Source organism: Hemiscyllium ocellatum (genome assembly GCF_020745735.1).
Source record: "Hemiscyllium ocellatum isolate sHemOce1 chromosome 27 unlocalized genomic scaffold, sHemOce1.pat.X.cur. SUPER_27_unloc_12, whole genome shotgun sequence".
Classification (NCBI taxonomy): domain Eukaryota; kingdom Metazoa; phylum Chordata; class Chondrichthyes; order Orectolobiformes; family Hemiscylliidae; genus Hemiscyllium; species Hemiscyllium ocellatum.
Window position 1 is genome coordinate 44093 of NW_026867479.1, and position 72089 is coordinate 116181.

A 72089-nucleotide genomic window follows, 5' to 3' on the forward strand; every position below is an offset into this window, starting at 1 on the left:
CCCACAATCGTTCTTTCTCGTGCCTCAGTCCTCTTTGATCGCTGTATGAAGTCTTTCTCAGGGGAGATAGAGAATGGATGGTGATGACTTTACCTGGGAAACACGGCATGTGGGAAATAGTTGATATTTAAAATTGAGAATAACTGAAACCGTATATTCAGAAACTTCGTTAAAGTCGGGAAGAATGTTATTTTTTCCAAAACAAAAGCTGCAAAAATCTTTCTGAAACTTGCATTGATGTATGTGCAGTTAGGCCACAACAAAGGAGAGGCTGAAAGGAGTGAATGAGTGAATAAAAGGCAAGTCCAACATTGCCCTCGAGGAGAAAGTGAAAACTGCAGATGCTGGAGATCAGAGTCGAGAGGGTGGTGTTGGAAAAGCTCAGCAGGTCAGGCAGCATCCAAGGGGCGGGAGAATCGCGTTTCGTGCATAAGCACTTGGCACTCGGCCATCGCTTCTTCAATCCCCCTGCGATGGCGCGTGAACTCACTGGTGCCTCCGCAGGTGGGAGGAACAGGTGAATCCTTTCCGGCACTTACAGCAGATGAATGGCCTCTCTCCGGTGTGGACCCGCTGGTGGGTCAGCTGTCTGAGTGAACCCTCTCCCGCACGTGGGGCACGCGAATGGCTTCTCTCCCTTGTGGACTCACTCGTGCGCCTGCAGATGGCAGATCCGACTGAAGCCCTTCCTGCACACTGAGCAGGTGAATGGCCTCTCCCGGTGTGAATGAGTCTGTGAGTTTCCAGCACAGATGGGGAAGGGAATCCTTTCCCACGGTCCCCACATCTCCACGGTTTCCCCATTGAAGGAGCTTTCCTTGTGTTACTCTGGGTTTGAAATTACCAGTCTATCCCCACTGTGAGGGGTGAGAGTTTGATTCCCCTAAGCTGAGTAAATGGTTTGAAGCACTTTTCACAGTCAGCGCACTGAATCTCCCTCTCTTGGGTGTCTCAGTATTCTTCCTGCCACACCAGTGTCCAAAATCTTTCAAGCAAACAGGTCTTCTTGATTGGAATGGCTGCTGATATTCAAGTCCCAATGAATCAAGTGGCTCTGTCAGAAGTTCATGTATCATTTGCTTTCAGATTTCTTTCTGCACGTCTTCCTGCAAAGAAAAATCACAAAATAAGTGATCACTGCCAGTACAGTTAAATGAACATTACATAGGTGGCAATTCCTGTAGATTGCCAGATGCCTGCTGATCACATATTATCCAGGCCACAGAAACCTGAAAACCCTCATGCAGCCAGATAGGCTTAGGTATGTATGGAGGAAAACTTCATTCCAGTGACAATAACATGGAACAAACTGCCTACACAGATGCTGGAAATGGAGCTGAATCAAGGATATGAAAATTAAATGCTAAGGCTTCTTGAGAAAAGAAAGGCAGTAAAATTGCTGAATGCTGGCCTATTAAATAAAAAAAATTATGACAAAAAAGGATGTAACTCCATTACTACATTAGAAGGTGAATAATAATTACAAAGAAACTTTTACAACAGCCAACAATATCAGATATACATCATATAGAACAAAGAACAAAGAAATTTTACAGCCCAGGAACAGGCCCTTCAAGCCTGAGCCAATCCAAATATACTGTCTAAACCTGTTGGTCAATTCCTAAGTATTTGTATCCCTCTCCTCCCCATCCACTCATGCATTTATCCAGACGCATCTTAAATGAAATTATCGTGCCTGCCTCTACCACCTCTGCTGGCAACGCGTTCCAAACGCCCACCACCCTGTGTGTGAAGTACAACTTGTTTTCGCTTTGAATAAGTGTTGCCCTTGCCGCGTTCGTTGTAATGGTAGCTCTGCCCCATCCCTGATTCAGGAAGTCGGATCTCGTTGAACGAAGCTGCTTTTTGAGAGAATTGATTGGTCGTTTTTACACAAGGCAAGGTAAGAAACAAGGGCTCGTCCGGGATTTGAACCCGAGATCTCTCACACGTCCACGCAGTAGGAGACCCGAAGCGAGAATCATACCCCTAGACCAACGAGCCACACGGCCCCGGTGCCCGACATTTTTTTAACATGTGCCAATCCCTTAAATGCTGCTCAGATCCATGAGAATCTCACCTTTTAGTTGTGAACATGAGTAAAGGAGCAATCCTTTTCGAGGGTGCAAACTGTACACGTGCCAAACTGAGTGAATACACAAGGAAAATAGCTTTAAGAGAGATAGAAAGTATTTGAGCACCTTTGGAGTGTCTGCCCCCTCCCTGGATTCACTCCAGTTGCTACAAGTGAACAGTGTTTCACCCACCCCTACCTCCCCTCCCCCCCTCGCTGCTGGAGGATGGTATATGGAAAGGGTGTGACATTGCTTTGCTCCCAGATATTGCCCAGAGGGAGGACGTTTCACTCTGAAACTGACAGGGCTGCATCCGCATTGTGACGTCAACAATGGAGGGCGGGCCGGACAGCTGCCCTGCAGTTGAGGCACGTGTGGAGGGGAGGACACTTTGCAAATCCCACTCTCCTCCAAGTCAATGCAGTTTGAGTTCAAGCAAAGCAAGGGGTTTAAATTTATTTTAGAAAACCTCCTTTGTGCCGTGGGAAAACTCCTGTTGCGGGAAACGCAGTATTGCAGATTCATATTAACAGAAGCAGGAGGAGAGGACCATTTGGTCAAGCCTGCTTCGTCATTCATTAAGATCACAGCTCCACCAACCTGCATTATCCCGACTACCTTTAATTCCCCTACCACGCAAAAACCCATCCAACTGTGTCTTCAATATACTTCATGAAGCTGTCTGAACTGCTCTCTTGGGCATATAATCCCATAGAGTCTCACAGAGTGACACAGATGTCCAGCACGGAAACAGACCCTTCGGTCCAACTCGTCCATGCAGCCCAGATATCCTAACCTAATCCAGTCCCATTTGACAGCACTTGGCCCAAATCCCCATAAAACCTTCCTAGTCATATACACAACCAGACGCATTTTAAATGCTGTAATTATACCAGCCTCCATCATTTTCTCCAGCAGCTCATGCCGTACATGCATCACCCTCTGCGTGAAAAGGTTGCCCCTTATGTCCCTTCTATATCTTTCCCCTCCCCTCCCTAAACCTATGCCCTCTAGTCCTGGACTCCCCCATCTCAGGTAAAAGAACTTGTCTATTTGCCCTATCCATATCCCTCATGGTTTTATAAACCTCTATACGGTCACCCCTTAGCCTCTGACGCTCCAGAGAAAACAGTCTATTCAACCTCGCCCTATAGCTCAACCCTCCAACACAGGCAACATCCTTGTAAATCTTTTCTGCACCTTTTCTAGTTTCACAACATCTTTCCAATAGGAAGCAAACCAAAATTACATGCAATATTCCAAACGTGGCCTGACCAATGTTCTGTACAGTGGCAACATGAGCTCCCAACATCTATCCTCGATGCTCTGACCAAATTAGGAAACACACCAAAACCCTTCTTTACTATCCTATCTACCTGCGTTTCTACGTTTAAGGAACTATCAACCTGAACTCCCAGGTCTCTTTGTTCAGCAACACTTCCAAGGAACGTACCATTAAGTGTAAAAGTCCTGCTCTGATTTGTTTTTCCAAAATGCAGCACCTCATATTTATCTATATTAACCTCCAAAAGCCACTTCTCAGCCCATTGGCCCATCATCAAGGTCCCGTTGCAATCTGAGGTAACCTTCTTTGCTGTCCACTACACCTCCAATTTTGGTGTCATCTATAAACTTACTAACTATACCTCCTCCGTTTACATACAAATCATTATATAAATGACAAAAAGTAGCTGACCCAGCATCAATCCTTCTGACACACCATTGGTCACAGGCCTTCAGTCTGAAAAGCAACCCTCCATCACCACCCTCTGATTTCTGCTTTCGAGCCAGTTCTGTATCCAAATGGCTAGTTGTCCCTGCATTCCATGAATTCCTGAAGAAGGGCTCATGCCTGAAACATCGATTCTCCTGCTCCTTGGATCCTGCCTGACCTGCTGCGCTTTTCCAGCAACACATTTTCAGCTTCCATGAGATTAAACCTTGCTCACCAGTCTCCCATGAGGACCCTTGATGAACGCCTTCCTGAAGTCCATATAGATCACGTCTATTGCTCTGCCCTTATCAATCCACTTTGTTACTTCTTCAAAAAACTCCATCATGTTTGTGAGACATGATTTCCCAAGCTTAAAGCCATGCTGACTATGCCTAGTCAATTCTTGCCTTTCCAAATACATGTAAATCCTATCTCTCAGGATTCTCTCCAACAACTTGCCCATCACGGATGTCAGGCTCACCGGTCTATAATTACCTGGCTTTTTCTTGCCACCTTTCTTAAATACTGGCACCACATTAGCCACCTAGCCTTCCGACACCTCACCTATGACTATGGATGATACAAATATCTCAGTCAGAGTCCCAGCAATCACTTCCCTAGTTTCCCACAGAGTTATAGGGTACTCCTGATCAGGTCCTTGGGATTTATCCACTTTTATGCATTTCAAGATATCCAGCAATTTCTCATCTGTAATATGGACATTTTTTCAACATGTCAGCATCTATTTTCTCACATTCTATATCTTCCATGCCCTTCTCCACAGTAAACACTGATGCACAATATCCGTTCAGTATTTCCACCCCCCCCCCCCCCCTCCGCCTCCCATCTACTGCAGCTCCACACAAAGGCCGTCTTGCTGATCTTTCAGGTGCCCTATTATCTCCCTTTTATCCTTTTGTCCTTAAGGTATTTATAAAAACCCTTTGGATTATCCTTAACTCTATTTGCCAAAGCTATCTCATGCCCCCTTTTTGCCCTCATGATTCCCCTCTCAAGTATGCTTGTACTGCCTTCATACTCTCAGGATTCACTCGATCTCTCTGTCTATACCTGACATATGCTTCCTTGTTTTTCTTCACCAAAATCTCATTTTTTCTAGTCATCCAGCATTCCCTACATATACCAGCCTTTCCTTTCACCCTAACTGAAATATACTTGTCTGGACTCTTGTTATCTCATATCTGAAGGCTTTCCGTTTTCCAGCAACCTGCGAACATCTGCCCCCAATCAGTTTTTGTCAGATCTTGCTTAATACCTGAATCCTCCTCCAATTTAGAACTTCAACTTTTCGATCTGATTTATTATTTTCAATCACGATTCTAATGTTAATAGAATTGGGGTTGCTGGCCTTAGGTTTTGCACCCTCTCCAGTAGGTACATCCACATTGTGAATTAGAAAATTTCCTTGTACACACTTAACATATTCCTCTTTTTGGCAGATAGGTAAATGGGCAGGAGTTATGCCTTGGGTCCACACTTCATTGATTCCCATCAACCCTACCCCCATTCCTACCCCAATAGTCCAACGCCACTTTCCTCTGCAACTGCCGAATGTGTGACGCCAGCCCATTTACCTGTTCCCTCCTCACTATCCAAGCGCCCAAACTTACCTTCCAGGTGAAGTGGTACTTTACCTGCACTTCCCAGAACCAGTCTACTGCATTTGCTGCTCACAATGTGGTCTCATCTATATTGGGGAACCGAAGCATAAACTGGGTGACTGCTGCACAGAACTTCTACGCTCTGCCCACAAAAAAGACCCTGAGCTTCCAGTTGCCTGCCAATTCTACACCCCACCCTGTTCCCTGGCCAACATCTCTGTCTCAGGTTTGCTGTATTGTCCCAGTGAAGCTCAGCACCAGCAGAACGAAGAACACCGGATATTCCACTTGGGGACCATACATCCCTCCGGTCCCAATATCGAATTCAATAATTCTAGGGCCGGAACTCCATAGTATCCTCGTCCGTCCCACACACACCAAGCCTTGTTACCACATCGTCTGTCATTCCACACTACATAGCCACGAACAGTCTCCATTAACAGTTATTCACCCTCCCACGCAGATCGTTATCAACTCCTTTTTCTGTCCAACAGTTCTTCCTTCGCTTTGGGCTCTGTCCTGATCTCCGCCTTCCTCCCACAATATCTCCTGCATATAAACCGACATTTTCCCAATCACCATCAGTTCTGTGGAAGGGTCACATGCTACTCCTGTTTTTTTTGTTTCTGATATACAGCATCCGCAATTCTTTCAGATTTTTATTGAGAGAGAGTTGGAAATTGTTTCGAGAGACAGAAAGAGACGGGGGTGAAACAGAACAGATATGAACTGTTGATCTCCGTCGCTACTCAAAACGTAAAATCATTGAAGTACGATCATTTCCTTTAATCATGAATAGAGACCTCCAGCCATCCGTGAGCTTGTGACGCAACGGTAGCGCGTCTGACTCCAGATCAGGAGGTTGCGTGTTCAAATCACGTCCGGCTCACTGAAGTCGACCATTTACGTTTCAAACCAAGGAAGGAGGACGTTTACTCCGTTTTTCTGTTGAGCCAAATCTTCTTTCCGGAAACTTTCGATCACAGTGAAGCTTTTCTGTCAGTTTGATTTGTGAACACTGAATCAGGGAGGTGGTGTGCCCAGTGTTCGGGTAAATGCTCAGCTCCCCCCAGTGTGAGAAATAAAAGACAAACTGTTCATCACGGGATTTAAACACAGCCGCTTCGGTCAGTTGGTGACAGCGCGGTGTGAAAAACATTATACCGATATTTTTACAACATAATCTAGAGATTATCAGCTTTGTGTTTCAAACTATCAGGAGGTCCCAGCTCCTTCTGTCATAGCAGATTGACAAACGAATTCAGATAGAAATGTTTCCCACCAACAGCAAATCCTTTCCTCTCACTGGACACAGTTAAAATTATCTTTATTCAACAGAAGGAGCGAAAACTACAGTCTGACAGCCCCTCTCCACATTAACGGTGAGCCTGAATTTTATAAACGGTGTCAGTAAAATCCAATGGAGGACACTGATTTGGTTCAATCGTTTTTATTTGCCAAGCGTAATTCACCGAGAGGGTGCTGCTGTGGGAGACAGCGTGGGGAATTACTGCAGGGCCTCCTGCGCATGGAACACACCGCAACTGATGTGTTTCACCTTCACCAGTTTATTCCGATCTCGGAGAAGAGAGGTTTGATGATTCGGATCATAGCAGGCCGACAGAGAACAGGAGAAGAGCACTCAGACCTTCACAAGCTTGTCACCACAGCTGGGTCATCGTGGCCCATCTATCAATATGGGATAGTAATCTGCATCTACTGACTGGAAGCACAGCAAGTTGGAATGCTGGTGGGACTATCACACAGGAGAAAAAGGCTTCGACAGATCAACTGGAGTGGCTCCCAATACGCAACTCCGCTCACCTCAACTGATACCTGCAAACAAATTACTCAGTGATTCAAAGGAATACTCAGTTTTGAATCTGCATTGTGTAATGTACCTTCGAAAATGATGTCAAAACACCTTCACTGCTGTGATGGAGTATCCTGTTGGGCAGAATATACCCGTTGTCAAATTTCCTACGTTCTGTTGGTCTAACTCCGATTTCAATCAGAATCACAAAATGTGTGACAGCGCAGTCTGAGGCCATGCAGCCCACCTTCGCACTGCTGGTTCAACACAATTTGTAAATAAGTGTCTCATTCTGTCGCCTTCTCCCTGTAAATCTGCACATTGTCACATTGAACATGCCCACCGAATTCCCTTTTGTATCCATTGAATCTGCCTCTTTGTCACTGTCAGACAGCGACTTACTGACCCCAGTCCCTGTGCGAAAACGGTCTTCCTAATGTCACTTTGGCTTATTTTCCTGATGACTTTAAATCTCTGCCAAATTGTTCTCGATCTTTTCAGGCCTGGGAGCATTTTCACTGCATTATTTCCTCTGTCTAAAACCCTCATGATGTGGAAAACTTCAATCAGGCCAGCTTTCAGCCTTCTGTTCACCAAAGACAACTGCCCCAACTTTCCAATCTACCTTCATGACTGACATTCCTCGTACACGGCACCATTCACTTCAACCTGTTCAGCGCCGTCTGCAATCACTTCACTTCCCCGCTTCCTGAAGTATCACCCTCAGAATTGAGCGTAATACAGGTGGAGGATTCATTCAGACTCGGATTGCGCCGGCGAGAAATCTGCAAGACTTGTTCTCACTTTGAGCAAATGTTTCCCTTCGCCGTGTTCACTGCAATGGTCCCTCTGTCCCATCCCTAATTCAGGCAGTCCGATCTGATTTCACGAAGCGGCATTTTGAGAAAACTGACCCGGCATCTTTGCTCAGGTCAATTTAAGAAATGAGGGTTCGCCTGGGATTGGAACCCGGCCCCTCCCACCCGTCTGTATAAGCTAGAAAACCCAAAACTGGCATCATACCCCGAGACCAATGAGACAAAAACCATGTGCGCGCCCAGCTCCTGAAGCAACTGGGAGTTGCTCAGTCTGAAATACATTGTACATTGCTCCCAGAATTACAAGCAGCAGAGAGTTTCAAGAACATCTGCTTCTCATTCTGCCTCCCTGCTCCCAGGACGCTGCTGTTTGTTCCGTCCCCAGGAACCGGGCTGTCTCCACTGGTGGATAATTGAACCATTTCGTTTCTACTTGCAATTCTCCCGCCGACAGAGGCTGTTAAGCCCATCGAGTCCACCGCGACTGTCTGCCACTTGTCTCTCTCTGAGGTGATTCACAATCAGTGATATCTGTCCTAATAGTAAGGGACAGTGTCTGAATGGTGATACAGTTTCTGACATGCTGATCGTCTTGTCATTCACGTCCGGCCCGGCGTGGCGAATTACTGCAGGGAATGGGCGAAACCGCAAGGCATGCGTTTCAACTTTATCGGCTCATTGGCATCTCAGAGAAGTGGTTTTGCGAATCAGTTCATAGGAAACTGATGAAGAACAGGAGAAGACCACTCAGACCTCCAAAAGCATGTTACTTGAACCGTGTGAGGTTCGCGAGTGTATCGGTATGATACAGGGCATTCAGACACTCAGGAAGTAGGTGCAAAGGCAAGATACAGAACAGAGCACAGCACCATTACAAAAGGAAACTGCTCAGGGAGACATCGAACAACAGCAGAGGATGGTTTCAACCCATCGATCTCTGTGTTATGGGCCCAGCCCGCTCCCGTTTTCCCCAGGTCCCTTCAGCCTTTCGTCGGGCACGCGGCATGCACGTTCCAGACTGATGTCAATGATCTCCACTGCTGTCGTGTAATATGCTGGTGCGCAGACGTATGGAGCTGTGTAAATAAAAACTTTTTTCTCACTTCCCACATTGTGTTGGTCGAACTGTGATTTCATTCTGAATCACAGCATGTGTCACAGCGCAGGCGGAGGCCATGCGGCCCACCTTCGCTCTGCTGGTTCGACACAGTAAGTAAACGTGTGTCTCTATTCGTATCATTCGCTTGCCTTCCCCGTGTGTTTCTGCACATTGTTACTTTAAACATGACCAGCGAATTCCCTTGTGCGTCTATTGAATCTGCCTCTTTGTCAAAGTCAGGAGATTTGCTGACCCTAACCTCACCTTCCTAGTCTCTCTTTTAGTTCTTTTCCTGATGACTTTAAAACTCTGCCGATCCTTTCAGGTGTGGGAGCATTTCAACTGCATTACTTTCCCTGTCTGGACCCCGCATGACTTGGAAAACTTCAAACACGCCAGATTTCAAACTTCTGTTCTCCGAGGAGAGCTGTCCCAATTTTCCAATCTGCCCTCATCGCTAACATTCCCTAAACACGGCACCACTGACGTCAGCGCAATATTCCATCGTTTCACTTCCTTGCTTTCGGCTCAATTTGGACTCCAAGTAGCCCAACCTACTTTAGCGAGAGTGGGTTTTGAGAAAGTTAAGCGGGCACTCTTGCACAAACCTGGAAACGCAGGCTCATCAGAGATTTGAACCCTGGATCTCCTGCAAGCCTGCACAATAGAAGGCCCAAACCGCGAATCATACCCAGAGACCAACGCGCAACACCGACACTGCGCAAGCCCCCCCCGCTGTTCCTCTTCAGCCAGCTGAGTCTTGCTCGGTGTGAAATACATTTGACATTGCTCTGAGAATTGCAAGCGGCAAAGAGTTTCCAGAACAGCTGCTTCTCATTCTGTCTCCCTGTTGCTGTTTGTCCCGGGTCCTCTCTACTGGTAGAAATTTAAAACATTTTGTTTCTAAACTTTTCTGAAGGACGCGGAGTGACCAGTGACAAGCATTGCCCTCCTCAACACAGGATACAGAGAACAACAGAAGACCAGTCAGACCTCCGCGAGGCTGTCATCTCAACTGTGCACATTGGGCCAGTATATCAATGTGAAATATTTATGTCGAAGTTTTTTGTGAAAGAGATGAGAAGGCGAGGTGCAGAACAGTGCGCCGTTAGACGGGAAAGTTGCTGAAGACGACATTGACTGAATAGGAGAGATGGTTTCCCTTCTGGGTGATGCTTCCATCACACACCCGCAGACATATCGCCGTTGTACCAGTATAAACTCTGTCTAAATTCCCACATTCTGTTTTTCCGAACTGTGATTTCGCTCAAAAGCACAAAATTTCAACACTCGCAATGTTCAAACTTTAACAAAGTGCTCATAGATATATTTAGCGAACACCTGGAAGGAATTCTGCCAAACGTACCTTGGGAATTTCGGTTTGAGTGCTCTTGAACTTTAAGTCAAAGGAAGGGAAATTTGCCTCGAGGCTGTGTAATGTGGAGATGTGTTCCCCATCTAAACTGATAGTGGTTAGCCATCCCAGTGCTTCCCGATGCATGGCTGCGCTGACCCACAGGGAGGTTTCTTTGATAAACTGTCCCGGGGACTTCCAGTCGCACCATGACGTCATAGGGCGAGCCCCCGGTGATGGCCTGCAGCTGCTGTGACGCAATAATGGCGCTGGCCCCGGAACATGAATACGAATTAGTTCATGAGTCACGTGGTACTGAATCATTCTATGGAGTGTTCTTTCAACTTCACGGATTTATATATGAGAGGAGGTAAATGGGCAGGGCTTACACCTCGGGTCCACTCGTCCTTCACTCTCACACCCCACACCCACCTCCCATTGTCCCAAGGCACTTTCCCCTGCAACCGCCGAATGTGTAACACCTGCCCATTTACCTGCTCCATCCTGAATATCCAAGGGATCGAACATACCTTCCAGGTGAAGCAGCACTTTACCTGCACATTTGTCACAAACTAGTCTACTGCATTCGTTGCTCACAGTGTGGTTTCCCCAAAGTAGCATGAAGCATAAACTGGGTGACTGCTTCGCAGAACATCTCGGTTCTGCCGAAAAAAAGGCCCTGAGCTTCTGGTTGCCTGTCACTTTAACACTCCACTCTGTACCCTGGCCTACTTCTCTGTCTCAGGCATGCAGCAGTATTCCAGCAAAGTTCAGCCCCTGATTGAAGACCAACGCCTCATTTTCTACTTGGAGATCCTATAGTCATCAAGTCTTCAACATCGAGTTCAATATTGTTCGGACCCGAACTCCCCCATGCCCTTGACCCCGACCACACCCACACGAGGCCTTATTTTTACATCTTCTGCTGTTACACACGACATATCGTTAGCCAGCAACAGTCTCCATTAACAGTTAGTCACCCTCCTACACAGATCGTTATTCACTCCTTTGGCCATCCAATGTTCTCCCTCTGAACTGGTGGCAAAGAGAGCAATGTGGACTGATAGCCCTGAGTCAGCAGTTTGTCCCATCTCCGGGAACCGGGTTCTCTGCATTGGCGGATTATTAAACCATTTTGCTGTTGCGTTGATGTGAGGAGACTGTGTAAATATAAACTTTTCTAAATTCCCACCTTCCGTTGGTCGAACTGTGAGTTTACTCTGAATCACAAATGAGGAAGCTGGAGAAATCACCTACCACCCCACCAACCTCCGTATACAGCGTATCATCGACCGTCATTTCCGCCACCTCCAAACGGACCCCACCACCAGGGATATATTTCTCTCCCTTCCCCTATCAGCGTTCCGCAAAGACCACTCCCTTCGTGACTCCCTCGTCAGGTCCACACCCCCCACCAACCCAACCTCCACTCCCGGCACCTTCCCCTGCAACCGCAGGAAATGTAAAACTTGCACCCACACCTCCTCCCTTACTTCTCTCCAAGGCCCCAAGGGTTCCTTCCATATCCGCCACAAGTTCACCTGTACCTCCACACACATCATCTATTGCATCTGCTGCACCCCCGATGTGGCCTCCTCTACATTGGGGAGACGGGCCGCTTACTTGCGGAACGCTTCAGAGAACGCCTCAGGGACGCCCGGACCGACCAATCCAACCACCCCGTGGCTCAACACTTTAACTCTCCCTTCCACTCCACCGAGGACATGCAGGTCCTTGGACTCCTCCACCGGCAAAACATAACAACACGACTGTTGGAGGAAGAACGCCTCATCTTCCGCCTGGGAACCCTCCAACCACAAGGGATGAACTCAGATTTCTCCAGTTTCCTCATTTCGCCTCCCCCCACCTTGTCTCAGTCGGTTCCCTCAACTCAGCACCGCCCTCCTAACCTGCAATCTTCTTCCTAACCTCTCCGCCCCCACCCCACTCCGGCCTATCACCCTCACCTTGACCTCCTTCCACCTATCATATCTCCATCGCCCCTCCCCCAAGTCCCTCCTCCCTACCTTTTATCTTAGCCTGCCTGGCACCCTCTCCTCATTCCTGATGAAGGGCTTATGCCCGAAACGTCGAATTTCCTATTCCTTGGATGCTGCCTAACCTGGTGTGCTTTAACCAGCAACACATTTTCAACAGATAACTGTGCGGCAGAGTTCATGTGTATATTTCCTTGAATGATATTTTGTAAATAACATTCGTTTGCTAGTTGTTTGTATTGGGTATTTCAGGTTCATTAGCCGCTGTTCAAGTGTGTTGGTAGATTTGTGGGCTACCATGATGCTGAGAGGTTTGAGTTGTCTGGACACCATTTAACAGATGTATTTAATGTAAGGTAATGTGGCTAGAGATTCTGCACAAGTTGTGTCTGCTTGTGTCAATTTGTTGATGAGAAATCGGCAAACTGGGTTTATTGGGTCGGCAAAGGTGAGGACTGGAGATGCTGGAAGCCAGAGTTTAGATCAGAATGGTGCTGGAAAAGCACAACGGGTCAAGCAGCACCCGAGGAGCAGGAACATCGAAGTTTCGGGCAAAAGCTCTTTATCAGGAATAGACGCAGGACGTCTCCAGGGTGGAGAGATAAATTTGGGTGGGGGGGTGTGCTGGGGCGAAGGTAGCAAAGAGTAAAATAGGTGAATGGTGGTGGGGATAGAGGTGACAGGTCAGAGAGGAGGGTTTAGCGGATAGTTGGGAAGGGAGATTGGCAAGGAGGACAGGTCATGAGGTCAGTGCTGAGCAGGAAGGTTGGAACTGAGGTAAGGTCGGGGGAAGGGAAAGGAGGAAACTGGTGAAATCTACATTGATGCCCTGGGGTGGAAGTGTTCTGAGGCGGAAGATGAGGTGTTCTTCTTCCAGGCCTCGGGTGGGGAGGGAGCGGCGGTGAAGGAGGCCCAGGACTTGCAGGTTCTTGGCAGAGTGGGAGGGTGGATTGAAATGTTAGGCCACAGGGCGATGGGGTTGATTGGTGCGGGTGTCCCGGAGAAGTGACTTGACTCTCCAATCTCCCCAATGTTATAGAGATCGCATCGGGAGCAATGGATACAAAAAATTTACATTGATGGATGTACCGGTGAAAGTCTTCTTACTCCCGCAGCCCGGGTTCGATTCCCAGGCAGCGAGGCAATTTTCAGCAGAGCTACAAAATCAGATCAACGTCTCCCTGGTGGTCTAGTGGTTAGGATTCGGTGCTCTCACCGCCGCGGCCCGGGTCCGATTCCCGGGCAGGGAAGCAACTTTCAGCGGGTCTACAGGCTTCTTAAATGCGCTGCATCGTTGTTTCCTGATCTCCATCATTCCTGGGTGCTGCAGTGTGAAGTAGAAATTGCTGAAATACCATCCTGATGCAGATTTGTTTGTATGGGTTGGGATGATTGCTTCTGCAGCTTAAGTACTTGGTTCGCGTGTGTTGTTTCCTGTAGACGCTGTTTTGAATTTACCATTGACTGTTCGCTCTACTGTGACATCTAGAACAACAGCACTTTTTGTTGTTCTCCTCTTTTGTGAATTTTATGCCAGTAAGGAGATTGTTGATGGTGTTGTAAGTTTCCTCTAGGTTGTTTCACGTTCTGATGACAAAAGTGTCATCACTGTAGCCGACCCAAAGTTTGGGTTGGATCTTTGGAAGAGCTGTTTCTTCGAAACTATGCACTATTGCTTCTGTTAGGAATCCTGATATTGGTGGTTTCATGGGTGGTCCGTTGATTTGTTTGTTAGTCTTGTTACTGAATAGGAAGTGGGAGCTAAGGCACAGCTCCACGAGCTTGACAGTGTTATCTTTGCTGATGACGTTGGTGCTGTTTGGTGTTTGTGTCTCTGGTTCTTCAAGTAGTGTCTTCAGTTTTCTTTGGTCACGTTGATGTTAATGGATGTGAACAGGGCTGTATGCCAAAGGACAGTATTATTCCATCCTCTTCTATCTTGTTGTCTTTGGTGTTCAAGAATTCTTGGATGGAGTAACTGGAGTGGCGTGAGTCTTCGACTTGGTGTTTTAGTCTTCAGTGGAGGTCTTTGACTAATCTGTATATTGGTGTTCCAAGTGGTGAGACTGTGGCCTGAGGGGGGCTCCTGGTTTGAAGAGGAGGAGAACAGCAACAAAGTGCCATTCCTAGATGTCACAGTAGAGCGAACAGTCAATGGGGAACTTCAAACTAGCGTCGACAGAAAAACAACACACGCAAACCAAATACTTAACCGCAGAAGCAATCATCCCAACACCCACAAACGAGTGAACAATCCTCACTCTCTCCGCGGAGCAGGTAAGGGCTGTTTGGCACTGTCTGTTTGTAGATGCGGTTACGTTTGTTTCACGGTTTAAATTTAAATATCTTTTTCGAAAAAAGCGCGGAGCGGACCCGGAAGCTGGTGTAGCGCAAACTTACCTGGGTAGTTTTTTTTCCCAATATAGGCGCGCAGGTTCACTCTTCCTTCATTCCCACCAACCCTAACTCCACTCCCACCCCAACAGTCCAACGGCACTTTCCCCTGCAACTGCCGAATGTGTGACACCAGCCCATTTAGCTGCTCCCTCCTGACTATCGAAAGGCCCAAACTTACCTTCCAGGTGAAGCGGCACTTCACCTGCACTACCCACAACCCAGTCTACTGCATTTGCTGCTCACAATATGGGCTCATTTACATTGGGGAAACCAAGGCATTAACTGGGTGACTGCTGCACAGAACATCTACGTTCTGAGCTTCCAGTTGCCTGCCAATTGCAAACCCCCCCTGTTCCGTGGCCAAGTTCTCTGTCTCAGGTTTGCTGTAGTGTCCCAGCGAAGCCCAGCACCAGCAGAACGAAGCGCACCGGATATTACACTTGTGGACCATACATCCCTCCGGTCCCAATATCGAATTCAATAATTCTAGGGCTTGAAATCCATAGTATCCTCGTCCCTACCACACACACCAAGCCTTGTTATCCCATAGTCTGTCATTACACACTACCTATGACTGCCACGAACAGTCTCCATTCACCCTCCCACACAGATCGTTATCAACTCCCTTTTCTGTCCAACAGTTCTTCCCTCGCTTTGGGCTCTGTCCTGATCTATCATTTACTGCATCCGCCTTCCTCCCACAATATCTCCTGCATATAAACCAACGTTTTCCCAATCACCATCAGTTCTATCGAAGAGTCACCGGCAACTACTGTTTGTGTTTTGTTTCTGATATACAGCATCCGCAGTTCTTTCAGCTTTTTATTGAGGTAGAGTTGGAAATTGTTTCGAGAAACAGAAGGAGAGGGGGAGAGACAGAACAGACTGAACTGTTGATCTCCGTTGTTACGCAGACGTAAAATCATTGTAGTGCGATCACTTCCCTTAAGCATGAATAGCGGTCCCTATCTCCCCGTGAGCTTGTGGCGCAACGGTAGCGCGTCTGACTCCAGATCAGAAGGTTGCGTGTTCAAATCACGTCAGGCTCATTGAAGTCAATTTTGGATACTTGGGGGGAAGACGACTTAGCAGAGGTAAGCAATGGGTTTCAGGCCTATGGCACGGAGCCTGCTCCTGTTGCTCAGAAGTGAAGGTTGGAGAAGAGCAGAGCAATAGTTATGGGGCACCGATAGGCGGTTTTGTGGGGGCGAGAGAGACTCACGATTGGTATGTTGCCTCCCAGGTGCAAGGGTAAGTGACGTGTCTGATCGTGTTTTCCGGGTTCTGAAGGGGGAGAGGGAGCAGACCGAAGTCGTGGTCCACATTGGCATCAACGACATAGGTAGGAAGAAGGATGAGGATGTCAGGCAGGCTTTCAGGGAGCGAGGTTGGAAGCTCAGAGTTAGAACAAACAGAGTTGTTGTCTCTGGTTTGTTACCCGTGCCACGTGATAGCGAGTCGAGGAATAGTCAGAGAGAACAGTTAAATGCGTGGCTACAGGGATGGTGCAGGAGGGAGGGATTCCGGTATCTGGATAACTGGGGTTCTTTCTGGGGAAGGTGGGACCTGTGTTGTGGTTCTGTTCGCCGAGCTGGAAATTTGTGTTGCAAACGTTTCGTCCCCTGTCTAGGTGACATCCTCAGTGCTTGGGAGCCTCCTGTGAAGCGCTTCTGTGATGTTTCCTCCAGCATTTATAATGGCTTCTCTCTGCCGCTTCCGGTTGTCAGTTCCAGCTGTCCGCTGCAGTGGCCAGTATATTGGGTCCAGCTCCATGTGTTTGTTGATAGAATCTGTGGATGAGAGCCATGCCTCTAGGAATTCCCTGGCTGTTCTCTGTTTGGCTTGCCTATAATAGTAGTGTTGTCCCAGTCGAATTCATGTTGCTTGTCATCGGCATGTGTGGCTACTAAGGATAGCTGGTCGTGTCGTTTCATGTCTAGTTGGTGTTCATGGATGCAGATCGTTAGCTGTCTTCCTGCTTGTCCTGTGTAGTGTTTTGTGCAGTCCTTGCATGGGATTTTGTAAACTACATTGGTTTTGCTCATGCTGAGTATCGGGTCCTTCCTTCTGATGAGTTGTTGTCTGAGAGTGGCTGCTGGTTTGTGTGCTGTTATGAGTCCTAGTGGTCGCAGTAGTCTGGCTGTCAGTTCTGAAATGCTCCTTATGTATGGTAGTATGGCTAGTCCTTTGGGTTGCGGCATGTCCTCGTTCCGTTGTCTTTCTCTTAGGCATCTGTTGATGAAATTGCGTGGGTATCCGTTTTTGGTGAATACATTGTATAGGTGTTCTTCTTGCTCTTTTTGCAGTTCTGGTGTGCTGCAGTGTGTTGTGGCCCTTTTGATTAGTGTCTTGATGCAACTTCGTTTGTGTGTGTTGGGGTGGTTGCTTTCGTAGTTCAGGACTTGGTCTGTGTGTGTGGCTTTCCTGTATACCTTTGTGGTGAATTCTCCTTTCGGTGTTCTCTGTACCATCATGTCGAGGAATGGGAGTTGGTTATCCTTTTCTTCCTCTCTCGTGAATCGGATTCCTGTGAGTGTGGCGTTGATGATCCGGTGTGTGTTCTCTATTTCTGTGTTCTTAATGATTACAAAGGTGTCATCCACATATCTGACCCAGAGTTTGAGTTGAATTTGCGGCAAGACTGTTTGTTCTAACCTTTGCATTACTGCTTCTGATATGAGTCCAGAGATCGGTGAGCCCATGGGTGTTCCATTGATTTGTTCGTATATCTGGTTGTTGAATGTGAAGTGTGTTGTGAGGCACAGGTCCAGTAGTTTAAGTATGCCGTCTTTGTTGATAGGTTCAACGTCCTGTTCTCTGTTCTGTATGTCCAGCAGGTTGGCTATTGTTTCTCTGGCTAGAGTTTTGTCAATAGAGGTGAACAGTGCTGTTACATCGAATGAGACCATGGTATCTTCTTTGTCTATGTGTATATTTCTGATGATGTCCAAGAATTCCTGGATTGATTGTATAGAGTGTCTGGATCCGCTGATCAGGTGTTTCAGTTTCTGCTGTAGCTCTTCAGCCAGTTTGGTAGGTGTTGGTATCTGCAAGTAGTTGTTGCGCTTTTTGGATGTACTCTGCTTTGTCCAGGATGACCGTCATTCTGCCTTTGTCTGTTGGTCGTATGATTATGTTCTTATCGTTTCTTAGTGATTTTAGTGCTTCTCCCTCCTTGGTGTTGAGGTTATGTGTTTGTCTTTTCCTTGTTATCAGAGGTGCGATACTTTGTCTCACTGTTTGTTGTGTCTCTTCTGTCAGTCCATTGTTCCTGAGTGTGCATTCTAGTGCTGCTAGGAAGTCTGCTGTCTTGGCGTCCCTGTGGTTGTAGTTAAGTCCCTTGGCCAGTATTATTCATTCCGTGTCTGTGAGCTGTCTGTGGGAGAGGTTTTTAACCCAGGTGTGTGTTGTGATGTCCTCTTTGTTGTGTGTTAGTTTGGCCATTTTTTCTTTTAGTGCCTTTTTTTGCGGTGTTTGGTCCTGTTCTGTCCTATGGTGACGGCCTGTTCTATGGTCCGGGTCCATTCCTGATTGGTGGATTTTGAAATTAACGATTTTTGGCACGGAATTTCTTGTATGTATTTTTGAAGTCTGTTGTGAGCGTCTGTAATCATTACCTGATCATCCTGAGTCCGTTCTGTCTGGCTGTGTCCCTGGCTTGTGGATTGTTGACTAGTGGGACCTCTATAAACAGGATGGTCTACACCTTAACCTGAGGGGCACCAGTATCCTTGGGGGGAGGTTTGCTAGTGCTGTCTGGTGGGGTTTAAACTAACTCTGCAGGGGCATGTGAACCTAGACGGTCGCTTTAGGGTGTACGAGCTTGAGTGTAGAGAGGTTAGGAACATGGCATCAATCTCAAAGGAGGGTGCCTGTGAACAGGAAGGTGACTTGAAGTGTGTATACTTCAATGCAAGAAGTATACGAAATAAAGTAGGTGAACTTGCAGCGTGGGTTAGTACCTGGGAGTTCGATTGTGGCTATGATGGAGACATGGGACAGAATTGGCTGTTGCAGATTCCAGTGTTTAAATGCTTTAGTAGGGTCAGAGGTGGGGGTAAAAGAGGGGGAGGTGTGGCATTGTTTGTCAAGGATAGTATTACAGCGGTGAAAGGATGATGGATGAAGACTCGCCATCTGAGGTAGTTTGGGCTGAGGTTAGAAATAGGAAAGGTGAGGTCACCCTGTTAGGAGTTTTCTACAGGCCTCCTAATAGTCTAAGAGACATAGAAGAAAGGATTGCGAATATGATTCAGGAGAAGAGGGAAAGTAATAGGGTGGTTGTTTTGGGGGTCTTTAACTTTCCAGATATTGACTGGGAAAGCTATAGCTTGAGTACGTTAGATGGGTTGGTGTTTGTCCAATGTGTGCAGGAGGGTTTCCTGACACAATATGTTGACAGGCCATCAAGAGGTGAGGTCATACTGGATTTGTTTCTGGGTAACGAATCAGGCCAGGTGTTAGAATTGGAGTTAGGTGAGCACTTTAGGAACAGTGACCACAATTCGGTGACTTCTACTCTGGTGATGAAGAGGGATAAGTGTGCACTGCAGGGCAAGAGTTATAGCTGGGGGCAGGGAAATTATGATGCGGTGAGGCATGACTTAGGATGCATGGCTTGGAAAAGTAGGCTTCAAGGGAAGGGCACAATCGATATGTGAAGCTTGTTCAAGGAGGGACTATTGAGTGTCCTTGATAAGTATGTACCTGTCAGGCAGGGAGGAAAGGGTCGTGTGAGGGAGCCGTGGTTTTATAATGAATTGGAATAGCTTGTTAAAGCGACGAGGGCGGCCGATGTAAAGATGAGGCGTGAAGGTTCAATTGGGGTGATTGAAGGTTATAAGGTAGCCAGGAAGGAGCTTAAGAGAGAGCTAAGAGCAGCACGGAGGGAACATGAAAAGTCCTTGGTTGGTAGGATTAGGGAAAACCCAAAGGCTTTCTATAGGTATGTCAGGAATAAAAGAATGACTAGGGTAGGAATAGGTCCAGTCAAGGATAGTAGTGGGAAGTTGCGCTTGGAGGCTGAAGAGATTGGGGAGACACTGAATGAATACTTTTAGTCAGTATTCACTCAGGAACAGGACATTGTTGCCAATGTGAATATTGAGTCACAATTAATTAGAATGGACGGCTTTGAAGTATGTAGGGAAGAGGTATTGGAAATTCTGGAAAGGGTGAAAATAGATAAGTCCTCTGGGCCTGATGGCATTTATCCTAGGATTCTCTGGGAAGCAAGTGAGATTGCAGAGCCATTGGCCTTGATTTTTATGTCCTCGTTGTCTACAGGAATAGTGCCAGAAGACTGGAGGATAGCAAATGTGGTTCCCTTGTACAAGAAGGGTAGTAGAGACAACCCTGGTCTTCCACTTGATATCCTTCAGAAAAATTAACAAAGTGAGTGTACTGTTAAATGAACATAGCATAGGCACCAAATTCCTGTAAACTGCCAGATGCCTTCTGATCACACATTATCCAGGACACCAAAACTGAAAACTGTCATGCAGCCAGTCAGCCAGCCTTAAGAAGCACCTAAGTAAAGCTTTCCTCCATACACAATGACCTAGAACAAGATGCTGTCAAAGATGCTGCAAATGGAGCTGAATCAAGGACATGAAAATGAAACATCAAAGCCGCTTGAGAAAAGAAAGCCATTTAAGTTGCTGATTGACTTCCTTCTATTCTATTAAATGAAAAAGATGACAAGAAATATAAAATGTTATTAGAAGGTGAAACATATAAGCCATTAAACTTTTACAACAGTGAATAATCTTAGATATACTCAAAATGAAGCAACACATATGTACTTTTTATAACAATGTGCTAATCCCTTAAATGCTGCTCAGTTCCATGAGAAACTACGCTTTTAATTGTGTACGTGAGGAAAGAAGCTATCCATTTCTAGGGTGCAAATTGTATTCAAATGAATGTGTCAAATTAAGGAAAAAAGTGAAAATACATTTAAGAGGGACAGAGAGCATCTGAGCACCTTTGCAGAGTCTTGTCCCTCCCTGGATTCACTGCAGTTGCAATAAGTGAATAGTTTCCCGCCATCTCTCCCTCCCAAGATGAAGAATGGAAAAGGGGAGACATTGCTTTGCTCCTCGGTGTTGTCTAGAGGAGGGAGTTTTACACTGATATTGAATGAAGATAGAGCTTCATTCCGGACTGCAACTTCCTTCCATTGTCCAACATGTGAGTATGGCACTTTCTGAGGAGGGGAGGCTTGTCAGGATAGATACCAACAAAATGCTTCCTTGTCAGAGAATCTAGAACCGGATGACACAGATTATAAATAAGGGCTTTCCCATATCAGGCAGAGTGAGGAATTTATTCTCTCTTCTTTATTGCAATGCTCCCACACAGAGAGTAATAGAGACAGGCTGTTTGAATGTATTCAAGGCTGAATTGAACTGAATTTTGAGTGACAGGGAATGAAAGATTATTGAGTGCAGGTAGCAAATGAAGTTAACACTACAGCAGGACATGCATGATCTTCTTAATTGGAAAGTAAGCCTGATGAATGGCAGTGGCAAGAGATTTAACACGTTCCATGTGTGAGTGGTCCTTCAAACAGTTGTCAAAGCTGGACAGAGACATGGATTCCCACATCATAGAGAAACCGTGGAAATGTGAGGACTGTGGGAAGGAATTCAAAATTCCATATTTGCTTGAATGTCATTGCCATGGTCACACCGGGGAGCAGCCATTTGCCTGTTCCATGTGCAGCAAGGGCTTCATTCATTTATCCACCCTGGTGATCCACCGGTAGAGTTTCACGAGGAAAAGACCTTTCATCTGCTTCGTGTGTGGGAAGGAGTTCATTTATTTATCACCCTGGTGACCCACCAGCCGGCTCACACCGGAGAGAGGCCGTTCGCCTGCTCTAAGTGCATGAACGGATTCACCCAGTCATCTGCCTTGCTGATCCACCAATAGGTCCATACCAGGGAAGAGACCATCCTCCTGCTCTGTCTGCATGAAGGTATTCATTAATTTGTCTGCCCTGCTTATGCACCTTCGGGTTCACACCAGGGAGGGACTGTTCTCCTGCTCCATGTGCAGGAAGGGCTTCATTCATTTATCCACCCTGGTGACCCTCCAGCAGGTTCACACCGGGGAGAGGTCATTCACTCGGTCCAAGTGTGGGAAGGGATCCACTAACTCCTCTGACCTGCAGACAAACCGGCACATTCACACCAGGGAGAGGCTGTTCACCTGCTTCGTCTGTGGGAAAGGGTTTAGCCATTCATCCATCCTGCTGGTGCACAGGCGCATCCACACTGAGGATAGACCGTTCTCCTGGTCTGTGTATGGTAAGGGATTCACAGATTATTCCAGTTGCAGAGACACCAGCGGGTTCACACTGGGGAAAGGCCTTTCACCTGCTCCACGTGCGGAAAGGGATTTAATCAGTCATCCCATCTGCTCAGACACCAATCCAGTCACACCAAGCAGAGCACGTTTGGATTCTTTGTGGGTGTGACTTGTATTAGTATTCAAGAGGAAGGGGAGTATTGCTGAGGCAGGACTGAATGCAGGTAGAGTAGGTGGCGGTGCATGACTGATAGCATGGAGCAGAGGATCCGGAAAGAGAATTGTTGCTGAAGGTTTTGAATTTGTAGGTGTACTGGGTATCCTGATCAGGTTCAAACTGTGTTGGGCTGAATGTGGTCCGGAGTCCATGTGAGATCAGATGGTTCCATAGGCAGTTCTGAGGAATAGCTGATTTTGATGAAGGGCTTCTGCCTGAACATCGATCCTGATGAAGGGCATATGCCAAAAACATCCATTCTCCTGCTCCTGGGATGCTGCCTGACCTGCTGTCCTTTTCCAGCAACATACTCTCGACTATTAATACTCAAGAGTGCTTGCATTCACTGGTCAGTTGAGCACCTATTAAGGCACACTTACTGTTTTGGAACATGCAGTGGAGTCGGGAGATGTATACCTGTCATGTTTGACTCTGTGAAGAAATCTATCCCATGGAAAGATTGGCTCCAGTTTGTCCCTTGACAGGAGGCTGTCAGGACGATAACATGGGAAACAGAGAATGCTTGTCCATTACTGAAGGTTGAACAAATTGGAAAAATGAGAGTTCCTGATAATGTCTTACAATCCTGGTGGCTTTTGGAGGTATTTTTGAAATTGTCATGGCCTGTGTGGCCCACTGATGTTCCCAGAGTCTGAGCCAAACCACAAATGGTAGGATAGAGAAGGGAATGCAGACATGGGTTATATCCCCACCATAGAGTCACAGAACCTAACTGCATGGAAACGGACCTTTCCGTCCAACTCATCCATGCTGACCAGTTATCCCAAATTGGTGAGGCCACTTCTGAAATATTGTGTTCAATTCTGGCCTTCTTGCTGTCAGAAGGATGTTAGAGTTGAAAGGGTTCAGAAAAGATGTGCAAGGATGTTGCCAAGCTTGGAGGGTTTGAGCTCTAGGGAGAGTCATAGAGCCTTAGAAGCATGGAGATGTACATACGGAAACAGACCATTCATTCCAAATTGTCCATGCTGACTAGACATCCAAACCTAAACTAGTCCCATTTGCCAGCACTTGGCCCATATCCCTCGATCCCTTCCTATTCATATACCCATCCAGATGCCATTTTGAATGTTGTCATTGTAGCAGCCTCCACCACTTCCTTTAATAGCGCATTCCATACATGCGCCACCCTCTGCATGAAAAAGTTGCCCCTTAGGTCCCTTTTCTCACCGTAAACTTATGCCTGCTAGTTCTGGACTCCCCCATCCTGGGAAAAAAAACCTTGTCTGTTTCCCCTATCCATGCCCCTCATGATTTTATAAACCTGTATAATGTCACCCCTCACCCTCTGACACTCCAGAGAAAGTAGCCCTATATTGGTCAGAGCATTGAGTATATGAATTGGGAGGTCTCTGTCCAATGGTCACTTACTGTTCCCTTCAATAATTCTATAATTGGAAGTATATGACCTAGCTAAAGGACAAAAATACAACAGATAATTGTATTTGAATCTCAGAGGCTAGCACATTGAATATATCACCATTTAATAACACTTGATAGATCTCTGTCCCTTCTCAAGTTCCAGTCCTGATAAATGCCTTGCGGATCTGAAAGCCTTGAGAGACTGAGAGAATCTGAAACCCCTTCTATTTGATTAACTTCCTCTTTTTCCAGCTGCTATATTGAATAGTTTTACCCCTGCCCCTCTCATTCCCCGTCTCCAAGCCAGGATGACGAATGGAAAGGGGAGATATTGATTTGTTCATAGATGTTTCCCAGAGGGAGGGAGTTTCCCTCTGAAACTGGCCTCGACCCGCGTTGTGACGTTCACGATGAAGGGCGGGGCGTCCTGAAGGAGCCAATAGGAATCGCAGCGCCGACCGGTGATGTCGCTGTGTTCAAGGTCCTTTTGGCCAACGGCCCGTACGTCGCACAAAGACATGAACCATACTTGTCGACTGACCAATTGCAAACCCTGGAGAACCAGAAAGGAGTCTGGTCCTCCTGCCAATCAGAGCTCACCTATTGTCTAAATGAGCTCGGGAAGCTGCTACTACTTCTCTGAATGAAGATAGAGCTTCACCCCAGACTGCAACTTCCTTCCTCTGTCCAACATCTGTGAGTACGGCACTTTCTTTCTACACCCTTCCCATCCTTTTCAATTTCTTTTCTCATTCTGGGGTTAAACTGATATCCCGGCCCTACCTCAGCTCCTCAGACCACATCTCTGTTATGCTAATCCCAGTATACAGGCGTGTCAGACCGGTTCTGAAGCAGGTAAAACCAGGCCAGGTGGAGCCATTTCTGCTCTTCAAGACTGTTTTGAGCGCACTGACTGGTGGGTGTTCAGGGAGATGACAAATGATAGCGATTCCATCAATTTAGAGGAGTACATGGTGTCGGCTATTTCCTACGTTAGCAAGTGTATTGACGGTGTCATTTTGTCCAAGACTATTACTTCTTGCCCCAACCAGAAGCCATGAATGACTGCAAAGGTGTGTGCAGTGCTGAGGACCTGTGATTCTACCTTCATAGCAGATGACAAGGCGGGCCTAACAACAGTGAGGGCCAACCTGACCCGGGCATCAAAGAGTCAAATTGTGCATACACACAAAAAATACACAGCCACTTTCAGGACAGCAGTGATAAACTGAGCGTGTGGAAGGCCATCCAGGCCATCACTAACCACCGAACAGCATTGTCTGGTTGTGCTGGTGGTGCCTCCCCACTGCTGGGTGAGTTGAACAACTTTTTATGCATAGTTTGAGGCACACAATTATGTGGCAGCGAGGAACTCCAACTTCCCCGCCCCCCCCCCAACCCACCTCCCAATTCAGTCTCTCACGACCAGATTGTGCAACAGTTTCTTCCCCCAAACCATCTGACTCCTTAACACTGTATGATTGGACTCTTTTTCTATCTGAAATTTTTTGCACAACTTCGAATTGCTGCTGGAAAAATGTCTATTTTTTATCATTCTTTTATTATGCTGTAACTTGTGTGTTTTGCACTCTGGTCCCTCGAAGTAGAGGAGATGACAGAAACATTGGAAGCTGGTGAGAGCATTCTCAAAATTAATCCTGGGAATTGACGTGTTTGCAAATGATGCAATGTTGAGAAGCTTAGTTGAGCATTCGTTCGAGTTTGGAAGAATGAGAGGAGATCTTAATGAATAAATATCAGAATCTTAGTGGGCCTGAAAGGTTAGTTGCCAAAAAGGTAGTGTTCATTTTTGGGAGAGTCTCAGACCAGGAGGAATAGCCTCTAACCTTAAGTGTCCGCATACTTATGATGGAGATGAGGTGGATATCTTCTCTCAGAGGGCAATGAATGACAGGGCTATTGAATTTCTATCACTAAGTATAGTCAAGGCAGATGGTGGGCAGAATTTTAGTCAATAAGTGAATCAATAATAAGGCATGAATGTGGATTTTTGGATTATAATATTAGACATTATGGTAATAAATGGTGGAGCAGATTCAATGGGCTGAATTGTCTATTTTGAATTTCTATCCTGTGCAGATGGTGATGCTTCCTGTAATCTCCTTTTACAGGATATGAGAAAGGGAAGGAATTGCAGCCAGAAATATCAAAACAAGATCTGATAGAGACAATCATCATCAGCCTTTGAATCTCTCAGGATTTATTATTTCTCTGCTGCCCTGTCTGCTTCAAAAGGTTTCAAACATCAGTGAGACTGAGGCACACAGACCTGAGTGAGAGTGTCCCAGTGAACTGACTGTGGGAAGAGCTCTAAGCGGATACACAGCCTGAAATAGCAACATCCCATTTGCAGTGACAAGAGACAGAACATATTCCGTGTGTGAGTGGTCTTTCAACTGATTGTCAAACCTGGAGAGAGACCAGGACTTCCACGTGATGGAGAAACCATGGAAATGTGAGGACTGCAGGAAAGAATTCAAATTCCTGTGTCTGCTTGATTCCCATCATCGTGGTCACACCGGGGAGAAGCCATTCACCTGCTCAGTGTATGGGAAGGCATTCGTTCACCTATCCACCTAGTAACTCACCGGTGGGTTCACACCGGGGAGAAGCCATTAATTTGCACAGTGTGTGAGAAGGACTTCACCCATTCCACTTCTCTGCTAACTCACCAGCACATTCACATCAGCGAGAAGCCGTTCTCCTGCTCCACCTTCAGGGAGCACAGATTCCTCTGCCCCGCAGATACACCAGTGTGCTCACACGGGGAAAGGCCATTTACCTGCTCAGTGTGTGGGAAGGCCTTCAGTCGGCCGTCCCATCTGATGAGACACCTCTTCAGCCACACCGAGTAGAGAGATTTTAAACTCTTTCTGTAGATGTGACGTTGTATTAGTATTCAAGATAGCACACATTCACTGGTCAGTTGAGCGTCTATTAAGAGACTCTTAACGATTTGGAACATTCAGTGACATCAGGAGGTATATACCTGAAATGTTTGACTCTTTGAAGAAATCTGAGTTGGAAAGTGTGGCACTATAAGAAGTACAGCAGGTCACGCAGCATCCGAGGGGCAGGAGAGTTGATGTTTCGAGCATAAGCCCTCCATCACATTCCAGTGCCATACTTTTTGACACTGACTTTCTAGTATCTGCAGTCCTCGCCTCCTCTGAGTCTGTGACAAAATCTGCCCCGTGTAAAGATTGGCTCCACTTTCTCCCTTCCCAGTGAGGCTGTCAGGATGATTACATGGGTAAAAGAAAGAGCTCTTCCAGTACTGAAGGTTGGACAATTAAAATTAGGAAAAATAAAGTTTCTTACTGCGGCTACAATCCTGGTAGCTTATGTGAGAAATGCCTCAAGGCATTTGGACATTGTCAGAGTCTGGTGACCAACTGAGATCCATGGTTTGAACCACACAACAAGTGGCAGGATGGAGGGGGGAATGTAGACATGGGTTATGTCCCTACCACAGAGCCATAAAACTCCACTGCACAGAAACAGACCTTTCAGACCAACACGTCCATACTGACCAGATGTCCCAAATTGATGAGGCCATTTCTGGAATATTATGTTCAGCTCGAGTCTCTCTGCTTTGGGAAGGATTTAACACTTAAACGATTCAGAAAAAGTTTACAAGGCTGTTGCCAGGGTTGAAGGGTTTGAGGTAAAGAGAGAGGATGAATAGGCTGGGACTGGATTTCTCTGAAGCATCAAAGGTTGAGGGGTGACCTTATAGAGGTTAAAAAATCATGAATGGTATGGATAGGGTGAATACTGATGTTGTTTCCCCAGTGTGGGTAAGTCCAAACCCACCCCGCCCCCCTCCCCGCCGCCAGATAAGGAATGGAAAGAGGGAGACATTGCTTTGTTCCCAGATCTTGCCCGGAGGGAGGGAGTCTCCCTTTGAGGCAGGTAGATAAGATAGTGAAGAACACGTTTGGTATGCCTTCCTTTTTTGGTCAGAGCATTCAGTGTAGGAGTCGGGAGGTCGTGTTGCGGCTGGAAAGGACGTTGGTTAGGCCACTTTTGGAATATTGCATGCAATTCTGGTCTCCTTCCTATTGGAAGAATGTTATAAAACTTGAAAGGGTGCAGAAAAGGTTTACAAGAATGTTGCCAAGGTTGGAGGATTTGAGCTATATTGAAAGGCTGAAATGTCTGGGGCTGTTTTCCCTGGAGCGTAGGAGGCTGTGGGGTGACCTTATAGGGGATTATAAAATAAGGGGCATGGGTAGGATAGAAATAATGGAACACAGACTTTAACCTCATACTTTCAATGCATTATCTGAGCTGAGATGGCACCTATTGTTAAGGCTATCTTGAGAATGTAACTTTTAAAAAGTTGTGGGATTTACATATGAAGTAACCAAAACTAAATGTGATCTTTTGAATTGGTGGGGGTAAAAGACATCTGATTCACTCATATCCTTTTTAGGGAAGGAAATTGCCGTTGTGGGAAAGGATTCACTCAGTTGTCCTAGCTGCATTCTTTACCCAGTCTGGCCTACATGTGACTTCAGACCCACAGCAGTATGGTTGACTCTTGATTGTCCCTCCTCCCCCTGGGGAGAAATGTACTTGAATGACAGCACGGTGGCTCAGTAGTTACCACTGCTGCTTCACAGCACCAAAGTTCCCGGTTCGATTCCAGCCTCAGGTGGCTGTCAGTGTGGAATTTGGACGTTCTCCGTGTCTGTATGGGTTTCCTCAGAGTGCTCCGGTTTCCTCCCACAGTGCAAGAATGTGCAGGTCAGGTGGATTGTCCATGTTAAATTGCCCATAGTGTTAGATGCATTAGTCAGAGAGAAATGGGTCTGGGTGGGTTACTCTTCGGAGGGTTGGTGTGGACTGGTTGGGCTGAAGGGCCTGTTTCCACACTGTAGGGAATTTAACTAATCTAACCATATCCCTCTAAACCCTTCCTATTCATATACCTATCCAGATTCCTATTAAACATTGTAAATGCACCAGCCTCCACCACTTCGCCTGGCAGTTCATTCCGTACACACACCACCCTCTGTGCGGAAAAGTTGCCTCTTCGGACCATTTTAAATCTTTCTCCCCTCACCTTAAACCGATGCCCTCCAGTTTACAACTTCATCTGCCCTGGTGAAAAGACTTACAAAAGTTGAGCAGCCAGACAAAATGCAAAAAGAATAAAACGTCGAGCCGCAGGGAAAAATAAAATTGTGGCTCCAGCCGTTTTTTTCTCCTTTTGGCCTTTACATTCTTTACATCTGTCAGTAAGTGGTCACCAAAGCGCACACTGCGCATGCTCCGAGGTGTCAGCGAGGAAGCCGCATGCTCACCGGTGTCAGCAAAGTAGTACGCATGCTCCTTAAAGTCCGAAGAACGGCACGCGACTTCCTGTAGATGGACCAATGGTAAAGCCTGGAGGACCGGATGGAGATTGGTCCTCCTGCCAGTTAGAGCACCCCTGTTGTCTGAATGCAGAAGGAGGAGCATAAGCTTTTGTCGCTGCTGTGAAGATTGAGCTTCACCCCAGACTGTAACTTCCTTCTTCTGTCTAATATCTGTGAGGACAGCACTTTCTTTTCTCACTCCCTTTTCCATTTAGTTTTCATTTTGGTGTTCAGTTATAGTCATAGAGATGGACAGTACGGAAACAGACCCTTCGGTCCAACTCGTCCATGTCGGCCAGATATTGCAACCTAATCTAGTCCTGCTTGCCAGCACCCAGCCGATATCCCTGTTCATGTGGTGTCGATTTGCAGCAGCTGAAAGGAAAGGGAGTGATTCTCTGGGGTGCAGACAGACTCTGGAAATGCTGGACAAGGTCAGTGTCACAGTTGGTAAACACATGGCAAATGCAGTACCTCAATGTGAAGCTATAGCCTTTGTTATGGCAAAAAAAAGCAGAAAGGAGGTGCGTTTTTAAATGTGATACATTGGGATGTGGAGAAAGTGAGGATTGCAGATACTGAAGATCAGAGAAGCAGTGTTGCATTGGAAAAGTACAGCTGGTCAGGCAGCATGAGAGTTGATGTTTTGGGCACAAGCCCTTCCTCAAAGATGATGTGTAGATGTACAATGGGACCTTAGTGTCCTTCTGCACCAGTCACTACCAGTTGTCAGACAGGTGCAGCAAGCAATCAGCAAGGCAAGTGGTATATTAGCAAGAGGAATTGAGTTCAGAAGTGGGGATGTCTTCCTGCAGTTAGTGGGGTCATAGAACATATTCACTGCTGAGTTCATCTGATATTTTGAACAACAATGAAATGGATGTTTATGGGCGATGTGAAGAAAATGGTTTCAAGACCAGTATAGAACTGTTCCAGTGTCAGACACCACAGAAACAGCCCCTTCAGTCCAACCAGTACATGCTGACTATGTTCTCAAACTAAACTAGTCCCACCCGCCAGTATTTGGTCCATATCCTCTGAATCTTTCCTATTCAGATACTTATCCAAATGTCCTTTAAATGCTATAACTGCACCTGCATCCACCACTTCCTCTGAACATTCATTCCACACGTGAACCACTCTCTGTGTAAAATGAAAAATAGTGTCCCTCGTGTCTTTCAAATCTTTCTCCTCTCTCCTTCAAAATTTGCTCCCTAATCTTGAAACCCCCACCCAAGGGAAAGGACACCTGCCATTCACGTTAGCTATATCTGTCATGATTTAATCAACCTCAGTAAGGTCACCTCTTAACCTCCTATGCTCCACTGAAAAATGTCCCAGCCTATCCACCACAATGTAGGTATTTTCATATCCAGTTATGATCGGTGCAATACTGGTCCAGGCTCGAAAGACCAAGTGTCCTAGTCCTGCTCCAATTCTCACCCTCTGTGTCCAGGATAGCAAGAGACCATAAGACATAGGAGCTGAGATTAGACCATTCAGCCCATCAGGTCTGCTGATAGCACACAATCGCAGCTGATAAGTTTCTCAGCCCCATTCTCCCGCTTTCTCCCCGTAACCCTTGATCCCCTTGATACTCAAGAACCTGTCTACCTCCGTCTTAAATATTCTCAATGCCCTGTCCTTTACAGGCTGCTGTGGCAATGAATTCCAAAGATTCACCACTTTCTGGTTGAAGAAGTTTCTCCTTATCTCTGTTCCAAAAGGCCTTCCCTTTACTCTAAGGCTGTGCCTTCAGGTTCTTGTCTCTCCTACCAATGGAAACATCTTCCCAACATCCAGTCTGTCCAGGCCAATCAGTGTTCTGTATGTTTCAATTAGAGTGTGGGTCTGTGTATCAGCATGAACCAGACCCTTCAGGATGAGATGCAGCAGGAATTAGGTTCAGCAAAGTGAGCATGGAGGGAGTGTGTGGGATGGAGATTTTCAGCTTCTAGGCAATAAGAGAGGAAAGAGAGTTTGCTATAAATGGGAATTGAGCAGATGGGTCATTGGGCTGAGGAGTGGGAGATGGAGTTTAATTTAGACAAATGTGAGGAGTTGCATTTTGGTCAAGCAATCCAGGCAGAACTGACACAGTTAAGGGGAGTGTTGCTGAACAAAGACCTTGGAGTGCAGGTTAATAATTCCTTGAAAGTGGAGTCTTGGGTAGCTAGGATAGTAAAGAAGGCATTCGGTATGCTTTCCTTTATTGGTCAGAACATTGAGTATGGGAGTTGGGAGGTCATGTGGCCGCTGTACACGAAATTGGTTGGGCCACTTTTGGAACACTGCATTCAATTCTGGTCTCCTTGATATAGGAAAGATGTTGTGAAACTTTGAAAGAGGTTGGAAAAGATTTACAAGGCTGTTGCCAGAGTTGGAGAGTTTGAACTACTGGGAGAGGCAGAATAGGCCAGGGATATTTTCCCTGGAGCATCAGAGACTGAAGGGTGACCTTATTGATGTTTGTAACGGGCATGGATAGGGTGAATAACCAAGATCTTTTCCCCAGGATGGTGCAGTCCAAAACTAGACGGTGCATATTGAGGTGAGAGGAGAATGATTCACAAGTGTGGTTGTGAAGACTGAACTTTCAGAGCAGCTGTCAAAGATGTTTTGCCCTGACTGGGAGCAGAAGTTGTAGTAAAAAGTGAGGTCTGCAGATGCTGGAGATCAGAGCTGAAAATGTGTTGCTGGTTAGAGCACAGCACGTCAGGCAGCATCCAAGGAACAGGAAATTCGGGTTATTGCATGGTTGGTAAATTAAGGGTAGCTTTGACAATGCAGGGAGGAGGAACTGCGATGGTGGGTTGATCTTAATGAATGGCAGAGTAAGCCTGACAGGACAAATGGCCTACTCCTGCTTTTATTACTATGGAACTATAAACCTGCATTTCCCATGGCTAACCCAGCTTCAGGATGACAAGGATTGTATCCTGAATATTGAGGGGGTAGTCAAATGGGAACGATGTAAAGGTAGAGGGTTGGCACTGCTAATCAAAGCATTGATCACAGGGTAGTCTGGTGTCAGCTCAGATTTCTCTCTCCTCTGTTGATCTCCCTGTTCGCTTAGAGTAAGATGTTGGTCTGTCAGCTCTGCTGGATTTCTGCTGAAGCTTTGACACCCATTTTGCACCATTTGGAACAACAAAACATTGAAGTCAATCGAGACCCAACCCACCATCTCAGCCTGTCAACCATCCAGATACAGTGTTGTCAGAGCAGGGAATCAAACAAGAAAAACGAAAAAAAATTAGAAATAAATAGATACTTGTGCTTAGTGTTTGTTCACTAGTAAGTAAACCAGAATAGGGTTCTCCCAGGTTTCTTATAGTGCCCTATTTTGAGGAATTCTGTCCCTTACATCTACTATTAGTACCCAGCTATAAATTACAACAACATTTACAACCGCAGAAACAAAGCATCTGTTATCTCAATGTCTGTGTGATATGCAGCACAGAAATAGACTTTTTATTTCTCTCATGCGTGTGTGTGTCCACACAAGTTCATGGCAGTGAATTTGTGTTTGCAGCATTATATTTGCCAATACATTCTATTTTGCTCCTAAAATGAACAATCTCCAGGCAGTCAATACATGTAGTATTATCTAAATTCAACTTTGAAAATAGAACCAGCCTGATTCAAGGTTAGGATAGACAGGCTCTGATCTCACACCTTTCATGCATTGTCTGAGCTGAAATAGAGTCATAGAGATGAACAGCACAGAAACAGACCCTGCGATCCAACTTGTCCATGCTGACTAGATATCCCAACCTATCTAGTCCCACCTTCCCACACCAAGCCCATATCCCTCCAAACCCTTGCTATTCAAATATTCCATCTAGATCCCTTTGAAAAGTTGCAATTGTACTAGCCTCCACCTCTTCCTCTGGCAGCTCATTCCGTACACGTACCACCCTCTTTGTGAAAAGGTTGCCCCTTAGGTCTCTTTTATATCTTTCCCCTCTCACCCTAAACCTATGCCTTCTAGTTTTGCCCTCCCCCTCCCCCTACCTCCTCCCCTTCCCCCTCCTACTCCCACTCTCCTCCCCCCTCCTTGTCTGAAAAATGTCACCTTTTGTGATTAAACTAGTTATCTCGAAGGTGCGTTGCAGGAAGTTGTGGGATTTACATATTTGTAATACCTGCAACATATTCTAAAAGATGAAAGATTACACAATTCAGGTTTGTTCAATATATCATTTCAGTGGCAGGGCACTGTAATGTTTTTTCATAAATTCTGTGCGTTATGATCTTATTCTCCACAACCACATGATGAAGGAGCAGCGCTCCAAATGCTACTCCTTTCAAATAAACCTGTTGGACGATAACCTGGTGTGATGTGATTTTTAACTTTGTCCAGGTTCGGGTGGATTGGCGATGCTAAATTACCCATAGTGCCACGGTTGTGCAGGTTCAGTGGATTCGTCAGGGGGTGAATGTTGAGGAAAGGGTGTGGGTGGGTTACCCTTTGGAGGGTCGGTGTGGCCTCGTTGGGCCGAATTGCTTTTTTCCGCACTTTGGGGATTGGTTGAAAGGAAGAGATTTTCCCAACTGTGCAGGGCAGTGCAGGTCCTGTGCCGGCCGTCTGGAGCGGGCGGAATGCGGGTCAGTCTGACACCGACCGCAGCAGGCGCAGTGAGGACCAGCCGGATGCCGTCCGTCTGGAATAGGCGCAGTGAGGGCCAGCCGGATGCCGTCCATCTGGAGCAGGCCCAGTGAGGTCCAGCCGGATGCCGTCCGTCTGGAATAGGCGCAGTGAGGGCCAGCCGGATGCCGTCCATCTGGAGCAGGCCCAGTGAGGGCCAGCCGGATGCTGTCCGTCTGGAGTAGGCGCAGTGAGGATCAGCCGGATGCCGTCCATCCGGAGCAGGCGCAAGTAAAGGTCAGCTGGAGGCTGCCAGCCAATCGGAGCAGGTGTAATGCAGGTCAGTCGGACGCCGGCCATCCGGAGCAGGCGTAATGCAGGTCAGTCGGACGCCGGCGTCCGGAGCCGGTGCAGTGCGGGGTCTGTGTGTTGGCCTAGGTCCGATCTTGTGAATCGTTATTGATGTCACAACGCGGAAGTGGCCCTACAGTTTCAGAGTGAAACTTCCTCCCTCTGGGCAACTCTTCATCCTGGGGGCAAGAGAGAGAAGGGAGGGACATTTGTTCACTTGAGCAACTGGAGTGAATCCAGGGAGGGAGCAAACTCAACTATGAATCTTAATTACCCGGGTGAGTGAAGATGGAAGTATAGGATGGTTTGTTTACCCAAGCGTGATAGAGTCTGAGGGGTGACCTTATAGACTTGTATAAAATCATTCAGTGGTATGGATCGGGCAAATAGACAAGGTCTTTTACGTGGGATAGGGGAGTTCAGGACTAGATAGTACCAAGGTTTAGGGTGGGGTGGGCATTTAAAAGCATAAGGGGCAAATTTTTCACACAGAGCCTGGTGCATGTTTGGAATGAGCTGCCAGAGGAAGTGACGGAGGTTGGTACAATTACAGCATGTAAAAGACATCTGGATGGGTGTATGAATAGAAAGGGTTCAGAGGCATATGGGCCAAGTGCTGGCAAATGCAACTCAATTAATTTAGGATATCTGGAAGACTTTGGCTGAAGGGTCTGTTTCTGTGCTGTATATCTCTATGACTCTGGCTTTCCACTAAAGTTTGCCACATCTGTATGTTCAGTTTCTTTCTGGTGTCAGTGTTCATGCCTTGATGTCTCATTTTGTTCCCCTCTTCCTGGGGGCGTTAACCATTTTGTGTCTGGTTGTTCCTCATGAAGCTGCATGGCAGGTTCACCCTGAATTAACATTTTTGTTTGCTTCCCAAAATCAGACCTGCTTGCTCTCAGCAGCATCCCAATTTCGTGGAAGATATTAACTTTCAGGTGGAGTCATCCAAACTTCAGAGAGATGTCAGTCTTGATATTTTTGCTTCTCTGCCCCTGTAAGATCCTGAATCAGTACCTTCAGGAGAATTAGTTAGAATGGAGTGAGAACAGAGGGAGAGAGTGGGATGGTGCTTTCAATTTTGTGGAATAACAAAAGAAAAGAATATTCTGCAGAAAGTAGAATTGCTTGTTCTGAGTTTCTACTCTGGGCTGACAGTGATGGCATTTATAATCTCGTTTTACAGAGTATTTGAAGATAGAAGTTTCAAATCAACAAATGAAGGACTTCTGCCCAAAACATCAACTCTCCTGCTCCTCAGATGCTGCCTGACCTGATGTGCTTTTCCAGCACACTTCTCGACTCACTGTACAGCATCTGCAATCCTTGCTTTGACATCAATATCTGACAGTCACTCAATCCATCAGGACCTCAGCAATTTTCAACTTAGATTCTGTGAGAAGGAGCAAAGCTTTTTGGTTCCTGTTTCAGTACATTTTCAGCATCAGTGGGACTGGATGAGAGACCCGACTGTTGAACCGCACTGAGTGTGGAGCATGGATGAGTGATACGGCCTGGAACGAGGAATTCACGGCGGGGAGAGGCTATACACGTGTTTGTGTGCAGCTGAAGCTTTGGCCATGGAGAATCCCGAGGAATCTCGCCCTGTGGAGAAACCGTGGAAGTGTGGCGACTGTGGAAAAGGCTTCCGTGTCCCGTCTGCCCTGGAGATTCATCAGCGCAGTCACACCAGGGAGAGGCCATTCTCCTGCACGGAGTGCAGGAAGGGTTTTACCCAGGCCTCCACCCTGCTGAGGCACCAGCAGGTCCACACGGGGGAGAGGCCATTCTCCTGCCCCGAGTGCAGGAAGGGCTTTACCCAGGCTTCCTCCATGCTGAGGCACCAGCGGCGCCACACGGGGGAGAGGCCATTCAGGTGCCCTGAGTGTGGGAAGGGCTTTACCCGGGCCTCCATCCTGCTGACTCACCAGCGGGTCCACACTGGAGAGAGGCCATTCCCCTGCCCCGAATGCGGGAAGGCCTTCAGCAATTCCTCCCACCTTCTGACCCACCGGCGTGTCCACACGCAGGAGAGGCCCTTCAGCTGTCCCGAGTGTGGGAAGAGATTCAGTCAAGTGGGCACCTTGCGGAAGCACCAGCTGCTCCACACCAGGGAGAGGCCCTTCAGCTGCCCCGAGTGCTGGAAAGCTTTCAGCGATTCCTCTGCCCTGCTGAGGCATCAGCTAGTCCATACCGGGGAGTGGCCTTTCAGGTGCCCCGAGTGCGGGAAGGGCTTTAGCAATTCCTCTAATCTCCAGACCCACCGGCGGGTCCACACGGGGGAGAGACCCTTCAGTTGTCCCGAGTGCGGGAAGGCCTTCAGCGATTCCTCTAATCTTCAGACCCACCGGCGGGTTCACACGGGGGATAGGCCCTTCAGTTGCCTCAAGTGCAGGAAGGCCTTCACCTGCTCCTCCCTCCTGCGGAGGCACCAGCGAGTTCATTTGTCATCGCAGGGGTTTGAAGGAACGATGGCCTAGTGCCATTATCAACTGGACTCACAACCGAGTTCCGGCAAATCCTGCCACGGAAGATGGCGGAATTGGAATTCGGTCAGAAACCTGGAGTTCAGTATTTAACGATGAAACCATTTTTGGGGGTGAAGAAAACCAAAACTCAGGAATTCCTGAAGAAGGACTCATGTCCGAAACTTCGACTCTCCTGCTCCTTGGATGCTGCCTGACCTGCTGCGCTTTTCCAGCAACATGTTTTCAGCTCTGGTCTCCAGCATCTGCAGTCCTCACTTTCTCCAGTTACAAAGGGATAACTAGGTGCTGACCAATAGTAAAGAAAGTGGGAGGAAGTGTGTGGGTTTTGACCTTGAGCTGTTTAAAAACATATCAGTTACTTTTTTCTATGCCATTTTGCTGAGGGGATCTGAAGCTGTAACAAAGTTGGGTCACAATAAAGGTTACCTGAACTTACCATCGGGCTCAGACTCACATTGAAAGCTGTGAGCTCCAAGTGATTTTTGTTTTAAAGCTGCTCATTTCTTTCAGCTTCACTAAGTTTCCAATGTTGTGTATCAGATGGAGCAGTGAATGAGGAGCTTGTATCATTAGAAATTGTAAATTTTTCAGGAGTGCAGGTACTGTATCATTTCATCAGCATTGTAACGTTTACTGGCAGCACTGGGAGGTGTGGGATGCGTTCGCTAGAAACTGTTTTGAGGAGCCGGTCTGGGACTGGGGTGGATAAAGTTAAAAATCACGCAACACCAGTTTATAGTCCAACACATTTATTTGAAAGCACTAGCTTTCGGAGCGCTGCTCCATCATCAGGTAGCTGTGGAGCAGGATCATAACACACAGATTTTATAGGAAAGGATCACAGAGTCATGCAACTGATAGGATATATTGAACAAACATAGATTGCTGTTAAGTCTTTCATCTTTTCGAATGGGTTGCAGGTTTCCTTAATGTATAAATTCCAGAATTTCTTTTAAGTTACAATCTCATGATGACATAAGGTTTTATAAAAATAGGTGACTTCTCAGCTCAGACAATGCATGTCAGATGTGAGGTTTGAGTCTGTCTGTATCCCAATCTTGAATCAGAGTGGTATCATTTCTAAAGTAGGAATTTATAAAATACTACATGGATTGACTGCCTGCATTAACTGTCTGCAATTTATGTGCTTTTTGAGCGAAATTGCATGTATCTGCAAATGTAATTCTGCAAATGCAAATTCACCCCATAGATTTTATATATATCTGTGTATGCATGCATGTGACCTTGTGCATCAGAGTGCGCGTACCATGCTTCGTAAAGTGTGGGTGTGTTGGAGTATAAGCCTCAGGAGTTGAGAGTGTTGGGGTGTGTGTATGTCTGACAGTGTGTGTTTGAGAGGTATGGATAAAAGTGAGAGTTTGCATTTTGCTAAAACAAAGCAGTGCAGGACTTGTACAGTTAATGGGAGAGCCCTGGGTTGTATTGTGGAACAGAGAGATCTGGGGGTGTTCAGGTACAACGTAGTTTGAAAGTTGCATCATTGGTAGACTGAGTGGCTAAGAAGGCATTTAGCACACTTGCCTTCATTGTTCACACCATTGAGTATAGGAGTTGGGACATAATGTTGAGGTTATACAGGATGATGGTGAGGCCACTATTAGAGTACTGAGTACAGTTTGTCCTGTTATAGGAAGAATACTATTGGAGAGGGTTCGGAAAAGATTTGCCAGGACTGGAGGGTTTGAGTTATAAGGAGAGGCTGAGACTTCTTTCACTACAGCAGAGGAGGTTGAGGGGTGACCTTAATGAGATATATAAAATCATGAGAGGTGGAGTAAAGTGATTAGCAAAAATAGCAAGGCGCACATGTTAAGATGTCAAGCTACGGTGGGGAAGGGTGGGTGCGGCGGGGCGGGAGTGTGGTGGTGGTCATTGTGGCTCTATCTTTTTTTCTCACATTGGCCTTTGGACAGTGAGAAACTGTCAGTAACTCCATCTCCACAGAGTCTACTACGCGTGCTCCTCGGTGTCAGCAAAAAAAAACCGTGCATGCTTGTAGCTGTCCGCAAAAACGGCACTACATTGTTTTGATGGACCAATGATGAGTACTGCAGGACCAGTAGGAGTCTAGTCTTCTTGTTAATCACAGCCTCTCTATTGTCTGAAGGTGTCCTTCCTCATGTATATGTAAGGATACTAGGGATAGTGGGTGATGTCTTTTTGTGGCTAGTTGATGTTCATATATCCTAGTGGCTAGTTTTCTGCCTGTCCAATGTAGGGACACCGCATCCATCCTCGGATAAGGGTCTGTTTCTGTGTTCATAACTTGCTACATTGGATTCTGAGAGGAGCTTCTGACCTGTGCCAGCACAAACCCTCCTGTATCCGCCTCTGTCATCTTATTCGAGCCAGTCCCATTCTCAAAGTAGCTGCTGCTGCTGGAATCATCTTTTGTCTCTTCCTTACCTCCAGGCTGGACTACTTCAATGCTGCAATCAATAATTTTACGCATTTGCCCTTCTGGAAACTTGAAATCAACTCAGACTTTGCTCTTGTTTCATGGCAACAATTCTCATTCCTCTATGGCTCATGTGACCACTGACCTGTACTAGTGCCCATTCAAGCAACAACCAAATTTTAAAATTTTCATTTTAGTCTTCAAATCTCTCCAATGGTTTCTCCCATCTTTATCTTTGTAATCTCCGTGTGTTGAAATGTGTGTGCTGCTCCAACGGTGAGTGTCTTTGAAGAGAACTTGCAGGTAATGGTCTGCCATGTAACTGCTGCTCTTGACCTTCTTAACGGTAGTAGTTTGAAAGGAGCTATCTGAAGAGTTTTGACTTTCCAAACATCCTGATATTGCTTCCTTGATAATTGATCCTAACAACTTCCCATCAACACATGTTGAACTAACTGGTCTGCAATTTCTCACATATTGCCTCGCTCCCTTTTTGAATACAGGTGTTACATTAGCATTTTTCCACTCCAGTGGAATCATAAGATATCAGAGCAGAAATGAGGCCATTCAGCCCAGCAAGTCTGCTCCATCATCCAATCACGGCTGAAGTCAACTCCTTTCTGGCGCTTTCTCCCCGTAACCATTGATCACCTTGACAATCAAGAATCTACCCATCTCAGTCTTAAATAAAGTCAATTAATCTTTCTTATGTCCAAGGAATTTTGGAATATTGTAACTAACGAAGCCACTGTCTCTGCCGCCACTTGCTTTAGTACATTAGAATGTGGGCCATTAGGCTCAGGGGACCTGTCCGCCCTCAATCCTGATAGTGTACATGTCAACGTTGATTGTTTAAGTTCTACCCTTTCTACAGCCTCTGACTTGCCTGTTCCAATAAGGATAGTATTGCTGTCCTCCAATGTGAAAGCTGAGGAAAGTTTTGATTCAGCAGCTCTGCTATTTCAGTGTTTCCCTATTAACTCAGCGGTTTCAGCGATTTTGTTCCCTTCAGCACTCCAATAGAAGCTCTTGCTATTCTTTTTGATATTTTGTGCTGGAATTATTTCGTAATTTGCCTTACCTATTTTTATGAATTTTATTCGTATCCTTTTGTTTATGTTTGCAAGTTTCTCAATGCTTCAGCCTTCCAGAGGTCTGGAATAACATTTCTGAAAATTGAAAGAAAACTACATTCAAACTTTAAAGAAACCCACCTTTCAAGTGGCTGGGGGCGGGAAAAACGATCGCCCCGCCCCCCTTGTCTCCGAATTCTTGGAGGACTCCTCCAACCGCGCCACCTCGGCGGGTGATGACGTCACCAGGTGGGACTCCCTCCCTCTGAGTTGGCGCATGTGCAATGGGACAAAGCCAGTGTTACTGTGTGGGAGAGGAATGGCGCCGGTGGTTGAAGGAACAAGAACAGAAACCGCTGGAAAAGCTGAGCAGGTCCGGCAGCTCGTGTTGAGAGAAATGTGAGGACGTGTTTCGGGTCCGGGGATCCTTCTTCAGAACAGGACCAGGTTTCAGAAACATCCCGGGGAGGTCGCCAGGTCCGAGCGCCAAGACCTGGCTCCTGCCCCCGGGGAGAGGAGACAGTGAGACAGGGTAGGATTGGGAACCGCGGGAGGAGGGAGACTGGGGAGTTTATAAACTCCTAGGGGGAGGCCTGAGGCCGCGAATAAAAGCCCCACAGGCCCAGTGTTTACTTCACCGGCGAAGGAGCTCTCGGGTTGCCCGGGCAACCGGCCGCCAGCTTTGTGAGGGTCAGGCACATGTTGTCTTGGGACGGGGTTGTTGGATTGTTGTATAATATTGATCTCCTCTTTTAATCTTGAATATTTTTAAAATGTACACTGGCTTCAATTTATGAATTCTCAGTACAGAAGCAAAATATAAACATCTCCTTACATGCATCCCAACATGTGCATAGGAGCCAAGACTGCCTCAAGATTTACTGAGGTGCTGAATCATTAGCTCTTTCCCTTTTGATGAATGAAGGTGGTGCCCAGCAGACTCCTGTACACAGCCTGTTCTGTCAGCCTTTATGGGAGAGATACGATAGCAAAACTGAGACACCCGTGCAGCCAAGTAATTTGAAGTCACACTTTGGTGCTTTAAACCCCTCAAATTCAGCCTAACGTCAAGGCTGTAGGGGTACCAGACTCCCTAGGACAGCCAGGATAGATAACAAAGAGGAGAGCTGAAGTGTTATCCTCGTCAAGCCTGTAACTTTGCAAAAAACACCATCATGTTAGTGAAATGCAATGTTCCCTTCAGCAATCCCACGCTGACTCTTCCTAATCAATCCACCTTTCTCCACGTGACTACTAATTTTGACCAGAATAACTATTTCTGCTTTTCCACCAAATTTAAACTGGCTGCCCTATAATTGCTGAGTATATCTTTACAACCTTCCTTAAATAAGGCTATAATGTTTGCAGTTTTCCAGTCACTTCCTCCAATTCCATGGAAGACTGTTGAATTATGGTGAGTGCTCCCACAATTTCTGTCGTCCTTTTCTTCAAGATCCTTGGATACATTTCATCGAGTCCCAGTTCCTTGTCATCTTCTCAGTGCCAACAACTTATCGAAGACTTCTTTCATATTAATTTTGAACTCATACAGTGACAAAGTCACCTTGTTGGTTGCCCCGTAAGAATTAGTTAGAGCGGAGTGAGAACAGAGGGGGAGACAGAGTGGGATGGTGTTTTCAATTTTGTGGAATAAGAAAAGAATATTCTGCAGAAAGTAGAATTGCTTGTTCTGAATTTCTACCCTGCACTGACAGTGATGAATTTTATAATTTCTTTTTGCAGATGTGAAGACAGAAGTTTCAAAATGAACAGGTGTAAGTGTTATGCCGGAAACATTGACTCTCCTGCTCCTCGGATGCTGCCTGACCTGCTGTGCCTTTCCAGCGCTGCACTTTTTGACTCTGACTCTCCAGCGACTGCAGTCCTCACTTTGACATCAATGTCTGACAGTCACCCAATCCATCAGGACCGCAACAATTTTCAACTATGATTCTGTGAGAAGGAAACAAGCTTTTTGGTTCTTGTTTGAGTACTATTTCAGCATCAGTGGGACTAGATGAGAGACCCTAGTGTCGCAGCGCACTGAGCGTGGAGTGTGTAACAGCTATATGGCCTGAAAACAGGAATTCACAGCGGGAAGGGGGTTGTACACGTATTTGTGTACAGCTGAATCTTCAGCCATGGAGAAACCGGAGGAATCCTGCCCTGTGGAGAAACCATGGAAGTGTGATAATTATGGGAAAGGCTTTCATGCCCCGTCTGCCCTGGAGACTTATCGGCGCAGCCACACTGGGGAGGCGCCATTCAGCTGCCCCGTGTGCGGCAAGGCCTTCAGCAATTCCACCACTCTGTTGACCCGCAAGCGGGTCCGGGCGGGGGAGAGGCCCTTCAGCTGCTCAGAGTGTGGGAAGGCCTTCAGCAATTCCTCCGACCTGCTGAAGCACCAGCGGGTCCACACAGGGGAGAGGCCATTCTCCTGCCCTGACTGTGGGCAGGCCTTCGGTGATTCCTCTGCCCTGCTGACCCACCGGCGGGTCCATACAGGGGAAAGGCCCTTCAGCTGTCCCGACTGCGGGAAGGCCTTCAGCAAATCCTCTGACCTGCTGAAGCACCAGCGGGTCCACATGGGGGAAGAGGCCGTTCTCCTGCCCTGAGTGTGGGAAGGCCTTCAGCTATTCTTCTGCCCTGCTGGCCCACCGGCGGGTCCACACCGGGGAAAGGCCCTTCAGCTGCCCAGAGTGTGGCAAGGCCTTCAGCAGTTCCTCCTACAGGCTGAACCACCAACGGGTCCACAAGGGTGAAAGGCCTTTCAGCTGTTTAGAGTGTGGGAAGACCTTCAGCAATTCCTCCAACCTGCTGACCCACCGGCGTGTCCACACAGGGGAAAGACCCTTCAGCTGCCCCGAGTGCGGGAAGGCTTTCAACAGTTCCTCCCACCTGCTGACCCATCAGCGGTTCCACACTGGGGAGAGGCCGTTCCCCTGCACCATGTGCAGGAAGGCTTTTAGCAATTCCTCCAACCTGCTGAACCACCAGCAGGTCCACACGGGTGAGAAACCCTTCACCTGCTCTCAGTGTGGGAAGGGTTTCACCCACTCCTTCAACCTGCGGAGCCATCAGCGAGTTCACATGCCATCGCAGGAAGATTGAAGGAGCAACGGGTTGGAGGGATTGGTGGCGGTGGTGTTGGGTGGGGAAGAGTGTGTGCGCTTTGACCTTGAGCTGTGTTTAAAAAAACCTACTTTTTCTATGCCTTTTTGCTGGGAGGAATCTGAATCTGTAACAAAGTTGGGTCACAATAAAGGTTACCTGAACTTAACATCAGGCTCAGGCTCTCATTGAAAGCTTTGAGCTCCAAATGGTTTTTGTTTTAAAGCTGCTCATTTCTTTCAGCCTCCTGCACTAAGTTTCCAATGTTGTGTATCAGATAGAGCAGTGAATGAGTAGCTACTATCGTTAAAAATTGTAAATTTTTCAGGAGTGCAGGTACTGCACCATTTCATCAGCTACTGCACCATTTCATCAGCATTGTAAAGTTTACTGGCAGCAGTAAAGGGTGTGGGCCGTGTTCACTAAAAACGATGTGGAGGAGCCGGTGTTGGACTGGGGTGGGTAAAATTAAAAATCATAGTTAAGTTAAAAAGCACCAGGTTATAGTCCAATAGGTTTATTTGGACGCACTAGCTTTCAGAGCGCTGCTCCTTCATCGGGTAGCTGTGGAGCAGGATCATAAGACACAGAATTTATAGCGAAAGATCAGTGTCATAGAACAGAAAGTATATATTGAAAAAAACCTGGATTGCTGTTAAGTCTTTCATCTTTTAGAATGGGTTGCAGGTTTTGATTCATTAATGTATAAATCCCAGAGCACTTTTTAAGTTACAGTCTCGAGATGACTTAAGGTTTTATAAAAATAGGTGACAGCTCAGCTCTCACAATGTATGAAAGGTGTGAAGTTTGAGTGTCTGTATCCAAATCTTGAATCAGACTGGTTCTATTACCAAAGTAGGAATTTATAAAATAATACATGGATTGACTACCTGCCGATTTCTGCTCAGAAAGTGCACATTGAATGTATCTGCAAATGTAAATTCACCCCATAGACCCATGTGTATGTGTTTGCATGTGTGCATGCTTGGTAAAGTTTGTCTGTGTGATGGAGTATAAGCCTCTGAGAAGGCGTGTGCATGGGTGTGAGTGGGGTGTGTTTGTATGTGTGTGTCTGAGAGACCATGTGTATATGAGAGGGTCTGTGTGACTGTGTGAGAGAGAGTGTGTATAATGTAATGGGGTCACCCAAAGTCCCTGTTGAGACCATCCTCATGGGTTCCGAACTTGGCTATCAGCCTCTGCTCAGCCACTAAAAACAATTGAGCAGTTACACAACACGCATTGGACAGTACAGGGTGGGACTTGTGTTTTGTTTTGCAGAAGGTGGGAGGCTCTGGATGAGAGCAAACACATGCTGGAGGACCTTCGGCTCAGAATTGGAGCTGGAAGCCAGGCTGCATACACATCAGGGGGAAAAGTTAACCAGCATTTTATTCCGGGTAATGGTCATTCATCTCCAGACAGAGCCTTCTCATTGGGTCAGTGGACAGGATCAGGTGGGTGTGAGTGTGAATCACGCAGGTAAAGGGGATTTGAGAGAGGGCTGCAGGGGGGGAGAAGTTAACTGGCTGGGTGGTGGGAGGAAGAACAAAGTTGGGGGGGGGGGGGAGGAGAGAAAGGTGACGGTAAGGGACAGAATAGTGACAATCGTCTCTGTTCTCTGCAGTTGGCAGCAGGAGGCCAGATGGCACCAGGATTCAGGAACCAACATGCTTAGGGCTGGAGAAGTGGGAAAGGGAGGCTGCAGTGGGTGTGGTCCAACAATGTCAGGAGGAGACAGCCAGTCAGAAGCTACAAAGACAAAGCAGAACCCCAAAGCTATGGGCAGCACAGTGACTCTGTGGCTAGTGCTGCTGCCTCACATCGCCAGGGACCTGGGTTTGATTCCAGCCTTTGGGGACTGTCTGTGTGGACTTTGTGCATGGTTTAGCTCTGGGTGCTGCGGTTTCTACCCACAGTCCAACAATCTGCAGTTTAGGGTGGGTAAGCCATGGGGAGCTGCAGAGCTATATGGTAGGTGAGTTGGTCTGGTGGGATGCTGTTTGGAAGTTTGGTGTGAATTAGATGGCTGAAAATGTGTTGCCGGAAAAGTGCAGCAGGTCAGGCAGTATCCAAGGAACAAGAAATTCAACGTTTTGGGCATAAGCCCTTCATCAGGAATTCAACATATTTTCAGCTCTGATCTCCAGCATCTGCAGACCTCACTTTCTCCTGTGAATTAGATGGGCCAAATAGCCTGCAGGGATTATATGATTCTGCTGCCATGGCCATGTGTATATTGAGAAGTAACTGCTGAGGTCCTGGGAAAGGTGGGATTTGTGGTGTCGCTGCCCGCTGTCCATTCTCTTCCTGTCCCCCCAACCCCTGTCAATTTTCTCTCTCTAGACCCCCAGCCATTCTCTTTCCCTTTTCCCCCCAGTACCTGTTATTTCTCGTGGCTCAAGACTTCTTTGATTGCTGTATCAAGACTTTCTAAAGAGAAGAGAGAGAGAGAGAATGGATGTTGATGAGTCTATATGAGAGATGGGGGTGCATGAGAAATGGCTGATCTTTAAAATGAAGAATAGCTCAGGTGATATATTCAGAAACATCATTAAAGCATCTTCAGTTTTATTAAAAAGCTGCAGGCACTTTTCTGAATCTGCACTGAAATATGTGCAGTTAGGTATAGGCTGTAATGGGTGAGTGGTGTATTCCTAGTCTTGTGATATAGATTCCAACTATGTCGAACAAGAGTCAGAGGCAGCAAAGGACTGCTTATGCTCTTCGGTGTCAGCAAAAAATCTGCGTATACTCCTAGATTTCCGCACAAACGGTTTGCGACCTTCTTTTGATGGACCAATAGAGCGCCCTGGAGGATCGGAAAGAGACTGGACCTCCTGCCAGTCAGAGCTCCCCATTCTCTGAATGCGGAAGTCGGACCATGAGCTTTGGAAGCCGCTCATCTCTGAATGGTTGAGCTGCGACCCCAGACTGCAACTTCATTCCTCTGTCCAATATCTGTGAGGTACACACTCTCATTTCCATTTCTTGTTTTGCATTCTGGGCTTCAATTGTTGACTTACAGCAAGTGAAAGGAAAGGGAGTGAATCCAGGACGGACTATGGAAACGTTGGTCCAGGTCTGTTCTCAGTTGGCAAACACATGGCAATTGCATTACCACAATGTGATAATGTAGCCTTTAATGTGGAATAAAAATCAGAAAGGAGTTGCATTGTTTAAAAGTGACACATTGGGATGTGAAGGAAGTGAGGACTGTAGATGCTAGACATTAAGAGTCAAAGTGTGGCGCTGGAAAAGCACAGCAGGTCAGACAGTATCCGAGGACCAGGAGAGTCGACGTTTCAGACATGAGCCCTTCAACAGGAATGATGTGTGGATGTACAAAGGAGGCTCAGCGTCCTTCTACACTAGTCAATGCCAATTGTCAGAGAGGTGAAACAAGCATTCAGCAAGGCAAGTGGTATATTAGCAAGTGGAGTTGAGTTCAGAAGTAGGAATGTCTTCCTGCAGTTAGGGGGTCATTGAATATATTCAAGGCTGAGTTCATCTGATTTTTGAACAACAAAGTGGATGGTGATGGGGGAAATTAAAAAAAAAGTTTTGAAGACCAGTACAGAACAGTTGCAGAGTAATACAGAACAGAAACAGACCCTTCAGTCCAATTAATTCATGCTGACTATATTCACAAACTAAACTAATCCCATCTAGTTTGGCCTATATCCCTTCAAACCTTTCCTATTAATGCACTTATCCAAATGTCTTTTAAATGTTATCACTATTCCTGCATCCACCATTTCCTCAGGACATTGAAAGAGAGTGGTTTGTGTGTGGAATCAAAAGAAAAAAGTACTCTTCATGTCTTTTTTTTTTAAATCTTTCTCCTCTCACCTTAAAAATGTACTCCCTAATCTTGAAACCCCCACCCGAAGGAAACAGCATCTGCCACGCACCTCATCAATATCCCTTCTTGACTTTATAAACTAAGGTCACCTCTCAACCTCCTGTGCTGCAGTGAAAAATGTCCCAGCATATCCACCTATGCAGGTATATTCATATCCAGTTATGATCTGTTCAATGCTGGTGCAGGCCCGAAAGACCAAATGGCATCCTGCTCCCAATTCTCACCCTCATAAGTCTAAGGACAGCAAGAGACCATGAAACATTGGAGCACAAAATTAGGCTATTCAGCCATCAGGTATCTTCATACCATTCAATCATGGCTGATAAGTTTCTCAATCCCATTCTCCCGCTTTCTCCCCGTAACTCTCAATCCCCTTGATACTCGAGAGCCTATCTATCTCGGTCTTAAATATCCTCAGTGACCTGGCCTGCACAGCCATCGGTGGCAATGAATTCAATAGATTCGCCACTCTCTGGCTGAAAGGTTCCTCCTTATCTCTGTTCTAAGAGGTCTTCCCTTTACTTGAAGGCTGTGGCCTCGGTTCCTAGTCTCTTCTGTCAGTGGAAGCATCTTCCAACGTCCACTCTGCCCAGGCCATTCAGTGTTCGGTATGTTTCAATTAGATCTCCCTGTGTGTGGGCCTGTGTTATGGACTAAACCAGACCATGCAAAACATTCTTAAGCAGGCAGCCCCACACCATGACTTTGCAATTTGTTTTGGTAAGTGTACAGTAAAAAATTACCTGGAATAAGTTTGCTTGGTGGATGACTAGATTTTAAAACGGAGAATTATTCATAAAATTACATCATTAAACACAAAGATCAGAATAAAGAACACCTACAGAGGTCAGCCTATCCAACTAGAAAGTAATTATGCTGTTTGAATATATACAACAGTCCCAATAAGCAAACTCAATCTGAAAATCAGTATAAATAGAACACATGCCTACAGATTGAAGTAGAGAGCGCGCGAGAGAGCAATGCCACACAGCTTCCAACCAGTTCAAGATGAACTAAAACTGCTCAGCTCAAGAACTGACTACGCCCCCCCTTTTTTTTAAATATACAGGCCACTTCTAAAATATGACCACTTTGGCCTGAAATCTCATCAGTTTACATATAAACAAAAGGCATCTTAAAATCCTTTTCATCTCTGTACCAAAGCAGACTGATCGGAGATTGACCCAGTTTATTATCCCTCTGGGGGAAAAAAAAATCAAAGACACAGTCTCCTTGAGCCAAGGAACATCTTTCAGGAAAAAAAGGTACTAGCTTTGTGACACCTGTTAATCAGCAAGAACCAGACACTTCAGGATGAGATGGGATTAGGTTCAACAAAGTGAGAATGGAGGGAGAGTGAGAGGATATGGGGCCTCTGGAAGGTAGGATAAAATGGCTGAAGGAGCTGCACAAGATTGCTTCTGCATTGCTACGTGACGAGCTGCTGTTTGTGTCTATAGCTGTATAAATAACTACTAAAACCATTAGAATGCAGAAGTAGACCGATGAGAAAGTACTAACCACATTCTGCAAGCTGCAAGTCCTTTGTATCTCAAGATAAAGATGACCTAACCTTTATGACTTAACTTGTTTACCAATTATCATAAGGGACAGATGTACAGCATGGAAACAGACCCTTCAGTCCAACCCGTCCATGCCAACCGGATATCTCAACACAATCGAGTCCCACCTACCAGCACTGGCCCATATCCCTCCAAACCTTTCCTATTCATCCAAATGCCTTTTAAATGTTACAATTATATCAGCCTCCACCACTTCCTCTGGCAGTTCATTCCATACACGTACCACCCTGTGTGAAAAGGTTGCCCCTTAGGTCTCGTTTATATCCTTCCCCTCTCACCCTAAACCTACACCCTCTAGTTTTGGACTCCCCAACCCCAAGGAAAAGACTGTCTATTAATTCTATCCATGCCCCTCATGATTTTGTAAACCTCTATAAGGTCACCCCTCAACCTCCGATGCTCCAGGGAAAACAGCCCCAGCCTGTTCAGCCTCTCCCCATAGCTCAAATCCTCCAACCCTTGTAAATCTTCTCTGGATCCTTTCAAGTTTCACAACATCTTCCCGATAGGAAGGAGACCAGAACTGCATGCAATATTCCAACAGTGGCCTAACCAATGTCCTGTACAGCCGCAACATGACCTTGGAGTGTGGAACCTGAAACAGCCCGGAAAGAGGAATTCACGGCACGAAGTTGCTATACACTCAATCACTTGTGTGCGGCTACAGCTTTGGCCATGGAGAAAGAGGAATCCTTCCCCATGGACAAACCATGGAAGTGTGGAGACTGCAGGAAAGGCTGTTCCTCTGCACAGAGTGTGGGAAGGCCTTCAGCGAGTTATGCGTTCTGCTGAGGCACCAGTGGGTCCACGCCAGGGAGAGGCCTTCAGCTGCTCAGAGTGCGGTAAGGGCTTTACCCTTGCCTGTGCCCTGCCAACCCACAGCAATATGGATGACTCAACACTGTCCCATTTGGGCAAACGAGTGGGAAGAAACTGACTTAGATGCAGTGTATGGGGTGAAATTGCTGAATGAGGCAACACCTCCTCCGGGTTACGGCTGTACCAAGGATCCGATTACAAAGGGACAACTCGGTGGCGACCAATAGTAAAGAAAGTGGAATGGGGAGTGTGTGAGCTTTGACCTTGAGCTGATTAAAAACAGCTATCTTTTCTGTGCCTTTTTGCTGAGGGGATTTGAAGCTGTAACAAAGTTGGTTCGCAAGAAAGGTTACCTGAACTTATCGACTGGCTTAGACTCATTGAAAGCTTTGAACTCCAAGAGGATTTGTTTTAAAGCTGCTCCTTTCTTTCAGCCTCCTTGCACAGAGTTTCCAATGTCATGTATCAGCAGAAGCAGTGAGTGAGTAACTAGTATTATTTGAAATTCTAAGTTTTTCAGGAGTGCAGAGTGCTTCGCTTCATCAGCATTGTAATGTTTCCTGGCAGCACCAGGAGGTGTGGGCTGTGTTCACTAAAAATGTTGTGGAGGTGCCGGTATTGGACTGGGGTGGGTAAAGTTAAAAATCACACAACACCAGGTTACAGTCCAACAGGTTTATTTGGAAGCACTAGCTTTTTGAGCACTGCTCCTTCATCGGGGAGCTGTGGTGCATGAGCATAAGACAGATTTTATAGCAAAAGATCACAGTGTCATGCAACTGATAGGATATATTGAACAACCTAAGGTTGCTATTCAGTCTTTCCTCTTAAAACGGGTTGCAGGTTTCAGATCATTAATATGTAAATCCCAGAACATAGAGTCATAGGGATGTACAGCATGGAAACAGACCCTTCGGTCCAACTTGTCCACAGCGACCAGATATCCTAACCAAATCGAGTCCCACTTGCCAGCACCTGGCCCATATCCCACCAAACCCTTCCTATTCATGTATCCATCCAAATGCCTCTTAAATGTTGCAATTGTACCAGCCTCCACCACTTCCTCTGGCAGCTCATTCCATACATGCACCACCCTCTGAGTCAAAAAGTTGCCCCTTAGGTCTCTTTTATATCTTTCCCCTCTCACCCTAAACCTATGCCCTCTAGATTTGGACACCCTGACCCCAGGGAAAAGACTTAGTCTATTTACCCTATCCATGCCCCTCATAAATTTGTCAACCTCTATGAGGTCACCCCTCAACCTCCGACTCTCCAGGGAAAACAGCCCCAGCCTGTTCAGCCTCTCCCCATAGCTCAAATCCTCCAACTTTGGCAACATCCTTGTAAATCTTTTCTGAACCCTTTCAAGTTTCACAACATCTTCCCGATAGGAAGGAGACCAGAATTGCACACAATATTCCAACAATGCCCTACCAATGTCCTGTACAGCCGCAACATGACCTCACAACTCCTGTACTCAATACTCTGACCAATAAAAGAAAGCATACCAAAAGTTCTCTTCACTATCCTATCTACCTGCAACTCCACTTTCAAGGAGCTATGAACCTGCACTCCGAGGTCTCTTTGTTCAGCAACACTCCCTAGGACCTTACCATTAAGTCTTTAGATCAGAGTGGTGCTGGAAAAGCACAGCAGGTCAGGTAGCATCCAAGGAACAGGAAAATCGACATTTCGGGCAAAAGCCCTTCATCAGGAATAGAGCTCTTTTCCAGCACCACTCTGATCGAAACTCTGGTTTCCAGCATCTGCAGTCCTCACTTTTGCCTGGTTGATCCTTACAATGAAGTGTATAAGTCCCACTAAGATTTGCTTTCCCAAAATGCAGCACCTCAGATTTATCTGAATTCAACTACATCTGCCACTTCTCAGCCCATTGGCCCATCTGGTCAAGATCCTATTGTAATCGGAGGTAACCCTCTTCCGCTGTACACTACACTCCCAATTTTGGAGGCATCTGCAAACTTACTAACTGTTCCTCTTATGGTTACATCCAAACCATTTATGTAAACGACAAAAAGTAGAGGACCCAGCACTGATCCTTGTGACACTCCACTGGTCACAGGCCTCCAGTCTGAAAAACAACCCTCCACCACCACCCTCCGTCTTCTACCTTTGAGCTAGTTATGTATCCAAATGGCTAGTTCTCGCTGTATTCCATGAGATCTAACCTTGCTAATCAGTCTCCCATGGGCAACCTTGTCGAATGCCTTACTGAATTCCATACACATCACATCTACCACTCTGTCCTCATCAATCTTCTTTGTTACTTCCTCAAAAAACCCCAATCTGACTATCCCTAATCAGTCCTTGCCTTTCCAAGTACATGTACATCCTGTCCCTCAGGATTCCCTCCAACAACTTGCCCACCTCAGAGGTCAGGCTCACTGGTCTATAGTTTGCTGGCTTGTCCTTACCACCCTTCATAAACAGTGGCAACACGTTAGCCAACCTCCAGTCTTCCAGCACCTCACCTGTTGACTATCAATGATACAAATCTCAGCAAGAGGGCCAGCAATCACTTCTCCAGCTTCCCACAGAGTTGAGGGTACACCTGATCAGGTCCTGGGAATTTATCCACTGTTAGGTGGTTTCAAGACATGCAGCATTTCTTCCTCTGTAATATGGACATTTTGCAAGATGTCACCATCTATTTCCCTACAATCTATACCTTCCATTTCCTTTTCCACAGTAAATACTGATGGAAAATACTAATTTAGTATCTCCCTCATTTTCTGCAGCTCCACACAAAGACCGCCTTGCTGATCTTTGAGGGGCCCTATTCTCTCCCTAGTTACCCTTTTGTCCTTAATATGTATGTAAAAACTCTTTGGATTCTCCTTAATTCTACTTGCCGAAGCTACCTCATGTCCACTTTTTGCCCTCCTGATTTCCCACTTAAGTATACTCCTACTTCCTTTATACTCTAAGGATTCACTATACACAACGTATGCTTCCTTTTTCTTAACCAAACCCTCAATTTCTTTCGTCATCTAGCATTCCTTATATCTACCAGCCTTTCTTTCACCCTAACAGGAATATACTCTCTCTGGATTCTCTTTACCACATTTCTGAAGGCTTCCCATTTTCCAGCCATCCCTTTACCTGCGAACATCTGCCCCCAATCAGCTTTCAAAAGTTCTTGCCTAATACCGTCACAATTGGCCTTTCTCCAATTTACAATCTGGTCGATCCTTTTCCATCATTATTTTAAATCCAATAGAATTATGGTCGCTGGCTCCAAAGTGCTCCCCCACTAACACCTCAGTCATCTACCCTGCCTTATTTCCCAAGAGTAAGTCAAGTTTTGCACCTTCTCTAGTAGGTACATCTGCATACTGAACCAGAAAATTGTCTTGTACACACTTGACAAATTCCTCTCCATCTAAACACTTAACACGATGGCAGTCCCAGTCTATGTTTGGAAAGTTAAAATCCCCTATTATTACCACCCTATTTTTCTTACACATAACTAAGATCTGCTTACAAGTTTGTTTCTCAATTTCCCTCTGACTATTAGAGGGTCTATAATACAATCCCAATAAGGTTATAATCCCTTTCTTATTTCTCAGTTCCACCCAAATAGCTTCCCTGGATATATTTCTGGTAATATCCTCCCTCAGCACAGCTGTAATGCTATCCCTTATCAAAAATGCCACCCCTTACCACCACCCCCCTCCTCTCTTGCCTCCGCTCCTATCCTTCCTGTAGCACTTGTATCCTGGAACATTAAGCTGCTGGTCCTGCCCATCCCTGAGCCATGTTTCTGTAATTGCTATGATATCCCAGTCCCATGTTCCTAACCATGCCCGGAGTTCATCTGCGTTCCCTGTTAGGCCCCTTGCATTAAAATAAATGCAGTTTAATTTATTAGTCCTACCTTGTCCCTGCCTGCCCTGACTGTTTGACTCGCTTCTCTTTTAAGTCACGTTCTCTAGATGACATAAGGTTTTATTTTAAAAAAAGGTGGCATCTCAGTTCAAACAATGCATGAAAAGTGCTCGAGTCTGTCAGTATTCCAATCTTGAATCAGAGTGGTTCTATTTCCAAAATAGGAATTTATAAAAATTACATGGATTGACTGCCTGCAAATTGTGTGCTTTTTGAGCAAAATTGAATGAATCTGCAAATATAATTCTGCCAATACAAAGTCACTCCACAGAGTTGAGTTTGTGTGCGCATGCATGAGACTCTGTATGCATGTGGATTTGTGTGGAGAGTGCATGCAAGCATGTGCACATGCTTGGTAAAGTTTGTGTGATGGAGTGTTGGGGTGTTTGTGTGTGTGTTATGAATAAAAGTGAGGGATTGCTGGGTCATGTTGTAAAACAGAGAGACATGGAGGAGTAGGAGTTCAGGTACACAGTTCTTTGAAAGTTGCATCACTGGTAGGTTGGGTGGTTAAGAAGGCATTTCGCACAAATGCCTTCATTGTTCACGCTGTTGAGTTTCCAAGTTGAGACATCATGTTGAGGTTGTACAGAATGTTGGTGAGGCCATTTTAGAATACTGAGTACAGTTCTGGTGACCCTGTTATAGGAAGAACTCTATTAGAGGGGGTTCGGTAAAGATTTACCAGAACGTTACCAGGACTGGAGGGTTTGAATTATAAGGAGAGGGTGGAGCACAGGAGGTTTAGGGGTGACCTCATTGAGATTTATAAAATCTGATGCGTGCAGGTAAGGATTATAGCAAAGGGCTGTTCCTTCACGTCGGGGTGCTCAAAATTGGGGGGCATATTGTTTTAACGTGAGAGGAGGGAGATTTAAAAGGAACCTGAAAGGCAACGTTTGACAGAATGTTGCTTGCATGTGGAATGAATTTGCTGAGGATATGGTAGATGCAGGTACAGCTACAACATTTAAATGACATTTAGATGGGTACATGAAGAGAAAGGTTTAGAGGGATATGGGCCAAATGCAGGCAAATGGGACGAGTTTAATTTGGGAATCCTGGTCAGCATGAAGGGGTTGGACCGTGCTGTATACCTCAATGAACCAGAAGTCATCTTATTCAAACTAGTAGAATTCTGAAAGGGGTTTAACAGGATAGATGCAGATACAATTCTCCTTCGTTGGGGGCGTCATAGAATCCTGACAACTTGGAAGCAGGTCGTTCGGCCCATTCTGGCCCTCTATTTTGCATCCCACCCATACCTACCCCCTTACTCTGTATTTCCCATGGCTAATCCATCCTAACTTGCACATCCCTGACAATAGGACTGTGTGAGAATCTCTCCAACTATGTCAAAGGCATCTTGAAACCCATCATTCATGGAACCCCTAGCTTCTGTCACGACACTACAGATTTCTTACAGAAACTCAGCACCCACAGACCAGTACTCTCAATGTCGGCATCACGGCAACAGCCTCATTACTTAACACCAACAATTGCCAATCTCTGACCACCATCCTACAACTCATCCACTTTATCCTCGATCTCAACATCTTCACCTTTGACAACCAGTTCTTCATCCAGACACACAGAACAGCCATGGGACCAAATTTGCACCCCAATATGCCAACATTTTCACGCACTGGTTCAAACAAGACGACTTCTCTACGCAGGGCCTCAAACCAACACTATACACCAGGTACATTGACGACATTTTCTTCTTCTGGATGCATGGAGAGGAGTCACGGAAAAAGCTATACAGTGATATCAACATGTTCCATCCCATCGTCAAACTCATCTTGGACTATTCTCTACTATCTGTCTCATTCTTGGACACCTGCATCTCCATCAAGGATGGGCAGCAACTCAGCACCACACACAACCTCAAAACCACGCATAACCTCACGATGCTACACTTCTCCAGCTTCCACCCAAAACAGCCATCCCCTTATGGACAAGCCCTACGCATACACAGGATCTGTTCAGATGAGGAAGAATGTGACGGGCACTTAGAAGTATTCAGGGATGCTCAACTCATTGCCCGTCGGTTCCAACATGCCATGGTGAACCATGGGAAATGCAAGGTTATAGTTTCATAATAATAGAAGCAAGAGTAGGCCATTTGGCTCCGCCATTTATTAAGATCATGGCTGATTTATCCATCGTCTCAGCTCCTCGTCCCTGCATTGTCCCAACTACCCTTAAGTCCCCGACCATGCAAAACCTATCCAACCGTGTCTTCAATATACTTAATGAAGCTGCCTCTAGTGCTTCCATGGGCAAACAATTCCATAGATTCATGACTCTCTGGGAATAGTGGTTCCTCCTAATGTCTGTCCTAAATCTACTCCCCCTAATCTTGACACCTGGTCTCATCCACCAGCAGAAATGTGTGGATAGGATAGGGCTGCATTCCACAGTGCAATGAATTCCCATCTCCAACCAAGATACCAGATGTACTCAGTTGCAGTCTCACAATTGAAAGATTTTACTGTAACTTCTGCTCCCAGTAAGGGCAAAAAAGTCCATTCTTCATAACCACATTTCTGCTTTCACCGAAGGCGATTAGAATCATATAGCATGGAAACAGACCCTTCCGTCCATCTCGTCCACAGCGAACAGATATCCTAAATTAATTTCCTCTCATTTGCTAGCATTTGGACCACATCCCTCTAAACCCTTTCTATTCATGTACTCAGCCAGATGCCTTTTAAATGTTGTAATTGTACCAGCCTCCTCCACTTCCCCTGTTAGTTTGTTCCATACATGCACCACCCTCTGCTTGAAAAAAAATGCCTTTCAGGTCCCTTTCCTCACCCACCTTAAACCTATGCCCCTCTTGTTCTGGACTCCCCTCCCCTGGGAACAAACCTTGGCTATTCACCCTATCCATGCACCTTAGAAATTTCTAAGGTCACCTCAGCCTTTAATGCTCCAGGGAAAACATTCCTGGCCGACTCAGCCTCTCCCTGTAGCTCAAACTCACCAACTCTGGCAACAGCCTTGTAACTCTCTTCAAAATCCTTTCAAAAGTTTCACAACATCTTTCCTATAGTAGAGAGACCAGAACTGTGTACAGTACTCCAAAAATGACCTCCTCTACTGCCTCAGCATAACCTCCCAACTCCTATACTCAATCCACTGACCAATAAAGGAAAGCATACCAAACACGTTCTTCACTACCATCTCTACTTGTGACTCCACTATCAAGGAAAGGAACCTACACTTCCTGTCTCTTGGTTCAGGAACACTCCCCAGGACCTGACCATTTAGTATATACATCCTGTCCCAATTTGCCTTTCCAAAATGCAACACCTCACATTTCTCTAAATCAAACTCCATCTACTATTCCTCGGCCTATCTAATGAATTATAATTCATAGTGAACACTCTTTCCTATCTTATTCCTGAGAAGCTGAAAATCTCCATCCCACTCACTCTCCCTCCATTTTTACTTTGCTGAACCTCATCCTGAAGGGTCTGGATCATTCCGATGACCAGGCCCACACTCAGGAGGATCTAACTGAAACATACAGAATACTGAACAGCATGGCCAGAGTGGACATTGGGAAGATGTTTCCACTGGTAGGAGAGACTAGGACTTGATGGCACAGCCTTCGAGTAAAGGGAAAACCTTTCAGAATAGAGGCAAGGAGAAACTTCATCAGCCAGAGAGCGGTGAATCTATGGAATTCATTGCCACAGAAGGCTGTGGAGGACAAGTCACTGAGAAAATTTAAGACTGCGACAGATCGGTTCTTGAGTATCAAGGGGATTGAGCGTTACAGGGAGAAAGTGGAAGAATGGGCTTGAGAAACTCATCAGCCATGATTAAATGTTGGAGCAGAGCTGATGGGCAGAATGGCATTATTTCTGCTCCTATGTCTTGTGGTCTGTTGACATCCTGGACACAGTGTCAGAATTGGGAGCAGGAGTAGGCCATTTGGTCTTTCAAGCTTGGACCAGCATTGCACAGATCATAACTGGATATGAATCTACCTCCATCTCGGTGGATAGGCTGAGATGTTTTCACTGGAAGAAAGTGAGGGCTGCAGATGCTGGAGATCAGAGTCCAGAGTGCGATGCTCGAAAAGCACAGGACTGGCAGCATCTGAAAAGCAGGAAAATCAATGATTCGGGCATAAGTCCTTCATCAGAGCTTATGCCCAAACGTAGATTTTCCTGCTGCTCGGATGCTGCCTGACCTTCTGTATTTTTTCCAGCACCACACTCATTTTCACTGGACCACAGGAGATTGAAAAGTGACCTTTTAGAGGTTTATAAAAATCATGAAGGGGATAGATGAGATGAAAGGCGGAGGTCCTTTCCCTTGGGTGGGGGTTTCAAGATTAGAGAGCAAATTTTGAAGGTGAGAGGAGAAAGGTTTAAAAAGTAATGAGGGGCATGATTTTTTTTTTACAGAGTGGTTTGTGTGGAATGAATGTCCAGAGGAAGTGGTGGATGCAGGGACAGTTACAATGTTTAAAAGGCATTTGGATAAGTACATGAATAGGAAAGGTTGGGGGATATGGGCCAATCTAGGTGAGACTAGTTTAGTTTCAGTACATAGTCAGCATGGAGTAGTTGGACTGAAGGGTCTGTTTCTGTGTTGTATGACTCTGTAACTGTTCTGTACTAATCTTAAAACCATTTTCTGCTTTCCCCCCATAAACATCCACTTCTTTGTTGTTCAGATAAACTTCCCACCTCACTCCGATACTCAATGGTCTGACCAATAAAGGAAAGCATACCAAATGCCTTCTTCACTAACCTGTCTACCAGTGACTCCACCTTCAACGAACTATGAACTTGCACTCCAAGGTCTCTTTGTTCTGCAACACCCCTCTGAAGTGTGTCAGTCTTTCTTGCATTGCTTGACCAAAATGCAAACCATGCATTTTCATCTGCCACTCCTTGGCCCTTCAGCCCATCCAATCAATTCTAATTTATAGTGAACTCTATTTCTTCTCTCTTGTTCCCTAGAATTTGAAAATCTCCATCCCACACACTCTCCCTCCATTCTCAGTTTGCTCAACCTAATCTTTCCTGTACCACAACCTGAAGGGTCCGGTTCATGCTGGTTAACAGGCCCACACTTGGGGGGGCCGCAGAGAAAGAGGGGTGTTGTAATTGAAACAAACAATACTGAATCCTGAACGGAGTGGACGTTGGGAAGATGTTTCCATTGGTTGGAGAGACTAGAACCAGTGGGCACAGCCTTAGAGTAAAGAGAAGACCTTTCAGAATGGAGGTGAGTGGTGAATCTATGGAATTCACTGCCACAGAAGGCTGTGGAGGCCTTGTCATTGAAGGTTTGAGGAGAAAGCTTTTAAAAAGACATGAAAGGTAATCTTTTGTTTTATACATTGAGAGTAGTTTGTGTGCGGATGAATATCCAGAGGAAGTGGTGGGTGCAGGTACAGTAACAATATTTAAAAGGCATTTGGATAAGTGCATGAATAGGAAAGGTGCAGTTGTGACTAGTTGAGTTTGTGAATATATTCAGCATGGACTAGTTGGTCTGAAATGTCTGTTTCTGTGCTGTATGACTCTGTAACTGTCCTATACCGGTCTTAAAATCATTTTCTTGCCTTTCTCCATAAATGTTCACTTATTTGATGTTCAAAAATCAGATGAATGCAGTCTTGGATATATTCAATGACCCCCTAACTGCAGGAAGACATCCCTAATTCTGAACTCAATTCCTCTTGCTCACATACCACTTGCTTTGCTCATGGCTTGCTGCAACTTCTGACAACTGGCGTTCACTGGACGCTGAGCCCCCTTTGTACATCCATACATCATTTCTGATGAAGGGCTCATGCCCAAAATGTGGACGGTCCTACTCCTTGGATGCTGCCTGACCTGCTGTGCTTTTCCAGCACCACACTTTTCAACTCTGATCTCCAGTATCTGCAGACCTCACCTTCTCCACATCCCAATATGTCAGCATTTAAACAATGCACCTCCTTTCTGTTTTTTTTTCCCACAACAAAGGCTATAACTTCATATTGCGGTACTGTATTCGTCACGTGTTTGTCAATTGCGGTCTTTTCTACATCGAGGAGACCAAATGTAAATTTGAGGAATGGTCCACAGCTGAAGCACAGAGTCTGAACGGACCTCCCTATCACCACCCATTTTAATTCCCCTTCCCACTCCCTTTCTGACATCACCACCTTAGGCCTCCTGCATTGCCACAACGAACCAAACCGTAAATTAAAGGAACACCTCATCTTCTGCCTGGGCAGCCAACAGCCCGGAAGCCTCAACATTGTGTTTTCCAATTTTAAATAACCTCCCTTTCCATCCCCGACTCCCTTCCCAGTCCCTCCCATTCCACTCCTCCTTGCCACCAACCAGATTCCTTCCACCCACTGATCAACCAGGTTGTACCCTCTACCTGTCTCCAACTATCTCCACTTCACCACCCTGCCCCCAGCACAACCTTGTTCTGCATCTTCCCCTACACCCATCACCAGTCTGGAACAAGGGTTACACCTGAAACGTCAACTTCTCCACCTCCTGATGCTGCCTGGCTTGCTGCATTCTTCCAGCCTCCTGCCGGTCTATTTTGCCAATTGAGACGCAGACCTGGACCAACATTTCCCGAGTCTGCCCCTTCCCTGGATTTGTTCCCTCTCCTTTTGGTTGCTGCAAGTCAACAATTAAACCCCAGAATGAAAAATAAATAGAAAAAGGAGTGAGAAAAGAGTGTTGTACTCACAGATGTTAGACAGAGGAAGGAAGTTGCAGTCTGGGCTGAAGCTCAATCTTCATTCTGAGAGAGTGGAACAGCAGCAGCTTCAGAAGGTCATGGTCCAGCTTCTGCTTTCAGACAGTAGGGGAGCTGTGATTGGCAAGAGGACAAGTCACCTTCGGGTCCTCCAGTGCTCCTTATCGGTCCATCAAAAGAAGATCTTGTACTTTTTCTGCCGACAGCAAGGAACATGCCCAATGTTTTGGTGACACCACTGAACACGCGCCCTGCAATATGCTCTGTGGCGATTCTAGTGTGACTGACAGATTTTAAGTGTCCAAATACCAAGAGGAGAAAAAAGGGTAGAGCCACAACTTTTTTTTCCCCACACGGCTTGACATTTTATTGTTTTGGCATTTTATCTGGCTGCTCAATCTCTGTGCTTTCCCCGCTGTAGGGGTGAAGTTCAGAACTAGAGGGCATAGGTTTAGGTTGAGAGCGGAAAGATGTAAAAGGTACCTAAGGGGCAACATTTCCATGCACAGTGTGGTGCGTGTATGGAAGGAGCTGCCAGAGGAAGTGGTGGAGGCTGATACCTTTTAAATGTTGTAATTGTATCTGGATGGGTATATGAATAGGAAAGGTTTAGAGGGATATGAGCCAAGTGCTGGCAAATGGGACTAGATTAATTTGGGCTATCTCGGAGAAAGCGAGGACTGCAGATGCTGGAGATCAGAGTTGAGTGTTGGAACAGTACAGCAGGTCAGGCAGCATCCAAGGAGCATGAGAATTGACATTTTGGACATAAGCCCTTCAACAGGAATCTTTTCTGAGGATGTAGAATCTGGGTTGCAGTTCTGGGAAAAGTGAGGCTCTGAGCTTGGGCAGGACTGACTGCAGGTAAAGTAGATGGCTGATACTGTGGAGTGGAGGATTCAGGAAGAGAATCGTTGAAGGTTTTGTAGTGTGTACTTGGTATCCTGTTCAGGTCCAAACTGGGTTGGTCTGAATGTGACCCGGAGTCCATGTGGGATCAGATGGATCTGTAGCCAAGCAATGAGAAAGGAGATATGGCTGTGGCAGTCAAATTGCTTGAGGACATGGCTGAATAAATTCTGGGCAGAGGAGAGGACTTGGGGGGTACAGCGAGAGAGGGACTCAGATCTTTGTAGACAGAGGAGGAGAACTTCTTCCAGGTAGGCTTCCATGGAAGAGGCTTCGCAGTAATGTTGAAACCAACTAGGAGAAAGTGAGGACTGCAGATGCTGGAAATCAGAGGCGAGAGTGAAGTACTGTAAAAGCACAGCAGGCCAGGCAACACCCGAGGAGCAGGAGAATCGACGTTTCGGGCATAAGCACTTCATTTGCAATCTTTTGATTCCTTTCGGGCATACGCTCGCCTGATGAAGGGCTTATGCCCGAAACATCGATTCTCCTGCTCCTCGGATGCTGCCTGAGCTGCTGTGTTTTTCCAACATTACACTGTCACTATTTTGGATATCTGGTTGGCATGGACAGGTTGGCCCAAAGGGTCTGTACAACTCTATGAGAAGCATACTTTGACAAATTACAAACTAATGTCCTTGTTAACAAGGCTTAGTACACAACATACTTTACTAACCATTCTCAACCGGATCCTACCCATTCAGTGACTGAGGAACATTTACATGCTGGTGCATAATCTACCTCACCAGTACTTTCACTAACCTAATCTCCTTCACTAGTATTTCCACACTACCCTAGGATATTGCACAAGTAATAGCAAGAGTAAACAGCACAGGGATTTTTAAAAAGTGAGGATAAACAGCAAAGGATTAAAAAACATTGAGGGCAAAAAGCTCAAGGATTAATAAAACAGTGAGGGGTAAACAGCACAAGCGCCAGTAAAAGCAGATGGAAAGTGAGTGTAAAATGTGACTATGACAGGACAGGCCCCACATTCCTTCCCCTCCGTCCCCCCCACAACCTGCCTCACCTTTCACCTCCCGGGCCCAGTACCTTCCAGGTGGCCCCATAGTTGACACAGGGGCCGCCCCACGACCAGTAGAACTCCACCGCCCAGGCGGCCGACCAGTTCCCAAACAGGCCCTTAACCCCATCCGCCTCCAGAATGGTCACCGGCTCCTGCCTGCTGTACAGCCGGCCGGTGTGGCCGTGACACAGCAGCTGCACCAGGAAGGCGGCGGTGACCAGTGACGGGGGTCTGCCCCGGGCCGCACGGCGCCATTTTCCTAACGGCCGCCGCTTCCCCGCTCGAGCGACTTCTCCTGCCAACCGCCTTCACCCCCGCGTGACGTCTGCACGGGGGGATGGGCGGGGCCGGGGGAGCCTCACCGTCACCAAGCAACAGCCACCTCGCGCTACAACTGCTCATTCACAAAAACAAACTCTCCTGTCTCGCTCTGCAGCTGCAGGGGGGACACTGCCACGTTTCGAGGAGCCCTGTCTACATTGGGAAAGCTCACGGCTCCATTTAAACAGATATTTCTACATAATATCGAAACGTCGTCAAATCTAAAGGGAGAAATCTGCATTTTAAAGGGACATGGACATTATCACGGGCTATTGTTGCAAATAAAGAGATTTAATTGACAAGAGCTCGTGGGTCCACAGTTAAAATGCTTTAAACAGCCGTTTTTTTATTTCACTGCCTTGCCACGATACAGAATTTCTCCCATCTGAAATTGTTAGCCCTGAAAAAAATTCAGCAGGAATATGATTATGGAGCTATCAATAAAAATGTCTAATTTGGGTCACCCAACGTTATTAATGTAAGAATATTATTTCTTCAAGGTTCGATTTGCCCATCAAAATTCCTTGAATTTAAGGTGTTTCAATTATGATCCATTAAAAAGCAATATCCAGTCTCACCTGAGTGCAGAACCAACTCAACTGACTGAACAACCGAAATAACTATTCTGCCTGAACTTTAGATGTGACATCCTCTCCCTCTCTCTCTGTTGACCAATGGGATTAACCAGGGCTGGAAGTACCACTCTCAGAATACGATTGCTGATCTACAGTTTGCTTCTGCTGCTGAACATAAGGATTTAAAAGCTGCTCGCCTGATCCCGCACAATGCACAAAAACAGACTGTTCACCCGTGTCTGCGCAGAGGATAATTTTCACTTGGAATGAATCACAAAATAACAACTGTTACCAGTCCCACAACTCATGAGTTTCCCATGGACAAAGTTAAAAATCACACAACACCAGATTGGAATCCAACAGGTCTATTTAGAAGCACGAGCTTTCGGAGCGCCGCTCCTTCATCAGGTGGTTGTGGAGAATTAGATCGTGATCCCGGAATTTGTAGCAAGAGTCCAGTGTCATGAAAATGTGATACATTAAACAATTTTAGATTAAATCTTCCATCTTTTAGAATGGGTTTCTGTTTTGTGATATGTTAATCCCTGAACTTGTTTTTAATTACCTTCTCAAGAATGTCATTTAAATGCAGAGTTTTTCTAATAACAGGTGTGAATTCTGTCTGGGTCCCAATGTTGAGTCAGACTGACATTTCTCTTAGAAAAGCTCTGCATTTAAATTACACTCTTGAGAAGGTAATTTATAGATTAGGGTGCAAATTAGGGTGGATTGGCTGTGCTAAATTACCTATAGTGCCCAGGGATGTGCAAATTAGGGTAGATTATCCATGGGAAATATGGAGTAAGGGGGTAGTTATGGGTGGGATGTTCTTCAGAGGGCCAGTGTAGAATAGATGAGCTGAATGGCCTACTTCCACATTTTCGGGATTCTATGACTCCCTAACCACGCCCCCCACCAAAGGAGCATTTTATCTGTATCTATCCTGTCAACCCCCTTTCAGAATTCTATTGGTTTCAATAAGGTCACTTCTGGTTCATAGAGGTATCCAACACAGAAACAACTCGTCCATGCCGAGCAGGATTCCGAAACTAAACGAGTCCCACTTGCCTGCATTTGGCCCACATCCCTCTAAACCTTTCCATTCATGTACCCACCCAATGTCTTTAAACATTGTAACTGTACCTGCATCTACCAGTTCCTCAGCAAGTTCATTCCACGTGCAAATCACCTTCTGTTAAACCATTGCCCATCAGGTTCCTTTTAAATCTCTCTGCTCTCATCTTAAAGAAATATATCCCCTAGCTTTGAGCTCATTTTAACAACCCCCTAGTTTTATGCTAAGGAAGAACCCTTTGCTATTCACCTTACCTCCACTCCTCATGATTTTATAAATCTCAATGAGGTCACCCCTCAGCCTCCTTCACTCCAGTGAAAAATGTCCCAGCCTCTCTAAAAAAAGTACCTGATCCCTCACCACCCGCCCCCCCATGTCTCTCTGTTTTACAACATAACCCAGGGCCCTACCATTAACTGTACATGTCCTGCCCTTCCTGGTTTTCACAAAATGCAAGCCCTTGCTTTTATCCATAACTTTCATACACACGTGCTCTCTCTTAGACACACAGACATACTCCCCACAACACATTCACAGGCTTATACTCCATCACACTCACAATTTACCTGCACGCACACAATCTTACATGCACACACTCACATTCTCTCATGAATGCACACACATATCTCTTTGGGGTGAATTTGTATTGGCAGAATTATTCTTGCAGATACATGAAATTTTGCTCAAAGAGCACGTAAACCGCAGGCAGTCAATCCATGTAATATTGTATAAATTCCTACTTTGGAAATAGAACCAGTCTGATTCAAGATTGGGATACTGATAGGCTCACACCTTTAAAGCATTGTCTGAACTGAGATGTCACCTTTTTTTTTGAAAAAACCTTAAGTCATCTTGAGAATGTGGTTTAAAAGATTTATATTCATGAACCAAAACCTGCAACCCATTCTAAAAGATGAAAGAGGTAACAGCAATCTAGGCTTGTTTAATATCTCTTATCAGTTGCATGGCACTGTGATCTTTTGCTATGAAATCTGTGTCTTATTACCCTGGTCCACAGCTACCTGATGAAGGAGCAGCACTCCAAAAGCGAGTGCTTCCAAATACATCTGTTGGACTATAACCTGGTGATGTGAGATTTTTAACTCTATCCAACCCACTCCAATACCAGCTCCTGCATTTCGTAACTTGTGAACACAGCCCACACCTCCCGGTGCTGCCATTACACTTTACAATGCCAATGAAATGACTCACTCTGCACTCCTGAAAAATTCCCAATTTCTCAAGATACTAGTTACTCATTCACTGCTCCATTTGATACGCGACATTGGAAACTTAGTGCAGCAGGCTGAAAGAAATGAGCGGCTTTAAAACTAAAAAATCTTGGAGCTCAAAGCTTTCAATGAGAATCTGAGCCCGGTAGTAAGTTCAGTAATCTTTATTGTGACCCAGCTTCAGAACCACCCTCCCCCAGCAAAAACGCGAAGAAAAAGGATCTGCTTTTTAAACCGTTCAAAGCACATACACTCTCCACCCATCCCACCTCACCTTCTTTACTGTTTGTCACCACCAAGTTGTCCTTTTGTAACTGGATCCTTTGTACAGCGTAACTCGAAGTAAGTATTGCCTCAGCAAAAAAAAATGTCAATTTAGGGTGCATTGCAGCTTCTTGATGAACAACCTGGTTAACATCCCTGGGAAGGTGGGAGCAAAATGAAACATCAAGACATTAACACCTACACACTTCAGTCAAACATTTCTGCTCCCAGGAAAGGCAAAACATCCTGAAACTCCAGTCTTCACCATCAGATTTCTGCTTTCACAGAAGACGATTAAAGTCATACAGCACGGAAACAGGCCCTTCGGTCCAACTTGTCTGTGCCAAACAGGTATCCTAAATTAATCCAGTCCAATTTGCCTGCATGTGGTTCATATCCCTCTAAATCATTTCTATTCATGTACCCAGCCAGAAGAATTTTAAAATTCCCCTCTCACCTCAAACATATGCCCCTCTAGTTTTGGACTTCCCTACCCTGGGGTAAAGACCTTGGGTATTCACCCTATCCATGCCCCTTATGAATGTCGACATGGTCACCCCTCAGCCTCCGCTGCTCCATCGAAAATATCCCTGGTGTATTCAGCCTCTCCCTATAGTTTAAACCCTCCAACTCTGGCAACAGCCTTGTCAATCTTTTCTGACCACTTTCAAAGTTACACAATATCTTTCCAATAACAGGGAGACCAGAAACAAATGCAGTCTTCCAAACATGGCTTGTACAACTGCAACATGACCTCCCAACTCCTACACTCAATGGTCTGACCAATAAAGGAAAGCATACCAAATGCCTTCTTCACTATCCTGTCTACCAGTGACTCCATCTACAACGAACTATGAACTTGCACTCCAAGGTCTCTTTGTTCTGCAACACCCCTCTGAAGTGTGTCAGTCTTTCTTGCATTGCTTGACCAAAATGCAAACCACGCATTTTCATCTGCCACTCCTTGGCCCTTCAGCCCATCCAATCAATTCTAATTTATAGTGAACTCTATTTCTCCTCTCTTGTTCCCTAGAATTTGAAAATCTCCATCCCACATACTCTCCCTCCATCAGTTTGCTCAACCTAATCCTTCCTATACCACAACCTGAAGGGTCTGGTTCATGCTGGTTAACAGGCCCACACTTGAGTGGGGGGGGGGGGTTCTAATTGAAACAAACAATACTGAATCCTGAACGGCCTGAACAGAGTGGACGTTGGGAAGATGTTTCCATTGGTTGGAGAGACTAGAACCAGTGGGCACTGCCTTAGAGTAAAGGGAAGACCTTTCAGAATGGAGGTGAGTGGTGAATCTATGGAATTCACTGCCATAGAAGGCTGTGGAGGCCTGGTCATTGAGGATATTTAAGACTGAGATGGAGACTTTGAGTATCAAGGGGATAAGAGGGTTACGGGGACAAAGTGAGAGAATGGGGTTGAAAAACCTATCAACCATCATTAAATGGTGGAACAGGCCCGATGGGCTGAATGGCCTAATTTCTGCTCCTATGTCCTATGGTCTCTTGCTGTCCTGGACACAGACTGTGAGAATTGGAAGCAGGAGTAAGCTATTTGGTCTTTCAAGCCTGCACCACCATTCAACAGATCATAACTGGATATGAATCTGCCAACATCTACGTGGATGGGCTGGGACATTTTCACTGGAACATAGGAGGCTGAGAGGTGACCTTACAGAAGTTTGTAACATCACAAGAGACATAGCTGAGTTGAGCGCCGGGTATCCTTTCCCTAGGATGGGGGTTTCAAGATTAGACAGCCAATTTGAAGGTTTGAGGAGAAAGATTTTAAAAAGGTATGAAGGGTACCTTTTGTTTTATACACAGAGAGTAGTTTGTGTGTGGATGAATATCCAGAGAAAGTGGTGGGTGCAGGTACAGTAACAATGTTTAAAAGGCATTTGGATAAGTACATGAATAGGAAAGGTTTGGAGGGGCATGGGCCAAACACAGGCAGCTGTGACTAGTTTAGTTTGTGAATATATTCAGCATGGACTAGTTGGTCTAAATGGTCTGTTTCTGTGCTGTATGACTCTGTAACTGTCCTATACTGGTCTTAAAATCATTTTCTTGCCTTTCCCCATAAACGCTCACTTATTTGATGTTCAAAAGTCAGATGGATGCAGCTTTGGATATATTCAATGAGTCCCTAACTTCTGAACTCAATTACTCTTGCTGATATATCACTTGCCTTGCTGATTGCTTGCTGCACCTGTCTGACAACTGGCAGTGACTGGTGTAGGAGGACACTGAGACCCCTTTCTACATCCACACATCATTCCTGATGAAGGGCTCGTGCCCAAAACGTCGACTCACCTGCTCCTTGGATGCAGCCTGACCTGCTGTGCTTTTCCAACGCCACACTTTGACTCAGATCTCCAGCATCTGCAGTTCTCCCTTTCACCACATCCCAATACATCATGGTTTAAACAATACACCTCCTTTCTGCCTTTTTTCACAGCAAAGGCTATAACTTCACATTACAGTGCTGCATTTACCGTGTGTTTGCAAATTGTGGTATTCTCTACATCGGGGAGACAGAGCATAAACGTGGGAACAGTTCGCCGAGCATTGCAGCCGGGTTCGCAGAGGCTGACCATACCTCCCCAGCAGAGAAAGTGAGGACTGCAGATGCTGGAGATCAGAGCTGAAAGTGTGTTGCTGGAAAAGAGCAGCAGGTCATGCAGCTTCCAAGGAGCAGGAGAGTCGACTTTTCGGGCCTGAGCCCTTCTTCAGGAATGGCCCCCTAAATGTAGGAAGATATCCCCACGTCTGACCCCAAGTCCTCTTGCTAATATACCACTTGCCTTGCTGATTGCTTGCTGCACCTGTCTGACAACTGGCATTGACTGGTGTAGAAGGATGCTGAGACCCCTTGTACATCCACACATCATTCCTGAAGAAGGGCTCAGGCCCGAAACGTCGACTCTCCTGCTCCTTGGATGCTGCCTGACCTGCTGCGCTTTTCCAGCAACACACTTTCAGCTCATACCTCCCCAGTCACCATCCATTTTAATTCCCCTTCCTAATCCCTTTCTGACATGACCATCTTCCATTGTCACAACAAACTAAACTGCAACTTGGAGGAACAACACCCCATCTTCCACCTGGGCAGCCTACAGCCCAGAGGACTCAACATAGACTTCCCCATTTTCAAATAACTTCCTTTCCCATTCCCCAATTCCCTTCTCAGCCTTGACCCTTCCTTTCCCCTCCTCTCTGCCACCAACCAGATTCCTTCCTCCCATTGACCCATCAGGTTGTACACTCCACCTGTCTTCACCTATTCCCACTTCACCATCGTGTCCCCAGCACACCCTTTCTCTGTATCTCTCCCTACACCCACCCCCAGTTATGAACAAAGGTTACACTCAAGATGTCGACTTCTCCACCTCCTGATGTTGCCTGGCTTGCTGTGTTCTTGCAGCCTCCTGCCTGTCTACTTTTCCTATTACGACACAGACCTGGACTAACATTTCCCGAGTCTTTCCCCTCCTGGATTCACTCCATTTCCTTTCAGTTGCTGCAAATCAACAGTTGAACTCCAGAATGAAAAAGAAATTGAAAAGGTGGTGAGGAAAGAAAATACCGCACACAGATATTGGACAGAGGAAAGAATTTGCAATCTGGGTGAAGCTCAATCTTCATTGTGGCTCGACATTTTATTGCTTTTGCATTTTGTCTCGCTGCTCAACTTTTGTCCATCTTTTCCCAATGTTGAGAGAGTGTGTGCCCCAGTGAGCTGACTGTGGGAAGGAGCTGTAACCAGTTACACAGATTGAAGAAACGTTACACTATTCGCAGCAGAGAGTAACTGTGCACGTTTCCTGAGTGTGATCACAGTTTCACTTGCTCATCAGAAACAAAGAGCCAAAAGGACACCACAACTGCGGAGAAGTCATGGAAATGTGGGGACTGGGGAAAGGGATACCATTCCCTGTCGGCACTGGAGATGTATTAGCTCAGTCGCATTGGGAAGAGGCAGTTCTTCAAAACATTATTACAACATTATTTCCCATTGACAAAAATACATTCACACTGCCTGATTACCTTGAACTTATACAAGTGCCCTGTCATAACATCTTGAATTATAACTTTCGACATTTTCCCTATGACATATGTTAAGGTAAATGGTCTGCAGTTTCCCATTCTCTGTCTCCCTTTTTGAAGAAAAGAGTTTACACAATTTAAAGAAACCTTCCCTGAAACTAATGGCGTTGTGGAAAATTAAAACCAATGCGTTAACTATTTCACTGGTTAAGAGTCTTGGATGAAATCCTTTGGGTACCCGGAAGTTGTCAAATCATAGTTCCAACAGTTTACTCAGTACTACTTCCCTGGTAATTGTAATTTTTTTCAGTTCCTTCTTCCCTTTCAATTCCTGATTTGCAGCTAGTTCCAGGGTGTTACTTGTATCCTCTCCAGTGAAAACAGATTCAAGCTCTTTTTTAATTCATCTGCCATCTCTTTATCCTCCGTTAATGAATCCCCAGACTCATTTTCTACAGAACCAACACTTATTTTGTTAACTTTTTAAAAGAAAGCTGAAGAAACTTTCCTACCTGTTTTTGTTTCTTTGGCTAACTTTCTAACCCTAATTGCTGTGCTACTGCCTGCATTATTTCAGCTATTTGCCCCAGCTCTCAACTCGAGCATCAATCTGTCTGCTTCTTTTATTGAACTGACCTTGATTAAGTGTTGTAAAACACACAAGGACAAGTCTTTCCTCTCCAGAATGTCTTGGTACATAAAATGATAAAATTCAGTTTGAAATATTGTTCATTCAAACTTTACTAAGCACATCCTACAGACTCAAAATTCAACAATGAGATGCAGTTTTGTTACAATCATTCAGTTTGAAGAAAATAACTATTAACTTTGAAGAGAAATTTGAAAACCCAGTCATTAACTGGAAGAACAGCTCTTTTCTTTGTTTAAAAATGTGAAAACCTAATCAACACGAGTAACTTAGCAAAATAGTGTGTATGGCATTAAATTGTAAATCTAGTTTTCTTTCCTTCCCTGCCATAGTTCCCACAAATCTTTATATGAATCTTGATAGTTCATTCACTTTTCGGGAATAGTCCAAGACATGCAATATCTTTCTAGGATTCACTTGAATTCTTCTCAGGATTCCAAGAACATCTGGTAATTTTATGAGGATGCCTCCATTAGTTTTTGGCTAAGTGAACTTCTAGATTTCGTTTGAGACTTCAAGGTTGAGACTTATCAGTTTGAATGTTGGTTGGAAAAACCTCTGGTTCCTCATGGCTGTTTGTACTTTTAATCTCACAGCACCTAGTGCGTGAGTGACTAAGCTGCTGCTGAACACAAACTGCTTTCTGTCAGCATTGCAAACTCCGTGGTGGGTTGTTTGAGGGTTCTCACCATCTGGAAAAACGATGGGGAAATCTCAGTCAGGATAGCACAACAACACTCCTTCCTCAGGAGGCTTATGCAATTTGGCATATCAATAATGACCCTCACCAACGTTTACAGATGCACTATAGTAAGTGTTCTATCTGGATGTGTAACGACCTAGTCCAGCTACTGCTTTGCCCAGAATGATAAGATATTACAGAAGGTTTTATGCATATCGCAGACCATCATGGAAGTCAACCTACCATCCACGGTCTCCAGCTACATTTCCCTTTGCCACAGAAATGCTGCCGAAATCATCAAATTCTCCTCCAACCCCCTAATGCTCTCTCTCAACATATTTGGTCAGGCAGAAGATACAGAATCTGAAAACACATGCACCAACAGGTTCAGAAAGAGCTTCTTCCCTGCCATTGTTAGACTGATGAATGGACTCTCTTTGTACGTATGGAATGATCTGCAGAGAGAGTAGTGGAGGCTGCTACAATTACAATATTTAAAAGGCATCTGGATGGGTGAATGAATTAGAAAGGGATTACAGGGATATGGGCAAATGTTGGTAAATGGGACTAGATTTATCCAGGTTAACTGGTCAGCATGAACGAGTTAGACTGAGGGGTCTGTTCCCATGCTGGACATCTCTATGTCTCTTTGTCCAGTGCTCACTTACCGTCCCCTTCGATAACAGCATAATTGGAAGTATATGACATAGCTACAACACACAATTACAACAATTAATTATAATCGAATGTGAGAAAACTACGAAAAGCACGTTGAATGTTTAACAATTTAATAACACTGGACAAATCTCTGACCCTTTTCACGTCCCAGTTCTGATAAATGCCATGAGGATCAGAAAGCCTTAAGAGAGAGCGAATATGAAATCCCTTCGCTTGCATTCGACACTCTCCGCCGCCAATTGGTACAAGTGTACAGTGCCTTCCCTCTTCTTTCTCCCTCCCAGGATGAGGAATAGAAAGGGGGAGATACTGCTTTGCTCCCAGACGTTGCTCAGAGTTGGGGGTATCAGTCTGAAACTGATGGAGCTACTTCCGCATTGTGACGTCCACATACGAGAGTGGGACGTCCGGAGGGAGCCGGCCGATGACAATCCCGTTTTCCAAGATGGTTCTCTCCTATTGGCCACATGTC

The 72089-nt window shown here is 45.9% G+C and overlaps 1 protein-coding gene, 2 non-coding genes and 1 pseudogene across 3 annotated transcripts; all 4 read left to right on the forward strand.

Moving 5' to 3' along the window:
* The first annotated feature begins 13670 nt into the window (after positions 1 to 13670).
* On the forward strand, positions 13671 to 13742 carry trnae-cuc (transfer RNA glutamic acid (anticodon CUC)). The gene has a single exon. It is a non-coding gene; the product is annotated as a tRNA-Glu (tRNA).
* Positions 13743 to 15866: 2124 nt separating this feature from the next.
* trnaw-cca (transfer RNA tryptophan (anticodon CCA)) lies at positions 15867 to 15938 on the forward strand. Its single transcript has one exon. It is a non-coding gene; the product is annotated as a tRNA-Trp (tRNA).
* A 19773-nt stretch (positions 15939 to 35711) lies between these two features.
* On the forward strand, positions 35712 to 37274 carry LOC132807291 (zinc finger protein 239-like). Its single transcript, XM_060821559.1, has one exon. The coding sequence runs from the start codon at positions 35716 to 35718 to the stop codon at positions 36613 to 36615; it is 900 nt and encodes a 299-aa protein (XP_060677542.1). The 5' UTR covers positions 35712 to 35715; the 3' UTR covers positions 36616 to 37274.
* Positions 37275 to 42257: 4983 nt separating this feature from the next.
* Positions 42258 to 43227, forward strand: LOC132807285 (zinc finger protein 572-like; annotated as a pseudogene).
* The last annotated feature ends 28862 nt before the right edge of the window (positions 43228 to 72089 follow it).

Excerpts from the sequence above, each read along its gene's own strand:
- LOC132807291 (XM_060821559.1), top strand. The coding sequence starts at position 35,716 with ATGGAGAATCCCGAGGAATCTCGCCCTGTGGAGAAACCGTGGAAGTGT.